At 37.8% G+C, this 72,089-nt stretch overlaps 1 protein-coding gene and 2 non-coding genes across 3 annotated transcripts; 1 reads left to right on the top strand and 2 right to left on the bottom strand.

The window, feature by feature from the left end:
* Positions 1–7,798: 7,798 nt before the first annotated feature.
* Positions 7,799–7,905, bottom strand: LOC112088803. Its single transcript, XR_002900739.1, has one exon. It is a non-coding gene; the product is annotated as a small nucleolar RNA R71 (small nucleolar RNA).
* A 19,461-nt stretch (positions 7,906–27,366) lies between these two features.
* On the top strand, positions 27,367–27,472 carry LOC112088635. Its single transcript, XR_002900581.1, has one exon. It is a non-coding gene; the product is annotated as a small nucleolar RNA R71 (small nucleolar RNA).
* A 43,627-nt stretch (positions 27,473–71,099) lies between these two features.
* LOC112088461 (GLABROUS1 enhancer-binding protein-like 3) lies at positions 71,100–71,730 on the bottom strand. Its single transcript, XM_024158743.1, has 3 exons — positions 71,467–71,730; positions 71,361–71,390; positions 71,100–71,291 (listed from the first exon to the last, which is right to left on the bottom strand). The coding sequence occupies exons 1-3, from the start codon at positions 71,728–71,730 to the stop codon at positions 71,100–71,102; spliced, it is 486 nt and encodes a 161-aa protein (XP_024014511.1).
* Between the last annotated feature and the right edge of the window lie 359 nt (positions 71,731–72,089).

A 72,089-nucleotide genomic window follows, 5' to 3' on the forward strand; every position in this document is an offset into this window, starting at 1 on the left:
AGGTTAGGGTGCTAAAGTGTTAGATTAGGAGTGCTTAGGGCTAGATTCATTGATTCATTTTTCTAAACAACTGTTCTCTATGCTAGATCCTTGATAATCACTTGAGATCTAGATTCTGGGAATTTCATGCACCAAAAGTGTTTGATGAAATTCCTGAAAGAGTTGTGTTAGAGGTTTAAGCAATTTTTCATCATGGGAATGATTTGTTAAATGCTTGAATGATCATTGAGAACTGTTTATTAATGCATATTGATTCATATTTCACAAATGGGAATTTGGTTTGAAAATGGATTAGTATAGGGGTTAATACCTTCATGAGAGGATTAACCTAGATTAGAGTTCTTAATCATTTGAATCATGTCTCATCATTGTCATTAGTATTTCTAGTTTAACACCAAAGCACCCTAACCAACTATCATGTCTAGAATCTCATGCCTCCATCATATCATATTTATATCATTTGTCATTGTCATTAGTCTTTAATCCTGTTTATGTTTATAGTTGTCTCTAGATTAATCAAAACCCACTCTTGTTTGCTTGAATTAAGAACTTGATCATATAGCTTAGTGTCTAACACCACATCTGGATTGATAAACCTCTTTGTGCTACATTGACAAGGGGATTGATAGCCCTGAGACCCTAAAAAAGTCTTGTCTATCAGCTGACTCAATCGGTTACTGAGCTGGACGTTCTCATCTTGCTGGAGAACCTGATGAGGTAGGTGATACATAGGTGGTCTAGGTTTTACCATTGGAGGCACGTAAGGCTCGTTAAGGAACGTTCTGTATTTCGGTTCGAATTTCTTAGAGATCGCATAGGTACTGCTTCAAAGTAGGGATTTCGCGTGGCTTGAGGAGTGATGTAAAAACCTTCCTTAAAGTAGGGATTTCGATTTATAGGATCCATTTGCTTCTGAAATGGAAACAAAATAACCGAAAAATGGAATAATGCAGAAAAGGGGTTCTAGAGTCGATTTACCAACCTTTCTTAGGGTTTTGCGGAAAAGAAAATGCGTGCCCTCCCCAGCAACGGCGCCAAAAACTTGATGTGTGTCGCGATGAGGGTGTCAAGTTTTACCCTAAATGAAATCAATAGCCTCAAGTGCACAGCTGATCGATTGTAGTACTTAGGGATAAAATCCATAGGGAAGGAGGATCTTTCCTGCAAAAGCCTTCGAAAGAAATATAAAGTAAGGAAGTCTAGAACCAGCCGAGTTTTGTGAGGGTTTTGGTAGTGTGTTTAAAACGTAAAAACGAATCTTAAAGAGAACATACGGGAGTTAAAATGACCTAATAACTAAACTTAACCAAAATGAGTAAAAACGGAAAAACGGCTAAACCTAATTGCTTAAATGAAAATCGATTGAAAGAGTAAAGATACTAGACTAAAGCTTAAATGAAAATCGGTGTGAATCTACAGGAAAGAAAGCGCTGGGGGTCAGGGAATTTTTCTCAGGGGTATGAACGATTCAAAACATTGCTAGAGAGTAAATTTGATAAGAACTTAGCTTAAACTTTTCGAACTGGAGTCATGGACGTATGAATACGCCACTGTCGTGATCATGGTCAACTATCTCTCTCAACCCTGACCAGTAGGTTTCCACTCTGGCCCTGGAAAAGAAGAGATGCATTACGTTTAAGACTCGTCAGCATTCACAAATCGCCCATAGGTAGGTTTCCACTCCTATGTTTGTTTTCCTCTCCCAAACTAGATCTGACACCGGATGAACACTTTCGTGTCACCAAGCATCTGGATCAGATTGTAGTTCATGACGCAACTCTCATGCAGTAAAAACGAATTCAGAAGAAAAAGTTCTAAGATTCGGCTCAATAGCTCATGGAATCCTCATCGAACTTATGTATCCCCATCGAAAATCCCTTAGACCCAACAATAAAACTACTCAGACATGATAAACGAAATCAAAAACATTGTACTAAAAAGTAGTACAGAAACCAAAATTGAAAAAAAAAAGAACAAGGGTTCAAGAGATAGATCTCTCTCTCCCTAAAACCTAAAAACAAAGCTTAAAGTAAAATTTCTGTAAAGTATTTCGTCTCTCCTCTTCTCTCTTTAAAAACGAACTAAATGATATGTATTTATAGTCTCCAATACTCTCTGGTGTCTAGGGTTCCGAAATTGAGGCTGGGAAAATGATACGGGCTTCAGAAATGGGCTTTCAAACTCGGAGTTAGCTGGCCGCGGTCGGGATGTACGTGACCGCGGGGAATGGGTGGCTGGCCGCGGTCGGGATGCTTGTGACCGCGGGAAATGGCCTGTTGGCCGTGGGTGGAAACGCTTGTCGGCTGGTTTACGGGACATCTTGCTCTTCGTGTATCTTTTGATTGAACCGTTGGATTGCCAAGCTGTGAAGTGTGCTGGAAAGCTGATACTTCCATCTTTGAGATCTCCAAATTTGAGCTGGATCAGACGGTGAGAAGGCCTTCAATCGGGCGTGAACTCTCTGACAGTTTGACTCTGAGCTAAATATCTGGTCTTCTATCCATTTTGTGAAGATTTTCCCTAAGTTTCCTGAAAAGAGTCTTGGAACTACAAATACTAGAAAAACGTAATAAAAGTACTTAGAAGCAATTAAAAACATAGAAAAAGTATTTCAAAACGATCCATAAAAGTGGTTAAAATACGGTGTTATCAACTTCCATAAGCATTACAAATGCTCTGCCAATGTTAGCAATCACGTCGTGGTTCATGAACTGCAAGGGTATCCCTCGTCTTTGAATCCAAAAAAGGATAAAGTCCATGATAGCGAGGTCCATCATTGGAGCCCATCTCTGCAACACCAATATTATCTCAGAGAATGCCCATGGGCCACGCCTGAGGACATTCTCAAGGGTTTCCTCGGTCGGAAATATGAACTGAACTCGATGGTTGTCAGCGATTCTTCCAAAGATCAGGCCTTCCAACCCCTAAATGCGAGGCATGTTCGCCACAATGGATCGGAGATTCTGTCTGTGAGGGATGGTGGGGTGAACCATGATTACAAAGCGGTTTTTGCTGGCCGCTTGGTTCACAACGTCAACTGGTAACACAAAAGGTGCATCATCTGCTCCATGATTGAGATCTTGAATCGCTCTCCGTAAGTTATCTCCCGTTTTGAGAAGAGTAGGATAAAATCTTAGAGGAAAGAAAGTATTCGCAAACAGAGATGTGTGGATTGAGACCATCTGTTCCAGATATAAATATAAGTCGTCACCGGGTTTGGTGGAGAATTATCATCACTCTGGAACGTGGGTTCAAGAGTGGGAGAAACCGCTCGCCAACAAGGGAAATCATCGTGGTCTCCTAACTTGCCAAAGAGGTGATCAAAAACTGTCACCGGAGTGGTGAATAGGGGAAGAAACCGTTGCAGAAACCGTAGGATTAACTGCCAAAAAATCGCCTTTGTAGTCACCATTCCTTTAGTTACATGATTAGTTTTTTAAGCCTATCAACGATTAAGTTCTATCGATAAAATTGATCATGTTGGTTATAATTGTTGTTAATTCTTTTCAATGTTACTTATATACTTATTTTTTTATAAATGTATATGTTTAATTATACACTGTTATATCTATTATAGTATTTGTGAAGTGAATTATGTTGTGGTTCAATGCACAGCTTTTGATGTCGTTTTGATTAATGAAATCCTTATGTTCTGATTGGTCAGCTGATGTTATATTTTGATTGGTTGATATTAATCAATTATTATTATTTTTTCTATCGTTTTGGTAGAAGGTGTTAAATTACATTTATGCCATTAAAGAAAATACTCTATTCTGATTGGTTAGTTGATTATTCTGCAATTAAAAAGAAAATCTGATTAAAAGGAAATATTCCATAATTAATACATAACAAAACATGGAGTAGAGCCCATGATAAAAAATAAATGGCATTATACCATTTTTTGTCGACAATAAAATATATATCTAACTGCTGATTGGTTAACATAAAAATAACACAAAGTACAATGGTAAGTGACCCCAATTCTTATCTCATAGGTAGCAAGTTCGAATCTTAGACTAATTTAATCGTGTTTTTTTCTAAATTTATCTCTTTCAAATCAATTTTTTTTTAACCAATCGTGGACCAGATCTAGAGAAAAGTGAGTCCAAGCCCATGTTTGTGATAATTATAAACAATTAGTTGATCACATCAATAATAAAGAAATAATTAAGGAAACACATAAACCCTAAATTGTTTTCTATATAAATAAATATTTTCAGCCTCCGCTCATATTCATATGCTATTCTTTTTATACGTTTTGTTTTAGGGTTTTGGCGATTGGTTACTCTACGTGGTTTTTTTTAGTTTTGTTTTTGTACAATTTTCGATATGTTCCTTTGCTTACTGACTAATCTAACTATGTGTTCTTCTAGATATGGTATTTTGAATCCATCGAAAAGTATGATCACAATTTTGGGCTTCACAGTATATTGTTAGGTAAGTTTTCGTTTGGTTTGGTGTTATTTGAATATTTAATCGGTGTTTTTTTACTGTTGTTGTGTTCTTATTGTGTTGTCTATTTGATAAGCAAAGGACAAGTGTGGGGGAGTTGATATGTTCATAATTTGCATCATTTAGGTTGCATAAATCATTCCAAATCATGTTTTATTTCATGCATTTTAGGTCCTTAGGGTTTGTTTTAGAACTTAGGAGATGCATTAGGTCCCAATCAGTCTATTGCATGTTTTGAGTGTCTATCAGGTGAATGTGGAGCTGAAAAGATGAATCAAGGAGGTGGAATGGTGAGCAAAGCTTGAAAAAGTGGAAAAATTGGGTCCTGGGAGATTATCGGCCATTCTCGCTGGCCAGGAAGGTTTTACCGGCCATTTCCATGTACCGCGGGAAGCTTTACCGGCCATTTTCATGCACCGCGAATGAAGTGTATCGGCCAAAATCTCCGGGTATGAACGTGTCTCAGAAATCGCCTGTCCGGGGAGCCTTCCGGTCCGATTCAGACGGCAGGTGCTTCATAGAAGTTGGAGAGTATTGCATCACGGTCTCTTAGCAAGTGGAATCGTGGAATTCGGACGCGTGAGCAGAGAGATAAGCTTGTCGGAAGGAACCCCAGTCTCGCAGGTATTCCGGACCGAACAGATCAGTCCTAAAGGATGCGAAGGACGGTGCACTTCCAGGCCGATTTAGTTTCCGGGTCCTTCATGAGAACCAGAGACATTTGAGTCTTCTTTCCAGAACGTCCAAGAGCATTCAATTCGGATCTATGAGCAGAAAGATACACTCTCCGGAATGGACACATGTCTAGACGCCTCTCTCTGGTCGCGTACATGCACTGCAAAGATGTGCCCTCCAGGAAGCCTTACACTTCCCAAGCACCGAAGTTTCCTTCACCAAAGTTGGAGATAAATGAGTCCTCTGTCTTCAGCAACCGAAATCATTCAATTCGGACAAGTCTCATAGGAGTTACACTCTCCGGAATGCGAAGTGGTCTAAGCTGCTCTGGATGCTGCGAGATGGTCTTGCGACTTGGTTAACCCGTAGGCCTGAAGATGAACGCCTGAATGCTGATGCTGCGAGTTGATATGTGCGGGTAAACTATCACTGGAAGAGGTCTGAAGCTCAAGAGCAAGAGAAATGCTAAGTCCACAATCGTGCGACTTAGGCATGCGAGTTAGCCGCGCCTGGAACTATGCCGCACGATCACTCGCAAATCACTCCGACTTGAGCCTGCGACCTGGGTGCAATAGAGACCAACCCGCACAGTTTGTACATTCCCCAGAAACCGCCTTAGCCCTGCGAGTCGGAGAGGAAGGAGACCAAGCCGCAGCAACACTCGCAAAACACTCCTACTTAGGCGTGCGGCTAAGACAGGGCGATTCAGGCTTCACAAGACAAGTCTTCATCTACTGCGACTTAGGTGTGCGACCTGGGACATACTGGACCGACCCGCAGTAATTCCCACTTTATCCATTAAAGCCGGGTCAGGACCCGGTTTGTTCCGGGCTGACCCGGTTCGTTTTTAAAGAAGTATAAATACTTTTTAGGTTTTTTGGGGGGAGAACTAAGTTTTATTCCCTTTGTCTCTTGCCTCTTTGGTGAAAAGACTCCATTAAGAAGAGAAATATCTTTATTTGAGTGTTTAATCAAGAGAGTTTAAAGGGATCTGGGTGTTTAAAGCTGTTTTCTTTTGAATCTATCATCTCCATCTCCATTTCTCATCATTAATCATGCTAATCTACTCAACTTGCAAAGGTTTAAGAGAGATTAGTATGATTAGTGAGTAGTCACCTTAATGAGGTTCTAGATGTGTAGGTTAGGGTGCTAAAGTGTTAGATTAGGAGTGCTTAGGGCTAGATTCATTGATTCATCTCTCTAAACAGCTGTTCTCTATGCTAGATCCTTGATAATCACTTATGATCTAGATTCTGGAAATTTCATGCACCAAAAGTGTTTGATGAAATTCCTGAAAGAGTTGTGTTAGAGGTTTAAGTAATTTTTCATCATGGGAATGATTTGTTAAATGCTTGAATGATCATTAAGAGCTGTTTGTTAATGCATATTGATTCATGTTTCACAAATGGGAATTTGGTTTGAAAATGGATTAGTATAGGGGTTAATACCTTCATGAGAGGATTAACCTAGATTAGAGTTCTTAATCACTTGAATCATGTCTCATCATTGTCATTAGCATTTCTAGTTTAACACCAAGGCACCCTAACCAACTATCATGTCTAGAATCTCATGCCTCCATCATATCATATTCACATCATTTGTCATTGTCATTTGTCTTTAAACCTGTTTATGTTTATAGTTGTCTCTAGATTAATCAAAACCTATTCTTGTTTGCTTGAATTAAGAACTTGAACATATAGCTTAGTGTCTAACACCACATTTGGATTGATAAACCTCTTTGTGCTACATTGACAAGGGGATTGATAGCCCTGAGACCATAAAAAGTCTTGTCTATCAATTGGCGCCGTTGCCAAGTTGTGGTTTGATTAGCATTAAGCTCTGATCTGTTCTTGAGATCAAGTGCTTACTTTCTTGTTTTTACTGATTCCTTTCAAGTTCTGTTTGTGATTTCAGGTGTATGAACACCAGGTCTAGATCAAGAAGCTGTGGTCCTCCTTTTCCTCTAAACGACAACATCAACCTTTTGGTACCAAGGAGGAGAAGAGACAGACGTGGTAGACACATTGATCAGACTGAGATGGCAGAACAAGGAGATCACGTGGTAGATATGGAACAACCAGTTCAGGAGCAACAGGCTCAAGGTCAGGGAGCTGGTATTGGAGTTGGTCAGGGGTTTCACCAGGGCAATGTTCAGCAGGAACAGGTGCACCACCAACAAGCCTATGTCCACCAGGGACAAGCTCAGGCTCATCAACAGAGGCATCAGGCCAATGTTCAACAAAGACACCAGGTGCACCACCAACCCCACCCTTTCCAACCACAACAAAGAAGATATGAGCAACCCCAAATCTATGTTGGCGAAAATGACAGGGCCAATGCTCATCAGTATGGAGCTGGTATTCAGGCACCACCTGTGCAAAACAACAACTTTGAAGTGAAAGCATCATTGCTGAATATGGTCCAGAACTCAAAGTTCCATGGGTTAGCAATGGAAGATCCCTTGGAACACTTGGACCAGTTTGATAAGGTGTGTGATCTGACCAAGATAAATGGAGTTTCAGAAGACAGCTTTAAGCTAAGACTATTCCCATTCAGTCTTGGTGATAAAGCTCATCAATGGGAGAAGAATCTTCCAAGAGCCTCCATTCAAACCTGGGAGCAATGCAAGCAAGCCTTCTTATCTAAGTTCTTCTCTACCTCAAGAACTGCAAAACTAAGGAACCAAATCTCTAGCTTCACTCAGCAAAGCAATGAAAGTTTTGGTGAAGCATATGAGAGATTCAGGAGCTACACAAACCAATGCCCACACCATGGGTTTAGTGAGGCTTCTCTTCTCAGCACACTGTATAGGGGAGCTCTTCCCAAGATTAGAAACCAGCTGGATACTGCTTCCAATGGGAACTTTCTGGGTAAAGAGATTCATGCTGCTTTAGAGCTAGTGGAGAACTTAGCATTGAGCAATGATACTTATGGTGAAGACTATGACAGATCAAATAGGTCTGAAGGTTCAAGCTCAGAACAGAGGCTCACCAGAGAAGTTAAGGAGTTGAGGAGTGAATTGGACAAGCTGAAATTCACCACTCAGAAGCCAATGCATTTTGTTGGAGAGTATGAGGAACCTTCTCAAATTTTTGAGAACGTAAGTGAAGAAGGTCTTACCCAAGAGGAGCTCAACTACATTGGGAATCAGAGGTTCCAAAGATATCAGTATGGTAATGCCAATCCAAACCTCTCTTACAGGAACACCAATGTAGCTAACCCACAAGACCAGGTCTATCCCAATTCTCAAGCTCCAAAGAACTTTGTTCCCAAGCACAACTTTCAAGGGTCATTCCAACCCAAGAATCAATTTGGTCAGAATCAGAGTTTTGGTCAGCAACAGCAACCATTTCAGGGCACTGGTTACACTTCACAGCAGCCAAAGGCACCACCAGGGTTTGGTCCACCACAGTTCCAACAGCAGGCGCCGGTTCAACAACAGTTTCAGCCACCAATGGTTCAACAGCAGCCACAGATGGGTACAGATATGGTTGGTATTCTGCAACAACTACTTCAGGGTCAACAGACTATGCAGCAGGAAATCAAGGAACTGAAGCAAAACCAGGCATCAAGCTCAAGGAACCAAGGTCACCTACCTGGAAAACCAGAACCCAACCCCAAGGAATATGCCAAGGCCATTACACTGAGGAGTGGCAAGGAGTTACCTGGTATTGAGAACAACAATGTGATCATTGAGGACAATGATCAACCTGAGAGGGAGGCAGCCTTAAAGGATGATCAAGTTGCTGAGAAACCAAGGTCAGAAAAGGGTAAAGAGGTAGCAAAGGAACCAGAACCAGAGAAGAAGTATGTGCCACCACCTCCATACCAACCCAAGCTCCCATTTCCAGGGAGATTTAAGAAGCAACTAGTGGACAAGGCAAGAGCTGTATTTGAGAAGGCACTCAAAGAGACACCACTCACAATGCCTCTCATTGATGCATTCTTAATGATGCCAAAGATGGGGAAGTTTTTGAAGGATGCTATTCTGAACAAGACAAAAGAGCTTCAAGGCATGGTAGTACTAAGTCATGAATGCAGTGCTATCATTCAGAGGAAGTCCATTCCAAGGAAGTTAACTGATCCAGGGAGCTTCACACTCCCTTGTGCCATTGGACCTCTTCTATTCTCTGGATGTCTTTGTGATTTAGGAGCATCAGTCAGCTTGATGCCATTCTCCATAGCACAGAAGCTGGGCTTTAGAGTTTTCAAACCTTCAAAGATTTCTCTTATCCTTGCAGATAGATCAGTTAGATTGCCTGTTGGTATGTTGGAAGATCTACCTGTCAAGATAGGTGGTTTTGAGGTTCCAACAGATTTTGTTGTGCTGGAGATGGATGAAGAGCCAGTAGATCCTCTTATCTTGGGCAGACCATTCTTAGCCACTGCAGGAGCTATTATTGATGTGAGAGGTGGGATAATAGAGCTTCAACTTGGGTCTGAAAAGCTCAAGTTTGATGTGAATGAAATGATGAAGAAGCCCACCATTGAAGGTCAATGTTTCTATGTAGAGACAATGGATCAGTTGGCTGATGAGTTGCTTGAGGAGCTGAACACTGAGGATCCTCTTCAAGCTACTCTAACTCAAGAACAAGGAGACAATGGGCTCTTGGCTGAAGCAAGTGAAGGGTATAAGCTGTATCTGGACAATGCAAGAGAGCTGGGTCCTGAGACAAGGTTTGTGGAGCTGGAACAGAATGGCACTGAGGTTTTGGCAATCCAAGAATCAGTCACCAGCCAAAGCAGCTTGGACCAGGACTGGAATGAGGCTGATGCACCCTCTGTTGAGCTCAAACCTCTACCAACAGGGCTCAGGTATGCTTTCTTAGGACTAAACTCCACATATCCTGTCATCATCAATGATAGCCTATTAGAGGACCAAGAGAGTGCATTGCTGAATGAAATAAGAAAGTTCAGGAGAGCCATAGGGTATTCTTTGGCTGATATTAGAGGGATCTCTCCTGACATCTGCACCCATAGGATCCACCTAGAGGACCAATCTATGTCCTCTATTGAGCACCAACGTAGACTTAACCCCAACCTTAGGGAAGTGGTTAAGAAGGAGATACTAAAGCTTCTTGAGGCAGGGATAATTTACCCAATCTCTGACTCAAGATGGGTGTCTCCTGTTCATGTTGTGCCCAAGAAAGGTGGGATCACAGTGGTGAAAAACGATAAGGATGAACTCATAGCTCAAAGAACAATAACTGGCCATCGCATGTGCATTGACTATAGGAAATTGAATTCTGCTTCTAGAAAAGATCATTTTCCTTTACCATTCATTGATCAAATGCTTGAAAGGTTAGCTAATCATCCTTATTTTTGTTTTCTCGATGGGTACTCTGGATTTTTCCAAATTCCCATAGATCCAAGAGATCAAGAGAAAACAACATTCACATGACCTTATGGCACTTACGCTTATAGGAGAATGCCTTTCGGTTTATGTAATGCACCGGCCACTTTTCAAAGATGTATGATGCACATTTTCTCTGACATTATTGAAGAGAAAGTTGAGGTGTTCATGGATGACTTTAGTGTCTATGGCTCCTCCTTCTCGGATTGTCTCTCTAATTTGACACAGGTGTTGGAGAGATGTGAGCAACACAACTTGGTGCTGAACTGGGAGAAGTGTCATTTCATGGTGCAAGAAGGGATAGTTCTTGGGCACAAGATCTCTGAAAAGGGCATTGAGGTTGATAAGGCAAAGGTGGAAGTGATGGTAAATCTGCAAACCCCCACTTCTGTTAAAGGGATAAGGAGCTTCCTGGGTCATGCAGGGTTTTATAGAAGATTCATAAAGGACTTCTCAAGGATTGCCAGGCCCTTAACAAGACTGTTGTGTAAGGAAGTGGATTTCACCTTTGATGCTGAATGTGAAGAAGCCTTTAAGTTGATCAAGGAGGCATTGGTTAGTGCACCAATAGTTCAGGCACCAGACTGGTCCCTACCTTTTGAGGTCATGACAGATGCATCTGATTTTGCTGTTGGAGCAGTGCTTGGGCAAAAGAAAGACAAGAAGTTGCATGTGATCTACTATGCCAGTAGAACACTTGACTCTGCCCAAGAGAAGTATGCTACAACTGAAAAGGAAATGCTGGCAATAGTCTTTGCTTTTGATAAGTTCAGAAGCTACCTGGTGGGATCAAAAGTCATTGTATATACTGATCATGCAGCCCTCAGGTATTTGATGACCAAGAAAGATCCCAATCCAAGGCTGTTAAGATGGGTTTTATTGCTTCAAGAGTTTGATATGGAAGTGCTTGATAAAAAGGGCATTGAAAATGGGGCTGCAGACCATCTCTCAAGGCTGAGGATTGAAGAAAAGGTCCCCATAGATGATGCTTTGCCTGAAGAGTATCTGATGGTGCTCCATTCCTACTTGGAGTTTGAGGAAGTAGAGAGCATTCAAGAGAGGTGGATGCCTTGGTTTGCAGACATAGTGAACTATCTTGCATGTGGGGTGGAGCCTCCTGAATTAGATGCCTACAAGAGGAAGAAGTTCTTCAGAGATGTCCAGAGATACCATTGGGATGAGCCCTACCTCTATGTTCTGAACAAGGATCAGCTGCATGTGATCTACTATGCCAGTAGAACACTTGACTCTGCCCAAGAGAAGTATGCTACAACTGAAAAGGAAATGCTGGCAATAGTTTTTGCCTTTGATAAGTTCAGAAGCTACCTGGTGGGATCAAAGGTCATTGTGTATACTGATCATGCAGCCCTCAGGTACTTGATGACCAAGAAAGATGCCAAACCAAGGCTGTTGAGATGGGTTCTATTGCTCCAAGAGTTTGATATGGAGGTGCTTGATAAAAAGGGGATTGAGAATGGTGCTGCAGACCATCTCTCAAGGCTGAGGATTGAAGAAAAAGTCCCCATAGATGATGCTTTGCCTGAAGAGTCTCTGATGGTGCTCCATTCATACTTGGAGTTTGAGGAAGTAGAGAGCATTCAAGAAAGGAGGATGCCTTGGTTTGCAGATATAGTGAACTATCTTGCATGTGGGGTGGAGCCCCCTGAATTGGATGCTTACAAGAGGAAAAAATTCTTCAGAGATGTCCAGAGATACTATTGGGATGAGCCCTACCTCTATGTTCTGAACAAGGATCAGTTATACAGAAGGTGTCTTGCTGAAGAGGAGATGCAACCTGTGTTGCAGGAATGTCATGGTTCTGCTTTTGGAGGTCACATGGGGGCATTCAAAACTGTGGCAAAGGTTCTTCAAAGTGGGTTCTGGTGGCCTACAATGTTCAAAGATGCCCAGTTGGTGGTTGCAGCATGTGATGCCTGTCAGAGGCATGGGAACATATCTAAAAGAAGTGAGATGCCTCAAAACCCCATTCTAGAAGTGGAGATCTTTGATTGTTGGGGGATTGACTTTATGGGACCTTTCATTTCATCCTTTGGAAATCAATACATACTTGTTGCTGTGGACTATGTGTCCAAATGGGTTGAGGCCATTGCTTCCCCTACCAATGATTCCAAGGTTGTAGTAAAGCTGTTTAAGAGCATCATCTTCCCAAGGTTTGGAGTTCCAAGGGTTGTCATTTCTGATGGAGGATCCCACTTTTTGAACAAGACTCTGGAAGGGTTATTGAGAAAGCATGGAGTTAAACACAAGATAGCTACTCCATATCATCCTCAAACTAGTGGCCAGGTTGAAGTATCCAATAGACAGATCAAGGCCATTCTGGAGAGGACTGTTAGCTCAAGCAGAAGAGATTGGAGCAAAAGGCTAGATGATGCATTATGGGCTTACAGGACTGCCTTTAAAACTCCAATTGGAACATCACCATTCAGTCTGCTATATGGGAAGAGCTGCCACCTTCCTGTTGAGTTGGAGTACAAAGCTATGTGGGCTGTGAAGTTTCTAAACTTTGATATCAAAACAGCTCAAGAGAAAAGGATCATGCAACTTCATGAACTTGAGGAGATCAGGCTTGAAGCTTTTGAAAGCTCAAAGATCTATAAGGAGAAGACCAAGGTCCTGCATGATCAAAAGATTCTGAAGAGAGAGTTCAAGTATGGTGATTTGGTCTTGCTTTTCAACTCCAGGCTTAAGTTGTTTCCAGGAAAGCTTAAGTCTAGGTGGTCTGGACCTTTCAAAGTTCTTGAAGTGAGGCCTTATGGTGCCATTGTCTTAAAAGGAAAGAATGGTCAGGAATTTGTGGTGAATGGACAGAGAGTCAAGCATTACTTAGTTTCACAAGGGAAAGAGGAGGCTACAACAGTTCCTCTTCTTGATCCACCAGCCTGTTAAACAGGTTCTCAAAGTCAAACTTAGAGACTTTAAACAAAGTGCTCTTGGGAGACACCCCAAGCTTATCTTTGTACATAGTTCTTTTGGTTTCTTCTCTTTTCCTTTATGTTTTAGAACTTTTTGATGGGTTTTGTGAGTTGGTCTCAGGTACTAGGTGACCCTTGGAGGACATAACTTGTGATGAATGGAATGGAGCATGTGAGAGAGCTGAGAGGACTGTTTAAAGCCAGAAAAACTCGAAGAACGCCTCAGTGCTACCTAGGTGTGCGGGTTAGTGCATGAAGAACCCAGGCCGCAGCAAGACTCGCGATTTACTCCGGCCTGGGCGTGCTACCTGGTGTGAAAGAACCCTGGCCGCACAATACCTTGAGAAGCCCGAAATGTTTAAGTCCCATTTACTGCGGGATGGGTGTGCGGGTCAGAAGAGAGGGAGCTAGGTCGCACGTCTATTCGGAATTCACTCCGGCTTGAGTGTGCGACCTAGAAACATGGAGGCCAGGCCGCACAAAAAGAAGGGAGGCCAAAGAGTTTAAGTCCCAAAACCTGCGAGATAAGCGTGCTACCTGGAGTGAAAGAACCCTGGCCGCACAATACCTTGAGAAGCCCGAAATGTTTAAGTCCCATTTACTGCGGGATGGGTGTGCGGGTCAGAAGAGGGGAGCCAGGCCGCAGCAAGGTTCGGAATTTACTCCGGCTTGGGCGTGCGACCTAGAAGCGTAGACGCTGAGCCGCACCAGAAAGAAGAAGGCCGAAGGTTCTAAGTCCAAACCTGTGCGACCTGGTGCTGCGGCCTAGAACCCTGGGAGACTAAGTCGCACGATCATTCGCAATCTACTCCGAGATGGTCGTGCGACCTGGAAAGAGGGAGGCCAGGCCGCACTAAACAGGAGGAGTCCAAAAACGCCTAAGTCCAAACCTGTGCGACCTGGTGCTGCGGCTTGAAACCCAAGGAGGCTAAGTCGCACGATCACTCGCAATTCACTCCGAGATGGTCGTGCGACCTGGAAAGAGGAGGGTTAGGTCGCAGCATGAAGAGAACGGCTAAGGAGCCTAAGTGACAAAACCCTGCGGCGTGGGCGTGCGACCTAGAAGCAAAGATCTTGAAAGCCATGGGGTACAGATTCAAGGAGAACAAGGCAAAGTTTGATCTGATTAATGAAGCACATTTGTGTAGGATTGGCTTTCTCCAAGGAAGAGTGGGTACCAAGGTAGTCTACAACTTCAAGACACTCATCAGTGAACCAGCCCAAGTTCTCCTACCCAATCCCTCCATCACCACAGTCCAAGTTAAAAGGAACATTCACTTCTTCTTGCTGAAGGAAGAGCTGTACAATGTCCAAACTGATCCACCAATCCTCACATACAAGCAAGCTTGCAGAGAAGAAGCCTCAAAGGGAAAGAAAGCAACCGCTGAAGATGCTACCACAAGTGCAGCTGGTGCTCAAGATGATGATCTGCCCCCACCTCAAAAACGTCTTGGTGGAAACAGATATCACTTTGATGATTACAACTGGGAGGAACCAGGCACTTCAGGGTTCAGAGCTCAACAGAAGATTGGTATTCTCCAACAATGGTGCAAGTACCAAGACAAAACCATCCACAAGATGGCCAAATGCATCAAGGAGATGAAGAAGAGGATCAAGAAGCTTGAAAACCCTTGCAAAGGTGGAGCTCCAGCACCGGTTTCACCAAGGAACAGAGAGGAGGTTGGGGAGAGTTCCATGAACTGCACAGCCTTGGTCACATATGGAACCACTTGGGTAGATCTTGACGACGGAAGTGATGAAGCCAGCCACCATTCTTGGGAAACACCGTCAGGCCACACATCGAACCCCTCCTACTCATTGGGGTCCGATTTCAACAGCCACTAGGTACCACTAAAAACCTTGTAAATAGCATGTAGATTTTCTTTCTCTTTTGCATTTTGCCTGTTTGCTTTGGTTTCACTTCTTTCTCATACTTTTATAACACAAGGGACTGTGTTATCTAAGTGTGGGGGAGGAGTTTTATCCTTAACTAATCATGTTTTCTATTTTCTTATTTTACACTTTGAGTCTTGAGTCACATTCTAGTTGCATATTCATCTAAGTACATATAAAAACCAAAAAAAATGGAAAAATCTGAAAATTTTACACAAAAAAAAAAAAAAAAAAATGATCATGTAGTTGCATTCTCATTTTTAGGATTGAGTCTAGATTGCATTTGCATGTAGGTTGCATCTTGCAAGGAGTAATGATAGGTTTTCTAGAGAGTACATCACTTTGAGAACTTGAATTGAATATGCTTGTGAATCTTTTTCTGTGCTTGCAAAGTCTGAAATGATTTGAATCTGAGAAGCAAGTTTGAATTGAACTCAACTCTAATTAAGTGGGAACTTTGAACCTGACTTGAAAATATCTTGTGATGCATTGTTTGAAAAAAGCTTGTGGATACCAATATACATACTTGAGCTAGAACCACTGTTTTCACCACTCTTTTCCTTAGCTCAAGTAGCTGAATCCACATCAAGGATCAGTTCCCATACCTTGAACCCATCCTTCTTTTAAGCCAATGTTTGTGTGTGAATTGAAAGGCCACCTTGGATCAAACTTAGCAGAAAGTGTTAGGTTTAGAGCGACAAGGGCAAGTCTCATTGAGTGCTGTGTTCCAACATCAAGGAACTGAGAGTTTTGGCGAGGATTAAGTGTGGGGGAAAAGACTCTTTGGTGAGTGGAAAAAGGTGAGATGAGTGGGAAAGAGAGAGTGAAAATAACTAGGGGAATGAAAGAAAAAGAAGTCAGTCTTGGTGTTTTGAGAAAGTAAGCTCTGGTTTGTTGAAAAGAAAGAGTCTAGTCTCTAAGTGAAAAAGGAAGAAAAGAAGCCAAAGGCTCAAATGTTTTGTTAAGAAAGAAAGAAGAGGCTAGAAGTTGTAAAAGAAAAAGAGCTGTGTAAAGTTTGAGTTCCAAGACTTGAGAGGAAAAGTGAAAAGTGAATCCCCTAGTGAGAGGAAAATGAGAGTGAAAAGTGAGGATTTTTGAGCAAGTGAGGAAGCTTTGAGTAGAGGGTGGGGTGTGATGAGTCTTTGCCCTTGTATGCATAGGTTGCTTTTTACCTTTAGCATTCTGCCAATGTTTGATCATTCATAGAGAGATCCCTTTGCTGCATTTAACCCACTTGAACACTGATGAGATCATTTTAATCTCATAGCCTCTCCCTAGCCAAGCCAGCTTGTTTAAACCTTGCATCATGAGATCCACCTGATAAAAGCTTAATGAATGTGAAAGAGTTGAGAGAGAGATGAACTTGTGGAGATTCCTTGCTGAGTTGATATATATCTGAGTATGACTTTGCATTGCATAATTGAGCATGAACTTGAGTTCTCATTGTGATCACTTCTCTCAAAAAGAAAATGTGAACTCCCATTGCATACAACCTCTTTCTCTCATTTGCTCTTTTTGCTTGAGGACAAGCAAAGGACAAGTGTGGGGGAGTTGATATGTTCATAATTTGCATCATTTAGGTTGCATAAATCATTCCAAATCATGTTTTATTTCATGCATTTTAGGTCCTTAGGGTTTGTTTTAGAACTTAGGAGATGCATTAGGTCCCAATCAGTCTATTGCATGTTTTGAGTGTCTATCAGGTGAATGTGGAGCTGAAAAGATGAATCAAGGAGGTGGAATGGTGAGCAAAGCTTGAAAAAGTGGAAAAATTGGGTCCTGGGAGATTATCGGCCATTCTCGCTGGCCAGGAAGGTTTTACCGGCCATTTCCATGTACCGCGGGAAGCTTTACCGGCCATTTTCATGCACCGCGAATGAAGTGTATCGGCCAAAATCTCCGGGTATGAACGTGTCTCAGAAATCGCCTGTCCGGGGAGCCTTCCGGTCCGATTCAGACGGCAGGTGCTTCATAGAAGTTGGAGAGCATTGCATCACGGTCTCTTAGCAAGTGGAATCGTGGAATTCGGACGCGTGAGCAGAGAGATAAGCTTGTCGGAAGGAACCCCAGTCTCGCAGGTATTCCGGACCGAACAGATCAGTCCTAAAGGATGCGAAGGACGGTGCACTTCCAGGCCGATTTAGTTTCCGGTTCCTTCATGAGAACCAGAGAAATTTGAGTCTTCTTTCCAGAACGTCCAAGAGCATTCAATTCGGATCTATGAGCAGAAAGATACACTCTCCGGAATGGACACATGTCTAGACGCCTCTCTCTGGTCGCGTACATGCACTGCAAAGATGTGCCCTCCAGGAAGCCTTACACTTCCCAAGCACCGAAGTTTCCTTCACCAAAGTTGGAGATAAATGAGTCCTCTGTCTTCAGCAACCGAAATCATTCAATTCGGACAAGTCTCATAGGAGTTACACTCTCCGGAATGCGAAGTGGTCTAAGCTGCTCTGGATGCTGCGAGATGGTCTTGCGACTTGGTTAACCCGCAGGCCTGAAGATGAACGCCTGAATGCTGATGCTGCGAGTTGATATGTGCGGGTAAACTATCACTGGAAGAGGTCTGAAGCTCAAGAGCAAGAGAAATGCTAAGTCCACAATCGTGCGACTTAGGCATGCGAGTTAGCCGCGCCTGGAACTATGCCGCACGATCACTCGCAAATCACTCCGACTTGAGCCTGCGACCTGGGTGCAATAGAGACCAACCCGCACAGTTTGTACATTCCCCAGAAACCGCCTTAGCCCTGCGAGTCGGAGAGGAAGGAGACCAAGCCGCAGCAACACTCGCAAAACACTCCTACTTAGGCGTGCGGCTAAGACAGGGCGATTCAGGCTTCACAAGACAAGTCTTCATCTACTGCGACTTAGGTGTGCGACCTGGGACATACTGGACCGACCCGCAGTAACTCCCACTTTATCCATTAAAGCCGGGTCAGGACCCGGTTTGTTCCGGGCTGACCCGGTTCGTTTTTAAGGAAGTATAAATACTTTTTAGGGTTTTTTGGGGGGGGGACTAAGTTTTATTCCCTTTGTCTCTTGCCTCTTTGGTGAAAAGACTCCATTAAGAAGAGAAATATCTTTATTTGAGTGTTTAATCAAGAGAGTTTAAAGAGATCTGGGTGTTTAAAGCTGTTTTCTTTTGAATCTATCATCTCCATCTCCATTTCTCATCATTAATCATGCTAATCTACTCAACTTGCAAAGGTTTAAGAGAGATTAGTATGATTAGTGAGTAGTCACCTTAATGAGGTTCTAGATGTGTAGGTTAGGGTGCTAAAGTGTTAGATTAGGAGTGCTTAGGGCTAGATTCATTGATTCATCTCTCTAAACAGCTGTTCTCTATGCTAGATCCTTGATAATCACTTGAGATCTAGATTCTGGGAATTTCATGCACCAAAAGTGTTTGATGAAATTCCTGAAAGAGTTGTGTTAGAGGTTTAAGTAATTTTTCATCATGGGAATGATTTGTTAAATGCTTGAATGATCATTAAGAGCTGTTTGTTAATGCATATTGATTCATGTTTCACAAATGGGAATTTGGTTTGAAAATGGATTAGTATAGGGGTTAATACCTTCATGAGAGGATTAACCTAGATTAGAGTTCTTAATCATTTGAATCATGTCTCATCATTGTCATTAGCATTTCTAGTTTAACACCAAGGCACCCTAACCAACTATCATGTCTAGAATCTCATGCCTCCATCATATCATATTCACATCATTTGTCATTGTCATTTGTCTTTAAACCTGTTTATGTTTATAGTTGTCTCTAGATTAATCAAAACCTATTCTTGTTTGCTTGAATTAAGAACTTGAACATATAGCTTAGTGTCTAACACCACATTTGGATTGATAAACCTCTTTGTGCTACATTGACAAGGGGATTGATAGCCCTGAGACCATAAAAAGTCTTGTCTATCATTGTTCAGTTCTATTATTTATGTTCTATAAATCATTATAGATAAATAATTCATCACCGTCATCTAATTGTTTGTTACAATTTTCAGAAGCATGTTATATCCTCAAAGAAAAAGAGGAAGACGGTGAAGAGAACTCGAAGAAGAGAAGGTAATTCATTTGTCATACATCAGATGAAGGTAATATTCATAGGAAAGAATTTGAGGAAGACGGAGTTGCATAATATGCATCATCTCAATTCAAAACAAATGGGTATCTGATAATAGGAATTTTTCAATTCTTGATCAGTTCCTCCACTACTCATGTCATTGTAGCACTTGAGGTATCAATCCAAATGGAGAGATTCTAGACACTAGAACTATGAGGATCTATCTTAATTCAAGTCTAATAAGCAGATGAGTTGGTAACAATGTGATCTAAAAACATAAAGCAAGCAAGAACAAGCAGTAATTAAGAACGAGCAACAAGATAAACAAAACAAAGACTCAAATTCAAAAATAAGATAAAGCTAAACCTCTAGATGTGATCATTGATCAGGGTGCTTTCAATGCTTAATTCATGATGCTAAGCAAACAATGCAACACTTGCAATTCTTTAGTCTAGACTTCCAATTCAGATTAATTCATTCCCATGACAGAAATCACTTTGCAAATTTCTTAATCAAGACTAATTCCCATAAGTGAATAAGCAATTAACAAGCATAAGGTTCCAAGTCTAATATGACCAAACAGCCTCTTTGTGCATCAACATAAGAGCTAAGAAAGACTGAATCTTATACAGAAAGATAAAGCAAGCATCACATGATCTCAAATTCCAATCAACTTAGAACTCAAATCAAGAGCATTTCTTTCCCAAGACAATGATCACTATACTAATCAGCATTCAAACCTAACTCTCATTAGTGGTAATGATGATCAATATGCATTAATAAACAGTTCTAATATGTCATTTATGCTTCAAACAAACATTCCCATGTCATTTAAAACATAAACCCTTAAGTTAGCTCATTCAGGCATTTCATCAGACACCTTGTGGGTGGAGATATGCCTAAGTTCTAGACCAGAGTGATTATCAAAGATGTAGCATTAAGAGCAGCTAACTAAGGAAAGGAAATGAGAATCTAGAACCTAAACATCACAAATCAAACATCTAATCACCCTAATCTACACACCTAGAAGCTTAAAAGAAGACTACTCACTAATCATGATGAACACACCATTTCCTTTGCAAGAGGTGATGTTAAACATGATTAGAAGCAAAGATAAGAAGAAAAGATGATAAGAAACAGATTTAGATTGATTAAATCCTTGAGATATCTCTTAAAAAAATCTGGGTTTTCACAAAAGAGACAAAAAGAAAAGAGAATAAAGCTTTTTTCTGCTGGATAATGCCTAAAACATATATATAGGTAGGGTTTCTTGCTGGGCCAACCTAGGACAAACTAGGTTTTGCCCCAAAAAGGCCCACAAAAACGTCATGAAGCGAGAATTTATCGAGGTGATTTTGACTGGTGCAGGACGTCGATATATCTTCGGCAATCTGAGAGTTGTTACACCGAGGCGCTGCACCGGCTGAACTCACCTCGGTGCGGCATTAAAGATAGCTTCAAGGGAGAGCAGGATTCAGTCGGTGCAGGACGTCGATAATTCTTCAGCATTTTGGCTTCCAAAAGCCAGCCAAAATCGTCAAGGTTCCAAGGTAATACCGACCAGATTTTGGTCAGTACTCCTTCTCGATATGAATGTAGACCGCTTGCACCAAATGCTTCATAACTCCTTGATCACTTGTCCGAACTTCGATCTTCCACTTCCAAGAACTAGATGACGTCCTTAGCTCCAAGTTTATTGAAGGGCTCTACCCCGTATGACAATGGAAAAGCCCCCGTCCCGTCGGTTCTTTGAGGCGCATCGCATAAGACCTGATCGGGCTGTGAGACATGTGTTCCTTCTGATGGCGATATCTCCCAGTTCACGGCTCCAAATCGTCTGATTTCAAGTGTTCCGGAAACTAGACTCTTCTTGATTCTTGATGAAGACACCGGAGGTTGAATCGCATTTCAAGTCCTTCTTCCCACACGATCAAAGTGAAGGTCTCGTCTGCACCAAACCATCTGTCCGAGTTGTTGTACACAGGTGAGGGTTCCTCCATGATCCCAGCTCCAAGTTGCTCCCAAAAGTCTCAAAATGACCTGAGAACACTCCAAAAATGCAGGACACTCTAGGACCTAATGCAAATCTTAAACAAAGCTAGAACCAAAGACAAACTCTAATAAAACTAGCTAAATGTATGTATGAGACTCAATATTTGGACAAAAATGCAATCCTAATCATGACAAAATATGAGTATATCAACTCCTCCACACTTGTCATTTGCTTGTCCTCAAGCAAACAAGAACAAATGAGAGAGAGAGGTTGAATGCAAAGTTCATTGTTCAGTGTTCAAGTTACCAATTCTTTAAAAAGAGATCATCATTAAAAGAATTCAAAGTTCATTGTTCAAGTTACCAATTCTAGACTGCAATGCAAACTGGTTTACCCATAAAAATTAGCCATACTTGTCACCAAATGAACCAAACTCAAGCACCAATCTTCACAAGCATTCCTAACCTCAACCTTTTGACATTCATTTAAAGTTTCAAGTGGATCATGTTCATGCAAATCAAATGAATTCATTTGGCTTGGGACTGGATTTTGAGATTAAAATGATCTCAATCAAGTAACTGGTACTCCATGCAAGGGGATCACTCAAAAATTAGTAGACTTTAGTAAATTGCTAAGGGTAAAAAGCAATGGATGCATACAAAGATAGAACTGCATCTACCCCACACCAAAAATGCTTTTCACACTCAACTTTAAACCTCTCAAGACTCTTTCTCTAGTCTACTCACCCCAAATGGCATTTTGCCTTTGACACTCAATCAGCTCTCATCACTCTCTTCATTTCATCTCTTAGGGGAATGCTTTCTTTAACAACCACTTAGTGAGTTTCTTTTCTTTAACACACAAACTCTTCCTTAATCCAGTCTCTTTTTGAATCTTTTCTTCTTTTTTTCTTTTCATGAGACTCTTTTCAACACATGAGCTTTACATTTCAGCACACACTCACTTTCTTTCATTTAAATATTCATTCCCCTAACCAATCCGGTTCTTTCCACTTTCATCACTCAGATTTATTTTCTTTTCAGCTCACACACTCAAAATCAATGCTCTCACTTTCACCTAAACCTAGACTAGCCCTTGATGTTGGACTAGTGTCTACATGCAGCACTATCTTTGTCGCTCTAAACCCAACACTTTTTACCAAGTCAACTAGAAACAAGGCCTCAAAAATCATGCACACAAGAAGGGTGTTTAGGTTTCAAAGAAAGGTTTGGCTAAAGGCAGGGAACTGTCTCAAGATGAGAGATCAGCTATTTGAGCTAGAAAGAGTGATAAAAAGGGATAAGAAAGCTCAAATATGTATGTGGTACCCATGAATTCACAATGATATGCACAAACATGATAACTAGATGTCAAATTCAAGGGTTCTCACTTAAGCAAGGTTGAGGCTATTCACAACTTGATTCAGCTAGAACAGAAGTATTGGGACACCAGTTCAAAGCATGGTTCACACTTGATTTCATACCAGTTTTGCAATGCATTAAAGGACCAAACTCTTAAAATGATGCTCTCTTCAAGAAAAAATCTATCATTACTCTTATTTGCATATGATGCAACCTATATGAAAATGCAAACTAGACTCAATCTAAAATGTGAATGCAACTACATGAGCATTTTTTGTGAAATTTTTTTCAGATTTTTCAATTTTTTGGTTTTTATATGCACTTAGATGAATGCAAAATGAGACTCAAAGTGAAAAGGAAAATAAGAGCAGAATAAACATGATTAGTAAACACAAAACCCCTCCCCCACACTTAGATAACATAGTCCCTTGTGTTATAAAAGCATGAAGGAGAAGTGCAAAGCAAAATCACAAAATGCAAAGAGAAAATAAGCTAAGATAGATGCATATTTACAAGGATGGAGTGTTACCTGATCAAGGCCTGAGAGATGGGGCTGGAGAATTGACTACACCGACCTCTTGCACCGAGTGAAATCACCTTGGTGTGAGGCATCCTTGGCCATCTTTTGTTCCACACCAACCTCCATTTGCTCGGTGTATCAGGTCGATATTTCTTCGGCTTTTTGAACCTTGATACACCGAGTTCTTGCACCAAGTGAAATCACCTCGGTGTGAGACAAGTATTGGCCACTTTTTGCACTGTACCGACCTCCATTTGCTCGGTGTAACTGGGTCGATATTTCTTCGGCTTTCAATCCTTGTTACACCGAGTGAATGCACCGAGTGAAATCACCTCGGTGTGAATGCATTCCTCACACAATTTCTCAGCTTTTCTTTGGTCCATTCTCCTTATGGCAGCTCCTAAACACCTCAGAAACCTGTCCACACTTAAGCAAAACATCAAAACGTCCTAAAAACAGCAAAAGAAAGCATTAAAAAGAGTATTTACAAAGGATAAGCTTGGGGTGTCTCCCAAGAGCACTTTGTTTAAAGTCACTAAGTTTGACTTTTCAGAACCTTTTCTTAATGAGGGAGAGGAGGAGTTTTGATGCTCCTTTTCTTGTCCATGAATTCAAGCATGAGGTTCTTGTTCATCAGCTCTTGGACACCAGATGACCCTTTGTCTATAAGCTCTTGTGTGAGAATTGCCCTGAGTTTTGCAAATGGTCTTGATCTTCATTGCCTTTAACCTTGTATTCCACAGCTCCACCGTCAAACTTCCATGGAGTGAGAGTTAAGACTTGAGGAGAAGACCCAAGAGTGAATGATTTGGTGCTTGTTGGGTTCTTGTCTTGAAACCCTGAACCATTGCTTTTGTTTCTTCTGATCTCCTTCTCACTTGGTGTAGGAGATAGAGATTCCAAGCAAGCTTCATCATCACTAAAGAAATCCCCTTCAAACTCAAGATCAGGTCTTATGAAGGACTCTTTCTTCTTCTCAACAGATGCAAGGGGTTGAGCTTCTTCTATAGTTCCCATACTCCCCTCATACATCATCCCATAGAATTTCAACTCATCAGAATCATCAGATATAATTCCACAAAACCCAGCAAGAGGAGGCTTAAGGGGATAAGATACTTCATCATCTACCTTAGTAAGCACCACTCTTTGGGTATCAAAGTCCATCCTTGCTCCTGTGGTGTTCATAAATGGAGTTCCAAGCAAAATAGGTAGCTCTTTGGTATTCTTCATCTTCATGAATACAAAATCAGTTGGAACTGTGCATTCACCAATCTTCATTGGGTAATCTTCAAGGATTCCATATGGCTTCTTTGAGGATGAATCTCCAAAGGTGATTGACATGGGGTGATGCTTAAGACTCTTGATCCCTAGTCTCTCCACCATGTCTAAAGACATTACACTGATGCTTGATCCAGAATCACACAAAGCATTGTCCACTTTCAAATTTCCAAGAGAGCATGAGATGGAGAGCTTTCCTGGGTTGCCTAGCTTGGGAATAGATTTGGGTTTCACCCTTGTTGAACCAGTGCTAGAGACTCCATCAGATATCCTTCCTTGAACCATTCTCTTATCTTTTCCTTCAGCAATCTCAGAATCATTCTTTTCCATATCAAAACAAGCTGCCTCCCCACCTTCTTTCTGAATGTCCTCATTGAGATCACAGAACAGGAACTCAAACTCATCTATGATGGCGTCCTCATCATCTTTTGTCAGGCATTTTTCACTTGAGACATTGCCATGGAGAAGGTCCTCAATTTCTTGGACAGCAGCATGATTATCATCATTTGAGAGGATTGCATTGCAGTATTCTGTTTATGTGCAATTGATGTCCCTGGTAAAGATCTTTGAGCTTGAGAACTGCAGTGGCCTACTTTAGAAGCCAAGGTTGAAAGTTGAGTTAGAAGATCAGAATAAGTGCAATCCACCTTGTTGTTAATCTCTGCCATTTTCTTGTTGAAGTCTGTGGCACCACTTGCTTGACCTTTGAGGATTTACTGGAGCAGGTTCTGCACTTCTTGATCCTTATTCTCTGAGTTCTGTTGGAGACTTTGTTGTTGGGGAGGGACAAAACCTTGTTGTTGAGTGTTTTCAGGATAGAAGTTCTGGTTGGGGGATTCTTGTAGTAGGTAAAGCCCTTTTGGTAACCTTGTTGGCCACCTACAAAGTTCAGCTCAGCTGTGATGTCTTCCCTTTGAAATGTCTCTTGAAACACATGATTCACATCTCTAACAAAGTTGGCTGACTGATGAGAAGCTAAGAGAAGTGTGTCTAGCTTCTCATTGAGAGACTTGATGTCTTTCCTTCTCCTTTCCTCTTCAGCACTCACAGCTCCTCTTGAATTCCTTTCAAAGTCTGATCCATAAAGTTCATCACTCTGAGATACATTCTCCACTAGGGTCATTGATGTCGGTGTATTGAGGGTGTCAAGTTTTACCCTAAATGAAATCAATAGCCGCAAGTGCACAGCTGATCGATTGTAGTACTTAGGGATCGAATCCACAGGGAAGGAGGATCTTTTCCTGCAAAAGCCTTTGAAAGAAATATAAAGTGAGGAAGTCTAGAACCAAACGGTTTTGTGGGGGGTTTGGTGGTGTGTTTAAAATATAAAAACGAAATCTAAAAAGAAACTACGGGAATTAAATGGCCTAGTAACTAAACTTAACGAAAATGAATAAAAACGAGCAAAACGGATATTCTAGTTGCTTAAAAATAAATTAACTAAAAAGGAATGAGAATATTGAACTAAAGCTTGAAATAAAAACGGTGAGAATCTATAGGAAAGAAGGCGTTAGGCTTCAGGGAAGTTTTCTCAGGGGTACGAACGATTCAAAACATTGCTAGAGAGTAAATTTGATAAGATCTTAGCTTAAACTTTTTGAACTGGAGTCACGGACGTATGAAAACGCCACTGTCATGATCATAGACAACTATCTCTCTCAACCCTGACCAGTAGGTTTCCACTCTGGCCCTGGAAGAGAAGAGATGCATTATGTTTAAGACTCGTCAGCATTCACAAATCGCCCATAGGTAGGTTTCCACTCCTATGTTTGTTTTGCTCTCCCAAACTAGATCTGACACGGGATGAACACTTTAGTGTCACCAAGCATCTGGATCAGATTGTAGTTCATGACGCTACTCTCATGCAGTAAAAACAAATTCAGAAGAAAAATTTCTAAGATTCAGCTCAAAAGCTCATGGAATCCTCATCGAACATATAAATCCCCATCGAAAATCCCTTAATCCCAACAATAAAACTACTCAGACATGATGAACGAAATCAAAAACATAGTATTAATAAGTAGAATAGAAACCGAAATTGAAAAAGAAAGAACAAGGGTTCAAGAGACAAATCTCTCTCTCCCTAAAAGCTAAAGTAAAAACAATAAGAAAAATATGAAGTAATGATAGATGATGATGATATAGGGTTCCTAAAACATGTATTTATAGTGCTCAAGACATCTCTGGACGTCACTTAGGGTTTCTCCAAATGAGGGAATCATTGTGGGCTTCAGAAATGGGCCTTCGGGCTCGGAGTTGGCTGGCCACGGTCGGGATGGCTGTGACAGCGGGAAATGGATGGCTAGCCGCGGTCGCGGTGCTTCTGACCGCGGGAAATAGCTTGTTGGCCGCCGGTGGAAATGCTTGCCGGCTGGTTTACGGGATATCTTGCTCTTCGCGTATCTTTTGATTGAACCGTTGGATTGCCAAGCTGTAAAGTGTTCTGGAAAGCTAATACTTCCATCTTTAAGATCTCCAAATTTGAGCTGGATCAGACGGTGAGAAGGCCTTCAATCAGGGGTGAACTTCTGACGGTTTGACTCTGAGCTGATATCTGGTTTTTCTATCCATTTTGTTAAGCTTTTCCCTAAGTTACCTGAAAAGAGTCTTGGAACTACAAATACTAGAAAAACGTGATAAAAGTACTTAAAAGCAATTAAAAACATAGAAACAGTATTTCAAAACGATACATAAAAGTGGTCAAAATACGGTGTTATCAGTCATGGCATCATTGACTTCCTTGGTCATGAAATTACCATTTGAAATTGTGTCCAAGAGGAGTCTGACCTTTGGTAAAGCACCTCTGTAGAAGGTACTTAGCAGCTGAGCATCTGAGAATCCATGGTGAGGTCATTGCATGGTATACCCTCTAAATCTTTCCCAAGCCTCACAAAAGGATTCATGGTTCTTCTGAATGAAACTTGAGATTTCTGAATGAAACTTGAGATTTCATTTCTTAACCTTGCTGTTCTTGATGAAGAGAAGAACTTGGTTAGAAATGCTCTTTTGCATTGCTCCCATGTTGTGACTGATCCTTGAGGTAGAGACTTTTCCCATTGATGAGCTTTGTCTCCTAGAGAAAAAGGAAATAGCCTCAACTTGAAACTGTCCTCACTCACTCCATTGATCTTAGTTAGATCACAAACTCTATCAAAGTTGTCAATGTGATCTAATTGGTCTTCTAATGCCAAGCCATGGAACTTTTTTGATTGCACCATGTTGATCAAGCCAGATTTGATCTCAAAATCGTTTTCAGGTGTTGGAGCCTGAATCCCATGTCTCTGACCCTGAGCCTTGGCCTCATCACCAGCTCCTACAACTTGTATTGGACGTGGAGGTGGAAGCTCTTGCTGATTCTGGTGGTTTCCATTGCCACCATGAGCCTGTTGCCCTTGATCCATACCCAACCTCTCAATGTGCACAGCTCTTTCTCTTTGTCTTCTTGCTTGACTTCTTGTGTTCATACACCTGAAAACAAACACAGCACTTGAAAGTTAATCAGTAAAACAAAAAAAAATGACTTGATCTCAAGAAGATCCAAAGTCCTAATGCTAGAATGAATCCCCAATTGGCAACGGCGCAAATTGATAATAGGAATTTTTCAATCCTTGATCAATTCCTCAACTACTCATGTCATTGTAGCACTTGAGGTATCAATCCAAATGGAGAGATTCTAGACACTAGAACTATGAGGATCTATCTTAATTCAAGTCTAATAAGCAGATGAGTTGGTAACAATGTGATCTAAAAACATAAAGCAAGCAAGAACAAGCAGTAATTAAGAACGAGCAACAAGATAAACAAAACAAAGACTCAAATTCGAAAATAAGATAAAGCTAAACCTCTAGATGTGATCATTGATCAGGGTGCTTTCAATGCTTAATTCATGATGCTAAGCAAACAATGCAACACTTGCAATTCTTTAGTCTAGACTTCCAATTCAGATTAATTCATTCCCATGACAGAAATCACTTTGCAAATTTCTTAATCAAGACTAATTCCCATAAGTGAATAAGCAATTAACAAGCATAAGGTTCCAAGTCTAATATGACCAAACAGCCTCTTTGTGCATCAACATAAGAGCTAAGAAAGACTGAATCTTATACAGAAAGATAAAGCAAGCATCACATGATCTCAAATTCCAATCAACTTAGAACTCAAAGCAAGAGCATTTCTTTCCCAAGACAATGATCACTATACTAATCAGCATTCAAACCTAACTCTCATCAGTGGTAATGATGATCAATATGCATTAATAAACAGTTCTAATATGTCATTTATGCTTCAAACAAACATTCCCATGTCATTTAAAACATAAACCCTTAAGTTAGCTCATTCAGGCATTTCATCAAACACCTTGTGGGTGGAGAAATGCCTAAGTTCTAGACCAGAGTGATTATCAAAGATGTAGCATTAAGAGCAGCTAACTAAGGAAAGGAAATGAGAATCTAGAACCTAAACATCACAAATCAAACATCTAATCACCCTAATCTACACACCTAGAAGCTTAAAAGAAGACTACTCACTAATCATGATGAACACACCATTTCCTTTGCAAGAGGTGATGTTAAACATGATTAGAAGCAAAGATAAGAAGAAAAGATGATAAGAAACAGATTTAGATTGATTAAATCCTTGAGATATCTCTTAAAAAAATCTGGGTTTTCACAAAAGAGACAAAAAGAAAAGAGAATAAAGCTTTTTTCTGCTGGATAATGCCTAAAACATATATATAGGTAGGGTTTCTTGCTGGGCCAACCTAGGACAAACTAGGTTTTGGCCCCAAAAAGGCCCACAAAAACGTCATGAAGCTAGAATTTATCGAGGTGATTTTGGCCGGTGCAGGACGTCGATGTTTCTTCGGCAATCTGAGAGTGGTTACACCGAGGCGCTGCACCAGCTGAACTCACCTTGGTGCGGCGTTAAGGATAGCTTCAAGGGATCAATACGGAGCAGGATTCAGTCGGTGCAGGACGTCGATAATTCTTCGGCATTTTGGTCGGTACTCCTTCTCGATATGTAATACCGACCATATTTTGGTCGGTACTCCTTCTCGATATGAATATAGACCGCTTGCACCAAATCCTTCATAACTCCTTGCTCACTGGTCCGAACCTCGATCTTCCACTTCCACGAACTAAATGAAGTCCTTAGCTCCAAGTTAGGTGAAGGGCTCAACCCCTTATTACATTGGAAAAGCCCCCTTCTCGTCAGTTCTTTGAGGCGCATCGCGTAAGACCTGATCGGGCCGCGAGACATGTGTTCCTTCCAATGGCGATATCTTCCAGTTCACGGCTTTCAAACGTCTGATTCGAAGTGTTCCGGAAACTAGACTCATTCCTCTTGATTCTTGATGAATACACCGGAGGTTGAATCGCATTACAAGTCCTTCGTCCCACGCGATCAAAGTGAAGGTCTCGTCTGCACCAAACCATCTGTCCGAGTTGCTGTACACAGGTGAGGGTTCCTCCATGATCCCAGCTCCAAGTTGCTCCCAAAAGTCTCCAAATGACCTGAGAACACTCCAAAAATGCAGGACACTCTAGGACCTAATGCAAATCTTAAACAAAGCTAGAACCAAAGACAAACTCTAATAAAACTAGGTAAATGTATGCGTGAGACTCAATATTTGGACAAAAATGCAATCCTAATCATGACAAAATATGAGTATATCAGTATCTCTTTTTTCATTATCATATTTTTATATCTTTTGTGTTTTGTTATGCGTAGGAAAGATTTGGAGGAAGACGGAGTTGCATAATCTGCACCATCTCAATTCAAAACATATGGGTATCTCTTTTTTCCATTATCATATTTTTATATATTTTGTTTTTTTCATGCCTTTTTCGATGATAATTTTATTATATAATCGTTTTAACTATAAGCTGATCTATTTCAGGTACTAGAAGAGTTTAATTTCGATTTTGATCGAGATCAAGATAGTTAGATATATGCTTTAGGTTTTTGTGTTCAGTTTGATATCTCCTATTCTAATATGGATGGTCGGTGGCAAAACAACGTGACAGGTATTGAACATGGCAACAACTATAATCAAGACAGCAGAGGTTGATTCTTTATTTTAATTGTGCTGATTTAAATTTATGTCTGCTGTCTTTATTTTAATTGTGCTGATTTAAATTTATTTCTTCTAACAAAAATACGTTGGATCATAAGTTTTGAAGTGGTTTGTTTTGATGATTGGCTATTCTTTTTGGCCAGAAGTAAAAACGAAAACAAGCCAGAAAAACCAAGAGATGGTTTTCGAGATGAAGTTCTACAACGAAGGGCATCAATGTAGTATGTGTACATTCAATTCTATCTTTAGCTAAATAAATCATAAGCATCATGTAATTATTTCCTTTTTATTCCAAGAAGAAGAAGAATACATAGTAAGAGTGTGTCAGATCTTTAGGTTCACTGTAGTTGTCTACATTTTTAAAAAATCTTTAAAGTATAAGGCAAAGAATAGCAAAAGAAGACAAGAAAGGAGAAGGATACAACTATTAAGATGAAGGTAATTCTTAAGTCATCTAATTGTTTTTCAATTTGTTTATTATCCTCTGAGTAGTGTTTGTTATTTTGTTTTAAATAAATCGTCATTGTTATCTGATTTTTTGTTTAGCTTTCCAATTTTGTGGTCTAAACTACACAACCAAACAATGAGAATGAGAATAAGAACAAGAAGATGATAAGGAGGAGTATTGTTGTGATCTTGATGATTATATACGAAAAATAGATTATAATCTATGTACCAGATTTGCTTTGTTCTTGATTTGCGCACACTTTGATTTGCTATATTTTTGTTATCTATATATGGTGTAGGTTTTATGTTATCTTTTGAGCTCTGAGAAATTCTAATAATTAGATTAAAAAGGAGAGTCCTTTTTAAGAGTTTTGGAAGTCTTTTGATCAATTGATAGTTCACTCTTTGAACATCTGTGTTCATATCTATGACTTGCTCTATTTGTCTCAGACTCCATTTTCTATAATGTTCCTTAGAAACACTTTACAGTTACACAAACCAATATAGATAGAGACATCTATTCACTAACCAAATTTAATTATAAGAGAGACAAATATCAGTTCATAAGAATTTTAAAGGAGATGATCTCGATCTCTTTCTTTGTATGGCCAGAAGATTTATTTGTTTCTCTTATCATTTAAACCATAAATTAAATGCTTATTAAACCATATATTAAATGTTAAAACATGGGCCGTATTTCTAACTACCGAATAACATGGCCCAACATCCAAATTTTTAAATACAGAAACATTATACATACCTTCCAATATGTCGTTTATGCTGAATGAGATGGTAGCTTTGTTGGTTAGGTGCTTTGACCATTAAGTGAATGCTCACGGGTTCGAATCCTGTTGTTAGATTTTTTTAAAAAATTTTAGATTTTTGTTACAATTCGATGTTTGGAAATAATTTTTATTTGTTAAATATTTTGCAAAAGAAAATATGTCATAATTTCCTTTGTTATTATCTAGAATGGAATATGTCATAATTTCCTTTTTTTTTTTCATTTTGTTCTAACATGTAATATCTTTAAACTTGAGTTATTAGATCATCAAAGGCCATACCAGTTTCAGAACAAACAACAGCCATAAATATAGGTTTTTCTATAGATTATTGGTTTTGGCTTTTTCTGATTTTAAGAGACGTATAATGTGTGTTTTACATATAGATGAATAACGTCATAATTCCAAATATTAATAAAACTCAAGTCGATTTTTAATCCAGTAATCTTTTTTTTGTCGGAATAACACAACTAATGCATACACTATCTGGCTTTGGTTTGGTTTAATTTACTGGGATTTCTTTCATAAGATTATTGTTAGACTGCTTAGATGCAGAGAACAAAGAGAAAACTTTGGTTACAAGGAACTACCGATAATGACTAAAAGATACACTCGAAGTGAACTCAAGGTGTGTGCAGATGTTGCAGAGAAGTGACCAACAATTGAAGACATATTCTCTAATCTTATCTACAAATTAAATTTTTAAAAATTCAATAGATTAATATAGATTCAAAATGTTTATTATTTTTTTTAAATGTGATATATGTAGTTGAAAAACCACTTATATTTATATCAACCAATAAACATGTGATCATCTGTGTGTTGAGGTTTGTGAAGGTCATCCAAATACATGATGTTTGGATTATTACAACACCTTTCAAATGCAGTAAAGTTTTGTTGAACCCTCCATTCCCTGAAGTTCACCGCCTCAAGTAGCTTATTCTGGATGTTCAAGCTTAGAAAGTATACTAAAAAGGAAAACTTATTAATATTTCTTTCATTAAGGACCGAATATCGTTTACTTTTTCTATTTTTACTTTACGTTTTATGTTATATTTCATAAAATTATGTCAACTGAACACCGGTTAAAAATAAATTTTATATAAGTGATTTATAACGAATTTTTATAGAAGTCTTTTAGAATTTTTAATTTCAAAATAATTCAATAAAAATATAAAGAGTAATGAATTTAAAAAATGAATAATTGAACAAGCTAATTATCTATAAATTCAGTATGTTGTTTTGTATAAAATTTTAAAGTATTTATGCTCGTGCGCCGCATCTCAATATTTAGCCAGAGTGCTTCGAAATCAATAGCATCTTTGCTAAATGCCACACATTTGATATCGACACATCTATGAACATAAACAAATGATCACTCAAAAATTTAACTAATATTCTCTAATACAAAAAATTAAGTTTGTGTATTTAAAAAAAAAATGAAAAACCTGACATGTTTACTTACTCAAAACTTCTAAGAGTAAATTTGATGCATTTCTGTGAATCAACATGGCATCTTCCATATTTTGTCCCGGCATGCTCGCTTAATTTACGAACTTTGATAATTCTTCAGATCAAGTCAACTATAAAATTAAAATTTATCACTATGGTTAGATCTAAATACTAAATAAGTCTAAAACAACACAATTCGAATCGTATACGAAACATACCAATCCTTGAGCGTGTAGATGGAGTGTTGAATATTTCACTGAACGATATGAATGAATATAGATGATCTTTGAGAACTGATGATGTTTCTTGGATGCGAGTATGTTCGTTGAAACACAATTGATATTTGTTGAAGACTGCAACTGATGAACGTAGATCATGTATGACGCCAAAATTACGAATAAAATAGCAATTCCTTTCAGAAATTCGGTCACTGTTCTGATCCACTAAATTACAGGGCATTGTTGCTACAATTCTATCACCCTTTGACCAAAATATATAAAAAAAAGTTAGATAACCGTTTTGTTAAAATATATGGTATTGCAATTGTGTACTTACATGTTCATCTGCCAAGAGAAGCATTTTTTTTGCACTGAAACCAATGTATTTGATGATAATTTTGATAACCTTAATGCATATGCAAGAACTCTTTGAAGTTAACAGATACGTTCGCATGGAGACATTTTTTTAGTTGATGAGAAACGAGGAGATGTTTGTATTATGAAGTTTTGAGTTTAAAAATTATTTTCTCTGTTTAATAAAAGTTTAATCATTTCGTCATTTTATACATAATAACGAACAAGTGTATCATTAAGGCACCAGTTAATTCCACCTTCAACAATATCAATCGTTGTATGATGACTATTAATAATTAGGTTCACTATTTAACAGTCATATCAAATTAAATGTTCTTTATAAGGATGCATTTAATTAACATGTATCAAATAATTTTTTTTTTTTTTAAATGACACATATCACTAAGCTTATAAATAGATTTGATTTATATTAGTCAAATATATATGATGCGTATCCGTCAAGTCTTACAAATTATATTATAAATTTCTTTCCAAATGGAAACTTATTATAGTTTCTTTCATTAAGGATATAGTATCGTTTGTTTTTACTATTTTTACTTTATGTTTTGTGTTATTTTAAATGTGATGTGTCGTTTGAAGCACATCAAAAACAAATGTATTTTAGCAAGTTATAGCGAAATTTGTAAAGTGTATAGTCTTTAACAAGTTTAAATTCACTTCCAAGTATTACGATAAGTGATGCGTGGTGTGTCGTGAGGGTGTCAAGTTTAACCCTAAATGAAATCAATAGCCGCTAGTGCACAGCTGATCGATTGTAGTACTTAGGGATCGAATCCACAGAAAAGGAGGATCTTTCCTGCAAAAGCCTTCGAAAGAAATATAAAGTAAGGAAGTCTAGAACCACGCGAGTTTTGTGAGGGTTTTGGTGGTGTGTTTAAAACGTAAAAACGAATCCTAGAGAAAATACGGGAATTATAATGACCTAATAACTAAACTTAACGAAAACGGGTAAAAACGAGAAAAACGGCTAACCTAATTGCTTAAATGAAAATCGATTGAAAGAGTAAAGATACTAGACTAAAGCTTGAATGAAAATCGGTGTAAATCTATAAGAAAGAAAGCGTTAGGGTTCAGGGAAGTTTTCTCAGGGGTATGAACGATTCAAAACATTGCTAGAGAGTAAATTTGATAAGATCTTAGCTTAAACTTTCCGAACTGGAGTCACGGACGTATGAATACGCCACTGTCATGATCATAGACAACTATCTCTCTCAACCCTGACCAGTAGGTTTCCACTCTGGCCCTGGAAAAGAAGAGATGCATTATGTTTAAGACTCGTCAGCATTCACAAATCGCCCATAGGTAGGTTTCCACTCCTATGTTTTTTTTGCTCTCCCAAACTAGATCTGACACCGGATGAACACCTTCGTGTCACCAAGCATCTGGATCAGTTTGTAGTTCATGACGCTACTCTCATGCAGTAGAACGAATTCAGAAGAAAAAGTTCTAAGATTCGGCTCAATAGCAAATGGAATCCTCACCGAACATATATAACCCCATCGAAAATCCCTTAGACCCAACAATAAAACTACTCAGACATGATAAACGAAATCAAAAACATAGTATTAAAAAGTAGAATAGAAACCGAAATTGAAAAGAAAGAACAAGGGTTCAAGAGACAGATCTCTCTCTCCCTAAAACCTAAAAACAAAGCTTAAAGTAAAATTTCTGTAAAATATTTCATCTCTCTTCTTCTCTCTTTAAAAACGACCTAAATGACATGTATTTATAGTCTCCAATACTCTCGGGTGTCTAGGGTTCCGGAATTAAGGCTGGGAAAATGATACGGGCTTCAGAAATAGGCCTTCAAAGTCGGAGTTAGCTGGCCGCGTTCGGGATGTGTGTGACCGCGGGGAATGGGTGGCTGGCCGCGGTCGCGGTGGTTGTGACCGCGGGGAATGGTCTGTTGGCCGCGGGTGGAAACGCTTGCCGGCTGGTTTACAGGACATCTTGCTCTTCGTGTATCTTTTGATTGAACCGTTGGATTGCCAAGCTGTAAAGTGTGATGGAAAGCTGATACTTCCATCTTTAAGATCTCCAAATTTGAGCTAGATCCGATGGTGTGAAGGCCTTCAATCGGGGGTGAACTTCTGACGGTTTGACTATGAGCTGAAATCTGGTTTTCTATCCATTTTGTTAAGCTTTTCCCAAAGTCACCTGAAAGAGTCTTGGAACTACAAATACTAGAAAAACGTAATAAAAGTACTTAAAAGCAATTAAAAACATGGAAAAAATATTTCAAAACGATCCAAAAAAATGGTCAAAATACGGTGTTATCAACTCCCTCAGACTTAAACCTTTGTTTGTCCTCAAGCAAAGCAAAAGCCTAAACTGGTTAAGTGAAAACAAAAATAGGGAATGCACAAATCTCATAGACACGAACTCCTAAACTAGGACCAAAGATAGTGCATCAATCCACAACTTTGTCTAGAAAATTCTCACCAATACACAATAGATACTAGTCCACTTTTTCCGTCATGCAAAACTTAAACAATCTAAATCTTGATTCTAGTCAACGAGCTCTCTACATTCATTAAGTTCAATAGTAAGTTCCCATTAAAGACATCATCCAGGGTAGACGGCGTTTGGCATTAAAGGGCTGTTTAAGTGGTGGAGTTAAAGTGTTTCGGGTTACCTGAAGATCTGGAGGATGCAAGATAATATGCAAAACCGCAAGAGAGATAAGGACCTGTTGATGACCGCAATTTTCAGTCACTTCTTCTTGCCAAATGTTGTTGCATAATCCTTCCTCCTTTGTTGTAAACAGCTATTCCCCCAGACTTAGATTCTTTCCTGGAATCAGAAAATGATCTCCAAAACTCCATAAAATCGAACTCGAGTTGCCTTGGGACTTAAAATTCGACCTCTCTAAACTCTCTAAGTCTTTTATTTCCTTTCTTTTCTTATTTTCAGATTTTTTTTTTTAGAAAAGAAATGCCTTTTAAAGAGAGAGAGACTAGAGGACGAGATTGTACCAAAATTTGAGATTCTTCTAAGGCAATGTGAGCTTCCTTTTGTGCTGAATCCTTCCGTGAACTTTTCCGGCAAATCGCAGGTCTCTGTCCTTGGTGACTGAAAACTGCGTCATTCCTCTTTCTCTCCAACGTTTTTGCACTTATCTGCATATAAGACAATAGAAAACAAGAGTGCATGTGGTTTGAAAGAGGATTGGTTAAGGTGGGGAACTAGCTAAAGATGAACTCGCCATTCAGGATCAACAGAGAGTGGTAAAAGGATAAAGGAGTCCTGAATGTATGATTTGTTTCCCTGGTCTAATGCTTTAATGAGAAAATTAAGTCCAGATTAAGTTCAAATAAAACAGAGCTAGTGTATTCCTTCATCTAAATCGAAATCATTCAAGTTCCTCTAGGGTACTTCGTTTCAAATGTGCTTAGCTACTGCCTAGTCTAGTCCTAAATCATGAATGAACATGTCACTAGGAACAGTCTAAAAGCACACAGTCAACTATCATTGATTCATGTTCACCATTCCCTTGAAAACGTATTTTGTTTTAAAAACCGATTTTGAAAAACTTTAAGGATAATGCAAAAAGTGTAGATAATGCAAGACTCATGAAAGAAATGTGGTTAGAAAGGGATGAAATCCTCCCCGAGACTTAAATCACACTGTCCACAGTGTGAAACAAGTCGAGATTGGATGAGAAAAATGCATAGATAATCGAATTGGTAAGGCCAAAGAGAACTTACCTGGATCCGGGATGCTGGTGGTGATGGACCAGATTCATTCGAAGAGGTTTGGGAAGGTGATAGGTGGTGATGAAGGTGGTGGGAGGTGGTGAATGAGGTGGAGTGGGGAATCGTGAGGTGGAATGAGGTGAAGTGGGTGATTTAGGGTCGGGTTTTGTCTCAACGACCATTTTTTGCGGTCAGGAGCCACGCGACCACGGAAAACCAGTGCTCAGCCACGGTCAGAAAGACGCGGCCGCAGTCGAACATGTGTTTCCCGTGGTCAGAGCATCTGCGACCGCGGGGGCTTATATCGTGGCATGTTCCTGCTTCTCCTTGGTTCCTGCTGGGCCGAGCAGTCAGGGCCCATCTTTCTTTTTGGTTTTTTCAGGTTTTTTGATTTTTTTGGCTTTTTGTTTTATAAGAAACACCTGAAACTAAGTAAAAAAAAAGATCAATAGAAAAACAAAGAAAATCAGAAGGAAAATAATATCTACATGGGTTGCCTCCCATTAAGCGCTTCTGTTTTAAGTCGTTTAGCTCGACTTTTGGTGTTGGACGTGGCTTAGTCCAATGAATAAGACTTGTCTCAGGACAAGTCTTTTTCGACATCTCCTTGCTTTGCTTAGCAGGTTCTTTGTCACTCTAAAGCTCTTCTTCGAATTCTTTTGTTGCAGAACGTTTTTCTGCTTTGCTGTTGTATGGGACAGCTTCTGTGAAGACATCTTTGTCGATATTAGCAAACGAAATTCTCCGGTTTGGCCAGTCCATTATAGCTCTGAAAGTTGCTAGAAAAGACCATCCGAGAATCACTGGATATGTTGCGTCTCTCGTTTCGACAATGTAGAAGTCGACAGGCACTATGCAATCTCCTATTCTCAAAGGAATTTCATGAGTTATTTCTTGAGGCGTTGCATTGGAATCATCAGCTAGACTAATCTTTGCTCTAGTCCTGCGCAGGTGTTTAATACCAAGTCTAAAAGCAATTACCTTGGACATCATGTTAAGACAAGCTCCAGGATCACAAAGCACGTTTTTAAGCATTTCACCTCTAATAGAACAAGAGAGGAGAAACTGACCTACACCTTCGATTTTGTGAAGTGTTCGAACAGGTTTACCTCTTCTGGCATGGTTGAACAAGTCTTCTATCTCAGTGATTGATTCTTTGCTCTCACAGAAGTAGTGGCCTATCATGAAGTCCTTACAAGCTCTGGCAAAGGTGATTCCTTCAGGTAGATTTTGAACTACATCATTGAATTCGTCAAGCTTTTCTTTGCTGATTTTGTTGGTGTAGTGGCTGCAGTATTCAGGCTTTTTGAGGAGAATCGCATAGACAGCTGCTTCTGGTGTTGTCATGTATCGAGCTCGCATAAAGTATCTATGGATGGACTCCTTGCAGTACCTGAAAAAGACTTGCAAACGACCAAGCTTCCAGATTTCATCAAAGCTTAGGTGAGCAGGGAATGACCTGACCACGTTGTTGAACTCCATGAGCTTCTCTCTACTGATGTTGTTGGTGATCCATTGAATTTCTCCTGAACTGTCCTTTGAGAAATATCCTGCATTGGATCTTCTACAAACAACACATACTCTTCATCTTCAGAGTATTGTTCTTCATACTCATCTTCACAAGACAAAGCCATGTTGCAGGGCCATGACTTGTCCTCGTCTTCAGATCTTTGGGTGCTGATGGAGCAAACCAGTTGTTGATGGAGTGGTTTAGTCATCGCAGGAGGTGTATCAGATGCACAGCTGCTTGTATGAGCTGAACGGGACTGTTTTGGAAGGTTTTTCCGGTTGGCTTTGACTGCAGGGGACGCGACCGCGGGAAAACGCCCATGGGCCGCGGGTACACCGAGCACGACCGTGGGAGAAGGCATCTTGGCCGCGGTCGGAAGTGACGCGACCGCGGGAAAGTGTCTCCGAGTTGATTTGCTGCTGTTGCTTGCTCCTTTGCTTCCTGGATGATCTCCTGGGTCTTCTGGCTTGATGTACTTCCTCTCTGGACTTGAGTCTTTAGTTTTGGTTGCTGGAATCTGCTCTCCAAGTCCTTGTATGATCTCCTCAACCTTTTCTTCAACTTCATCAAGAGCATAGACTACTTTGTCCATCGTTGAGTCAAGTTCTTTGGTTTTGTCAATGACTTTGTAAACCTTCTCTGAAACTTCGACTGTGAAGTCATAAGACTCGTTCTTAGCTTTGTTTAGGGCTTTGTCCACATCATCAAGTTTGAAATCCAGGTCCATGACTTTGTTTTTGGTGTTGCGGAGCTCGTAGGTGTGCTTTACTTGCTCTTCCTCCATGGTGTCAAACCTGTTAGCAACTGCATCCTTTGTTGCTCGTTCTTCTATTGATTTGACTTGTGAAGCTAGGTTATCAATCTTCTCATTGAAAAGTTTTGATATCCCGTCAATCCTTTCGTTTAGAGCGGCTGTAGCGGTTGCTTGAGCTTCTATGAACTGCTTGATTACGCCTTCGAGCTGACTCAATCGGTTACTGAGCTGGACGTTCTCATCTTGCTGGAGAACCTGGTGAGGTAGGCGGAACATAGGATATCTAGGGTTTGCCAATGGAGGTACGTATGGCTCGTTCTGGAACGTTCTGTAGTGTTCGGTTCGAATTTCTTCGTAGAGATCGCGTAAGTACTGCTTCTCTCTGCGTCTGGTGGCTTGAGGAGTGTTGTAAAAACCTTCCCCATAGTATGGATTACGATTTATAGGATACATATCTTCTGAAATGGAAACAAAATAATCTAAAAATGGAAATATGCAGAAAAAGGGGTTCTAGAGTCGATTTACCAACTTTTTTTAGGGTTTTGCGGAAAAGAAAACGCGTGCCTTCCCCGGCAACGGCGCCAAAAACTTGATGTGGTCGTGTGTCGTGAGGGTGTCAAGTTTTACCCTAAATGAAATCAATAGCCGCAAGTGCACAGTTGATAGATTGTAGTACTTAAGGATCGAATCCACAGGGAAGGAGGATCTTTCTAGCAAAATCCTTCGAAAGAAATATAAAGTAAGAAAGTCTAAAACCAGACAAGTTTTGTGAGGGTTTTGGTGGTGTGTTTAAAACGTAAAAACGAATCCTAAAGAGAAAATACGAGAATATTAAATGACCTAATAACTAAACATAACGAAAACGGGTAAAAACGAGAAAAAAACCTAATTGCTTAAATGAAAATCAATTGAAAGAGTAAAGATACTAGACTAAAGCTTGAATGAAAATCGGTGTAAATCTATAAGAAATAAAGCGCTGGGGTTCAGGGAAGTTTTCTCAAGGGTATGAACGATTCAAAACATTGCTAGAGAGTAAATTTGATAAGATCTTAGTTTAAACTTTTCGAACTAGAGTCACGGACGTATGAATATGCCACTGTCGTGATCATAGACAACTATCTCTCTCAACCCTGACCAGTAGGTTTCCACTCTGGCCCTCGAAAAGAATAGATGCATTATGTTTAAGACTCGTCAGCATTCACAAATCGCCCATAGGTAGGTTTCCACTCCTATGTTTGTTTTGCTCTCCCAAACTAGATCTGACACCGGATGAATACTTTCGTGTCACCAAGCATCTCGATCAGATTGTAGTTCATGATGCTACTCTAATGCAGTAAAAACAAATTCAGAAGAAAAAGTTTTAAGATTCGGCTCAATAGCCAATGGAATCCTCACCGAACATATATAACCCCATCAAAAATCCCTTAGACCCAACAATAAAACTACTCAGACATGATAAACGAAATCAAAACATAGTATTAAAAAGTAGAATAGAAACCAAAATTGAAAAGAAAGAACAAGGGTTCAAGAGACAGATCTCTCTCTCCCTAAAACCTAAAAACAAAGCTTAAAGTAAAATTTCTGTAAAATATTTCGTCTCTCTTCTTCTCTCTTTAAAAACGACCTAAATGACATGTATTTATAGTCTCCATACTCTCTGGTGTCTAGGGTTCTGGAATTGAGGCTGGGAAAATAGTACGGACTTCAGAAATGGGCCTTCAAAGTCGGAGTTAGCTGGCTGCGGTCGGGATGTGCGTGACCGCGGGGAAGGGGTGGCTGGCCGTGGTCGCGGTGGTTGTGACCGCGGGGAATGGTCTGTTGGCCGCGGATGGAAATGCTTGCCGGCTGGTTTACGGGACATCTTGCTCTTCGCGTATCCTTAAATCGGGGGTGAACTTCTGACAGTTTGACTCTGAGCTGAAATCTGGTTTTCTATCCATTTTGTTAAGCTTTTCCCAAAGTTACCTGAAAAGGGTCTTGGAACTACAAATACTAGAAAAACGTATTAAAAGTACTTAAAAGCAATTAAAAACATGGAAAAAATATTTCAAAACGATCCATAAAGTGGTCAAAATACGGTGTTATCAATAAGGGTCTAAAATTTTAATAAAATAATTTTAACCAGTTAATATAATAGAAAACCCGAATCGGTTTGATATAAACGATTAATTATGTTGCATCCAAATTATATACACCATATGGGCCCAATATTTTTGTGTTGAAACAACTTTTGGCACTTCATTTACTTACATATAAACCGCAATAACCAATAAAATCTCTACAATCTTCATTATAAGTTGCAGCTATTCAAATATTGAACATTTATAAATTATGAAAAGATGTAAAAGATGTAAAAGGCATCGATTCACCGAACCCTCTCCCTTAAATATCTATAACCGTATAGCTGTTGACTAGACGTTATATATATCCTCAATTATATGCATGCAAATATTTTTCTTCTATAAAAACTAACAACAAAGCAATCTTTATCTGCAACCCTTTCTTTTCCTTTTTAAAAACACTTTCTCAATGGCTGTGTATCACTTTGTTGATGAGTTGCATGGATGGAGACGAGATTGGAAAATCCGTGTCAAAGTTTTGAAAAGATGGAACAAACCTGATCGACAAGGCTTACCAGGCATGAACTTCATTTTAGTCGACGAAAAATGTAAGTATTATCAAATATAAACGTATAAATCTGTTACTTATATTTATTTTTTGCTCGATCTCTTCTTGAATTTCACTGTATATAGGGTTGCAGAATCAATGCTTCATGTCGTGACCTATCCCTCCCATATTTTAGTCGCGTTGGGCCTGAAGGACAGTGGCTTGAATTGTCTACTCTTCTTTTTATTGTGCATAATTTTCTCTTGTAATTAATTTCTTTGACCTTGAAGGTCTTGTAAATGAGCCTATAAAAGCTCATCACTTGTCATTGTAAAAATATACAGATTTTTGAAAAAATAGAAAGAAATAGTTTTCTCTCTAAAGCTTAGGCTTTGTTTTTGTTTATCTAAGTAAGGTGGGATTCCTTTACTTAGTAAACATTAAATCTATGTCTCTTGTGTGAGATTCCTTGAGACTAGGTTTGTGAACTCATCACAAGGGCTTTCACACCCTTGAGTGGCGTTCTTCGATCCACCATCATCGTTCTATCAATCCGCTGCTTGAAGTTCTGTTTATCCAAAGTCATATAAGGCATTGACAGCTCTGTGCTTGTATCATTTTAGTATCAGAGCTAAAAGCTCCTATCTATCAGGTTGTATCCATCCAATCTGATTTATCTATCTATCAGAGGTTTGAAGATTTGTTCATCTGAATCATATAAGCCCTTGACAGCTTGGTGCTTGTATTATTTTGGTTCTTCGATCCACCATCATTGTTCTATCAATACGCTGCTTGAAGATCTGTTTATCCGAAGTCATATAAGCCATTGACAGCTCTGTGCTTGTATCATTTTGGTATCAGAGCTAAAAGCTCCTATCCATCAGGTTGTATCTATCCAATCTGATTTATCTATCCATCAGAGGTTTGAAGATTTGTTCATCTGAATCATATAAGCCCTTGACAACTTGGTGCTTGTATTATTTTTGGTGTTCGTCCAACCTCTATTATTTTCATTTTCTTTTGTTTTATTAAAAAAAAAAAACCTAAATCCACAAAATTGTTTTGATTTGTTTTCTGAATATTTTTTTCATTTGAAAATTTTTTTAAAAAAGAAATTTGCAGTTTATTTATTTATTTCATTTAAAAAAAATCCAAAAAAAAATTGTTTTTCACTTTGTTTCGTTTTATAAATTAAAAAAAATATATTTTTTCTTTTTAAATCGTTTTCATCCTTCATAAAAAAACGAAAAAAACAAAATAAATAATTTTTTTTAATTATTTCACTCTGTTTTCTTAATTTGTTTTAAAAAAAAAAACATGTCAAAACCAAGGCCACAACATCACCAAGTTGAAACTGTTTTGAGGACAAAACCTTTTGAAGAAGGAGAGAATGATGCAACCATGATAATACCAATCACATCTTTGATCTAACAACAAATGATCCAATTCAAATCAAGCCCAGAATCTCAAGAAGTTTCTAGAAGAAAATCAGATCATGGATATATCAAGAAGTTGTCTAGATACAAAGAATTAATCTCCATTAATTCTGATGGCTCAATTGGTGGAAGAAGACCATAAATTTAATTTAGCTGATTTTTTTCCTCTTTTTTACTGTGCATAATTTTCTCTTGTAATTAATTTCTTTGACCTTGAAGGTCTTGTAAATGAGCCTATAAAAGCTCATCACTTGTCATTGTAAAAATATATACAGATTTTTGGAAAAATAGAAAGAAAGAGTTTTTACTCTAAAGCTTAGGCTTTGTTTTTGTTTATCTAAGTTAGGTGAGATTCCTTTACTTAGTAAACATTAAATCTATGTCTCTTGTGTGAGATTCCTTGAGACTAGGTTTGTGAACTCATCACAAGGGCTTTCACACCCTTGAGTGGCGTTCTTCGATCCACCATCATTGTTCTATCAATCCGCTGCTTGAAGATCTGTTTATCCAAAGTCATATAAGCCATTGACAGCTCTGTGCTTGTATCACTAGTTTAGGAGTTCATGTCTATGAGATTTGTGCATTCCCTATTTTTGTTTTCACTTAACCAGTTTAGGCTTTTGCTTTGTTTGAGGACAAACAAAGGTTTAAGTCTGGGGGAGTTGATAACACCGTATTTTGACCACTTTTATGGATCGTTTTGAAATACTTTTTCTATGTTTTTAATTGTTTTTAAGTACTTTTATTACGTTTTTCTAGTATTTGTAGTTCCAAGACTCTTTTCAGGTAACTTAGGGAAAAGCTTAACAAAATGGATACAAAACCAGATTTCAGCTCAGAGTCAAACCGTCAGAAGTTCACCCCTGATTGAAGGCCTTCTCACCGTCTGATCCAGCTCAAATTTGGAGACCTTAAATATGGAAGTATCAGCTTTTCAGCACACTTTACAGCTTGGCAATCCAACGGTTCAATCAAAAGATACGCGAAGAGCAAGATGTCCCGTAAACCAGCCGGCAAGCAACTCCACCCGCAGCCAACAGGCCATTTCCCGAGGTCAGAAGCATCCCGACCACGGCAAACCACTCATTCCCCGTGGTCACAGCATTCCCGACCGCGGCCAGCCAACTCCCAGCCCAAAAGCCCATTTCTGAAGCCCACAATGATTCCCTCATTTGGAGAAACCCTAAGTGATGTCCAGAGAGGTCTTGAGCACTATAAATACATGTCTTAGGAACCCTAAACGAAGAATCAATCTCATATCACCTATCATTACTTCATACTTTTATTGTTTTTGCTTTAGCTTTTAGGGAGAGAGAGATTTGTTCTCTTGAACCCTTGTTCTTTCTTTTTCAATTTCGGTTTCTATTCTACTTATTAATACTATGTTTTTGATTTCGTTCATTATGTCTGAGTAGTTTTATTGTTGAGATTAAGGGATTTTCGATGGGGATTTATATGTTCGATGAGGATTCCATGAGCTTTTGAGCCGAATCTTAGAACTTTTTCTTCTGAATTCGTTTTTACTGCATGAGAGTAGCGTCATGAACTACAATCTGATCCAGATGCTTGGTGACACGAAAGTGTTCATCAGGTATCAGATCTAGTTTGGGAGAGCAAAACAAACATAGGAGTGGAAACCTACCTATGGGCGATTTGTGAATGAGGACGAGTCTTAAACATAATGCATCTCTTCTCTTCCAGGGCCAGAGTGGAAACCTACTGGTCAGGGTTGAGAGAGATAGTTGTCTATGATCACGACAGTGGCGTATTCATACGTCTGTGACTCCAGTTCGAAAAGTTTAAGCTAAGATCTTATCAAATTTCCTCTCTAGCAATGTTTTGAATCGTTCGTACCCTTGAGAAAACTTCCCTGAAGCCCAACGCCTTCTTTCCCATTGATTTACACCGTTTTTCTTTCAAGCTTTAGTTCAATATTGTCTTTCCTTTTTAGTAGATTTTCATTTAAGCAATTAGAATATCCGTTTTTTTCATTTTTAGTCATTTTCATTAAGTTTAGTTATTAGGTCATTTAATTCCCGTATTTTCTTTTAAGATTTCGTTTTTACATTTTAAACACACTACCAAACCCCCACAAAACCGTTTGGTTCTAGACTTCCTTACTTTATACTTATTTCAAAGGCTTTTTGCAGGAAAAGATCCTCCTTCCCTGTGGATTTGATCCCTTAGTACTACAATCGATCAGTTGTGCACTTGCGGCTATTGATTTCAATTAGGGTAAAACTTGACACCCACAACACACACCACATCACCATCGGAGTGGAAGAACGAGGGAAGGACCACAAGACACTATTATCAGATCATTCTCACTACCGACACAAAAGTATCATCTCTACGACCATTGACAGTGGATCTTTTCATGAAATTTATCCCTTTTAGTGAGATCTACAGAATTCCTTATGCTCAGTTATACCTGTTGGTAAGATTATCTTTTAGTGTTCCTTTTAAAGTATTTGTTTTTATAATTGTACATATATATATAAAAAACATTTATGTGAACTTCATTTATGATATTTATCTATATATAATAACTAAGAAATTTATCATGACTGGTTTTTAGATCTAATTGGTGTGATGGAAGATGTTAGCGACATCGTAACCGAGGACAATCCTGATGGAAATATTGTTCAGAAAATAACTTTCACCATTAGAGATCTCGAGTAAGCAATATTTTCTTTCATGATCACTATGATTTGGTAATAAAGTTTGTAACTTTTATTATTTATATCGAAGGGATTTGAAACTGAAGTGTATCCCACACAGAGAATTTGCTGCTGACATCAAAGAAAGAAGCCAAGGATTCACTGGTCCTCTTGCAGTTTGTGTTTTAATTGATTGGAGCGTAAAGAAAAAGGAAGGTATGGGTTATCAAACATATGCTATTATTATCTTCATCAATTTCATAAATGTTTTTTTGCATGTATAGTTCTTACTGATCGTTTTATGTGTATAGATGAAATAACTATCTATTCTCACAAAGCGATTGGTTTTTTCCCGTCTCCTCTTTTCTCCTGATACTGATGATGTCCTGATTTTCAAGAGAAAGTAAGTAATCTGACAATGATATTGAGAATATTTGAGAATATTTTATATATACAATATAACCTTTAAATATGTATGTGTCTCTTAAACTTTCAGGATTTGAAACAAGTTTAACATGACGGATACACAAGTTGGAACAAGCACAAAAAGGGACCCCTAAACAAGATCGTTTGATTATGATGGAGTTTTAGTTTTAATCTCTTGAGATTACATGCAACAAGATTTAATGGAGTTATGTCTTCATAATTATCGTTTTATAGCTACATTTCTTTTTTCTCATGCTAAGACTTTCTATATTATGTTATGTTTGATTTTTCTATTTTATTTGATATTTCTTTTATTCTATTTTCTTTGCATTTGGTTATCAAATAATAAAATATTTCTTATATTATGTTATATATATCCATTTATAAGTGTAGACGATTGTTAAATAACGTTAATACATTAGCTATACCTATATGAATCAATTTAGAAAAATAAATAATTCAATATATTTTCGTGATCTATAGATATATAATATTTTAGTTTCAACTATTGAGAATAGAGAATGTCATGTATATTGATATGATCTTCCCAACGAAAACACACTCTTGATCGGATTTGGCTGATAGATCCTTGACTCCAAACGGGTTCACGGAGAAGATGCTAAGGGGTGGGTTGAAACCCGAAGATCCTTAGGTCCAAACTCGCGGTGAAAGGCTTGAAACAAGGGGGTGACTAAGCTGGCTGATTGGATCCGCGGAAAAATGATGTTAAGGCGTGAGAACCAAGTTCCCAAAAATCCCTAAGCCCCTTTAACTACTTGAACGTCCCAACGAGACAACTGGGTGAAGGCTGCGTCAAGTGTAATGAACGACACTTGATAAACCGAAAATGATCAATGGCTAACCACCAAGTAATCAGAAAAAAGTTCACGAAGAACAAAAGAGAGAATTCTCTAGGAAATTTTATTAAGGAAAAAGTGAATGAATGAGATCTGGGATCTCTACATCGTTTATATAGGGGAAGGAGCAGGCGAAAAGCCATACTCGGTAAAGACAATTTTATTAAATGAAGCTAAGACCGAAATAAATAAAGCTTGGACTGACTCCTCGGCTGCCTTGACTATGTTGACTGACTCTTGGACTGCCAGCCGAGATGACTCTTGGAATTCTTCATGAGTTTGGGCCGGGAAAGGAACGTAAGCCCATAGCCTCGTTAAAACCTCTACCCGGAAAACCCATTGGGACAAAACCGAGCACAGGAAAAAGAGTACCATGAACTTACACGCCGGCCAAACCTCAATCCAATTCCTGGTACGATACTGAGGTCAAGATGGCAAGTGTAAGTTGATCTTCATTGACCCGGCCATGAACCTTCATGTTCCTGATTCCCTCAAGCAAACTTCGAACAGCTCCAGCAAGCTTCCGGGTCTTGGACCGCTTTAAAGGACCCTCCGGAATGACCAAGGCTGATTCCGGAACCTCCACTTACGCGCCGCGGACAGTTGCCTAGTTAGTTATAACTATCAACTCAAATAAAAATGTGTGTTAATTACTTTGTATGGTTTTGTTCGTATTTGCATCTTTATATTTTTAAAAGTCATATATATTTATTGTTTACAATAGTAGTTATTTTTTCAAAGTTGGATATTTACGTCTAAATATGATCACTTTTTATTATATGTACTAGATTTCGCATCCACGCTATGCGTAGATATTTTGTTAACAAAAAATATATGCAATCAATTATATTCATTAAGATATAAATTTTATATATTAGTGAGTTAATAATATATATTAAAAATATTATGTTGTTAATATAATAATATTTACGTAAATTTTGAGGTTTTAACGGTTTTGTGTAAATCTATATACAGTATGTCATATTTCAAAAATGTACTATTTGATCAAACACTTATAAGTTAATATACCCAAATCAACTAAATTTTTTATAAATTAATCAAATGGTAATTATTAAACATAATATTGACATGATGATAAAATATTATACATTCACTTCTTTAAATCATGAAAATAATTTTTTTCACCATTTTCACTTTTCTTCCAATTATATATGTATTTTAAAAAAACAATAATAAAATTTAAAATTTAATCCTTTTTCTTTTCTTGTTTAACCGATACAAATTTTTATTTTGTTATAGTAATTTAAAAAACAAAATAATAAATAAAATATTTGCTTTGAGATTAATAACAACTTTAAATTTGAAACCAAAATAATATTTGAATATAAAATGAAGAAAATCACACAAAATTTGTGAATTCAATATTTTTTTGTCAATTGGTTGTGTAAACGTTTAAATAATTTTTCAATGATTATACGCCATCTATTCTAATAAGAATGATTTTTTTTTCATCATGTTCATTTTTATTCTTGTTATATCTGTTTTTCAACTAATATATCATATTTATTTATTTTAATGAATTTTGTATGATTATATTCAGTTTCATCATATTCATTCTTACGTCTTTTAATTATAATTAAGTAGGCAGTCGGTACAATTTAATACATATAAATCTAGAAAAATGAAATAACAAATTGAAAAACTCAAAACTAAAAGTTTCTACATTAATGTATTGCAATTCCAAGTCGAATATACAAAATATAATTTTTGATCATTTTTGCATAATATATTACATGAGATTATGTGGAAATATGTTTTGCAAAAAAATTAATACAAATTATAATTATTAGTTATTTAAAATTCTACATGAAAAGCTTTAAAAATCAAGTAACATAAACTTGTATAAGTAGCATATATTTTTATAGATAAAAATTAAATTTATAATTTAAACAGTAATAATGAAGATTTTAATATCATGGTTTTTTTTTTGTTATTAGAGATTTTTTATTCTTTAATTGATTTTCTTAATAGAATTAGGATTTTTTTATATTTACAATTTTGATATATAAGAATAAAATTTAATTTTTAAATGCTGATGTGGATGCCTTGAAAATAATATAGCTTTAACTGTTATTCATAATAGAATAGTTTTAATTAACAATTTTTTCTATATTGTTTTGTATTAACAATGTAATTTTATAATTAAGAATTGTTTTTTAATTCTAGTTATTGATGTACACTAATAAAATTGACTTTTTAAATCTTATGTAGATGTTTTTAGAGGCATATAGCTTCAATTTTTATTTTTCTATAAATATATTTTTTTGTTAACCATATAATTTTAAATTTTGAAATTTTCCTAATTTTAAATATTAATGTGAACCAATAAAATTGAACTTTTATATCATATATGGACATTCTTAGAGGCATATAACTTTTTTTTTTAATAATAGATTTAGAAATCAAAGCTGGAAGATCCCACACAAGGCAAGTGATTATGGTCTCTCCTTGTTTTGAGGCTTACTGAATGTATTTGCATGCTGCTTGGTCAGCTAATTGTTACCTTTTTGGTTAACGTTAGGTTGTTAAAACTCCATCAGATGCCATGTTATTTCAAAAATCTTTCTCGGATACCTCAATCTTCGGCTTAATGACAGAACCTCTTTCTCTATTTTCAGTGCTTCGTTTTTCAAAAGTGTCATGATTTTGGTCTCGCCTCCTTGTTTTGAGGCTTACCGAATGTATATGGATGTTGTTTCGTCACCTAATTGTTACCTATTAATGTTAGGTTGTTAAAACCGTATCAGATGCCATGTTATTTCAAAAATCTTCCTCAAATACCTCAATCTCCTTCGTCTTAATGACGGAACCTCTTTCTCTATTTTCAGTGCTTTGTTTTTTAAAAGTGTCGAGTATCAATCACTTGACATGTTTCTCGGATTGCTTGAAATTTATCATTCTTCTCAAATTCGGTGGCCAAGCTCTGGAGATTTTTCGGTCTCTTTTTCGATATTAAAGCGTCTTGTAATGGCTTTGTTTATATCTCGTTTCATTATATTCTTTGTAATTGAGCTAATTCTTAAACTTATAGTTTAGTCAAGTTGGTTCTTTTACGTTGTAATGACTCATTTTTTTGTGAAACCTAACTCTATGTTTTTTGTTTTTTTATTTGAAATGGTTGCACACATAGAAAAATAAAATATTATAGGTATGTGACAAAAATTTGGATATTAATGTAAGAGTCTCTAAATATGTGTGTATACATCTAATTTAAATTTAAATTTTCTATTTTAATATTATTTATTTTAGTTTTTATGATTAACAAAAAAATTATATATAATTTCTTTATCTTTAATAATTTTTAAAAATAATAATGGAATTTGAAAAAAAAATTAATTTTCAATGTTGAGGTGGACCAATAAAAAATTTATATAGAATTTTTTTATTCAGCAATAATTAGAATTTGTAAACTTTCTTAATTTCCTTATTCAGCAATAATATTAGAATTTGTAAAGTTTCCTGATTTTGAATATTGATGTGGACCAATAAAATTAGCTTTTAAAATCCTATGTGGACACCATCTAAAGAATCTCTCTTTCTTTATTTTGATTGCTTTGTTTTTCAAAAGTATCATGATATTAGTCTCTCCTCCTTCTTTTAAGGCTTACCGAATGTATTCAGATGTTGTTTGGTCAGCTAATTGTTACATTTGTGGTTAAAATTATGTTGTTAAAATCCCTATCAAATGTCATGTTATTTCAGAAATCTTCCTTGGATACCTGAGTCTCCTTCGTCTTAATGACATAACCCCTTTCTCTATTTTCAGTACTTCGTTTTTCAAAAGTGTCGAATATCAATTACTTGACATGTTTCTTAGATTGTTTAGAATTTATCATTTTTCTCAAATTTAGTGGTTAAGCTTTAGAAATTTTATGGTCTTCTATTTTAATATTATTTATTTTAGGTTTTTTATTATTAATAGAATTTTTTGTATAATTTCTTTATTTTTAATAATTTTTAAAAACAATAATAGAATTTGAAATTTTTTAATTTTCAATGTTGAGGTGGACCAATAGAAAGTTTATACAGAATTTCTTTATTCAGCAATAATATTAGAATTTATAAACTTTCTTAATTTCTTTATTTAGCAATAATATTAAAAATTTGTAAATTTTCCTTATTTTTGAATGCTGATGTGGACCAATAAAATTTGGTCTTTATTGTTGTAATAAAATGTGGACCAATAAAATGTGGACCAATAATATTTGTAAATTTATCTTATTTTTGAATGCTGATGTGGACCAATAAAATTGTTCTTTTAAATCCTATGTGAACACCTTTATAAGCATTTAGCTTCAACTTTTATTAGTATATATACTAGATTTTGCATCCAAGCTACGCGTGGATATTTTGTTGATAAAAATAATATGCAATTAATTATATTTATTAATATATAAGTTTTATATATTAATGTTTTAATAATATATTAAAATATTATAGTGTTGATCTAATAATTTTTATGTACATTGTGATATTTTAACGGTTTTGTTTTGAATCTATATACAGTATATCATATTTCAAAAATATATTATTTAGTCAAACACTTATAAGCTAATATACCAAAACCAACTAAAATTTTTACAACTTAATCAAATGTTACTTTTTAAACATAGTATTAACATGATAATAAAATATTATACATTCACTTATTTAAATTAAAAAGATAATTTTTTCCATCATTTTTACTTATAATTTAATCGTTTTCATTATTTTGTTTAACAAATACAAATTTTTATTTTGATAAATTAATTTAAAAAACAAACTAATAATTAAAATATTTGCTTTGAGATTAATAAACTTTAAATTTGAAACTAAAACAATAGTTGAATATGAAATGAATTAAATCACACAAAATTTGTGAATAAATATATTTTTGTCAATTAGTAGTGTATTTAAATAATTTTAAATGATTATATGTCATCTCTTCTAATAAGAATGAAATTTTCTTTTCATCTTCTTCATTTTTATTCTTGTTATATCTGTTTTTTCAATGAATCTATCATATTTATTTATTTTAATAATTTATGTATGATTATATTCAGTTTCATCATATTCATTCTCACTTCTAATTGTAATTAAGTAGATAAAATCAGTACAATTTAATACATACAAATATATAAAAAATGAAATAAAAATTGAACAACTCAAAACTAAGAACTTCTACATTAATCTATTGAATTCCAAATTGAATATATAAAATGTAAATTTTTTGATCATTTTTGCATAATATATTACATGAGAAAAAATATTACATACTTTTGCATAATATATTACATATTTCGATGATATGTTTTGCATATGTTAAAAAAAAAGATGAATATAAATCATAAATATTAGTTATTTAAAATTCTACATGAAAAGTTTTCAAATCAAGTAACTTAAACTTGTATAATTAGTTATATTTTTTTATAGATAATAAATTAAATTTGTGATTTAAACAGTGATAATGGAGATTTTAATATCATGTTGATTTTTTTCTTGGTTAATAGAGATTTCTTTATTTTTTAATATATTTTTAATCATAATATTAGAATTATGAAACTTTTTTTAATTTATAATTTTGATATATACGAATAAAAATAAAAATTTAAATACTGATGTGGATGATTTGAAAATAATATAGCTTTAACTATCATTAATAATAGAATAATTTTAATTAACAAATTTTCCTATATTATTTTTTATTAACAATGTAATTTTATAATTTAGAGAAAATTTGAATTTTAGTTATTGATGTGAAATAATAAAATTGAAATTTTATATTTTATGTGGATGTCCTTAGAGGCATATAGCTTTAACTTTTATTTTTCTTTAAATATATTTGTTTGTTAACAATATAATTTTAAAATTTAGAAATATTCTTAATTTTAAATATTAATGTGGACCAAGATAATTGAACTTTTAAATCATATATGGACATTCTTAAAGGCATATAGCTATAACTTTTATTAATAATAGATTTAGAAATCAAAACTGAAAAATCTCACACGAGACTCGTTGCAGCAAGTGATTTTAGCCTCTCCTCTTTATTATGAGGTTTATCGAATGTATTCAGATGCTGCTTGGTCAACTAATTGTTACTTTTGTGGTTCATGTTGGGTTGTTAAAATCCATTCAGATGCTATGTTATTTCAAAAAATTTCCTCAGATACCTCAGTCTTCTCCGCTATGTTTTTTCTCTATTTTCAGTGTTTGGTTTTTCAAAAGTGTCGAGTATCAATCACTTGACATGTTTCTCGGATTGCTTGAAATTTGTAATTGTTTTCAAATTTGGTGGCCAAGCTTTGGAGATTTTATAATATCTTTTTCAATATTAAAGCGGCTTATAGAGTTATAGGGTCTTTGTTTATATCCTTTTTATTATATTCTTTATAATTTAGCTAATAATTAAACATATAGTTTAGTCAAGTTTGTTCTTGTAGTGGCTTTATTTATATCTTCCTTCATTATATTGTTTGTAATTTAGTTAATAGTTAAACATATAGTTTAGTCAAGTTAGTTTTTTTACGTTGTAATACCTCATTTTTTAGTGAAACCTTACTCTCTCTTTTGTCTTACTTTATTTTACATAGTTGCACACACAGGAAAAAAAACTTTTTATGTGACAAAAAAATTGGATGTTCATATAAGAGTCTCTAAATATGTGTGTATATATCTAATTTAAATTTAAAATTTCCTATTTTAATATTGTTTATTTTAGTTTTTATTATTAATATCAATTTTATATATAATTTTTTTTTTTTAATAATTTTAAAACAATAATAGAATTTGGAAAATTTTCAATTTTCAATGTTGAGGTGGACCAATAAATTTTTTTATAAGACCAATAAACTTTTTTAATTTCCTTTTTCAGCAATAATATTACAATTTGTAAATTTTCCTTAATTTTGAATGTTGATGTGGACCAATAAAATTGATTTTTTAAATCCTATGTGGATATATTCTTAATTTCCTTTTTTCAGCAATAATATTACAATTTGTAAATTTTTCTTATTTTTAAATGTTGATGTGGACCAATTAAATTAATTTCTTAAATCCTATGTGGACACTCTTAGAAGCATTTAGCTTCAACTTTTATTAGTATAAGATAAGAAGATGTTTACCTATAAATATTTGAAATAATATTTTGTGAGAGTTTGAAACCTATTAATAATAACTAGGTGAATACCCGCACATTACGTGCAGGTTTTTATTTTCAATTTTTTATATTTTTATTAAAATTAATATAATCATCACTTGTTATTTCCTTACTTGTTAATATTTATTAAATATTATTTAATAATTTAGAGTTATATTAAAATTAATAAATATCATCAATATTTTTAATTAGTTATAACATAAAATTTTGTTTAACATTTACACAAATATTAACTAATAGTCAATTAATAAAAAAATTTAAATTAATAGAATCATCATTTCATTTGTTACTTGTTAGTATTTTATTATAAATAATTTTTAAAAAATAATTTAAAATATATATTAAATATTATTAAGTAATTTACAGTTATATAAAAATTAAATACATATCTATCAATATTTTTAATTAGTTATAACATAAATTTTTGTTTAACATTAATATAAATATTAATTAAGAGTCAATTAATAAAATAAATTTTTCATATTCTTTAAATGCTTTAAAATTTAATATTAAATTTTTATTAATTAAAATTTAAGTGACATGTATCAATTGATGTGTCAAGCATATACAGAAAATTGAGCAACTTTTATATATAAGATAGTAATAATAATAAAAGCCCTCTAAAACCTTTTCGTATTCCGGACTTGTTCATCTTCTTTTCTTCGCGCTAAAGTCTACTTTTCCCTCTCATTTTCTCCAGAACTCCTATATTTTCTCTTTGAAACTAGGTATTCTTCTTCCGTACCTCCTTAATCTAACCCTAGTTTCTTCACTCACGACTTTAATTCAACTCTCTGCAGAATTTCTTGTCTGACGCATAGCTTGGAAAAGGGATTTGATTTTCAAGGATCTACTAAAGGATACTAATGGCTGGAACAGAGAGTCACGGCGTTTTCTTAGAGACAAACTTAGACACTCGTTTTGGTATTTACCTTCACATCGGTGAATCCATTCCCGATTTCATAGGTGAGGACAAAAAAATCCAAAATCGATTTTTTTTTTTGGTAAACATTCCAAAATCGATTTGTTTAGCTTTTTGCTTAAATTCTCTGTACGTATGCTCTTTTGATTCTGATGAGTGTCGTTTCTGCCTATAATCACATGCTTATTTTGGTTTAATTATAGAGAGACTTTGCAACAGTCACCGAGAAATTTTTCCAGAAATTGGAGAAATCAGTATCTCTGCGTTGAAGGTATGTTTATGTTTGTTGTCATCCACGTTTTGTTTTTGTTAGCAAAAACTAAGGAGTTGGTTTTTCTTCTCTTTTCTTATTACATAATATCAGGTTAAACGCAGAGGTCAGTTTTATCATTTATCAGATGATTCTCTAAAGGCTTTTGAATTCGTGTATGTTCATGCCCTGATTGTTGAAAAGCCGAAGACAAAGGAGAGAACGCAAGAGGAAAAACAAAAGAGGAAGGAGAGAAAGCTAAAGCAAAAGAAAAAGCGAGACAAACCTGTCAAGAACCAAGATGCAGCTCCAATCGATATGGTGATTGTAGTTGTCTTTAAGAACCTTTATTTAGCCGTTTGCTTCTCTTGCACATGCCTACTGATTATGGTAACACGTTTTTTGTGCAGGGAAATGTAAACAGTGTTGCTGCTCTAGAGGAGGCTCTTCCCATGGAAAACGCAGTTGAGATGGATGATAACAAGAATATTGCTGCTCTGGAGGAGGCTCTTCCCATGGAAAACGCAATTGAGACGGATGCTAACAAGAATATTAAGATTAGTGAGGTCAGCGATGAGGATGAAAGCATTTCCAAGCAAATTACGAAAGAGAAGTCTGATATTGTTAGTGGTTGTAAGAATCAGGATCAAGTGACCGGTAAACCTAAATCCTCAGGGGATAGTTTTTTTTTTTTTTTTTGTTGGTGCAGGGCACTGTGTATCCCGATTGTGGAGAAGTACAAGTTGGTCCAGCTACAGAGCAGGAGAAAAAACGAAAGAGGTGCTCAACCAAGCACAGCCCCGTTCTGGCGACCGAGCAAAGCAGTAACAGATCTAAGAAATCAAGAACTTTGAGCAAGGATCAAGCTGATGCTACTAAATGTAAACTTTCCCCATCAAATGGCGTGGAGGCTTTTATACACAACCCTCTAGATGTTAATATGAACGGCATGGAGACTGGTCATTTCTAAACATTTGTTTTAATCATATTATTGGAATATAGTTCTTTTCATCAGATGTTATTGAAAAATTATGCTATGCTTTACTTGTTGGAACTGAAGCATCTAAATATAGTTAAAATCTCCTTATTAGCTAAGTAATGTCTAACTGTAGAGCATAGCCTTCTTAGCTCCGAACATATGTTTCTGTCCAACAGAGTTCTCAATGTTTGTTATATCCTTTAGGTTTTTGCCTTTCAAACTCCTCTGCTCCATAGAGATTAAGTTTCATTGTTAATACTATGCGTTATACTGTTATCCCGTCAAACTCCCTGCTTGTTCTGAGTGTCATCGCTGTGTTTTATTTCTTTTTTCCAGCATATCCATCTACAGATGGTGTTTCAGATCCTACAGTAGTTGAGCTAAACAGTGCTGCTCTGGAGGAGGCTTCTCTCTTAGAAAACGCAAATGAGGACGATGCATTACTCTCACCAGCTAATAAGAGTGATTCTTCGTTTTTGAAAAAGAGTACTGAGGTCTGCGATCTCGCAGGAAACACGTTAGTATTAGTAGGCACCATAGGAAGTAAGTGATCATTTAGTGATATATATTTTCAAAGTTAGCTACTGAAATTATGTATGTTCATAAAACTTCTTTCTCCGTCTTGTCTTGTAAACAGGTTTTCGGGAAGCCTGCAAGTTATCCTGAGAAGGTCCACTTCTTACAAGAAGGCATTCATGCGAGCTTCTCAGGCACATGACGATGATTTGTTCTCCGACACTGAGAGCTCGAAGAAGATTTAATCCGTGTTAGAAACAAGAAATCAGTATCTCCCATTTCTTTATTTTGTTTTGATGAGTTGAAAAGTATGAACAAGTGATTTGTAGCAACTATTATGAACATGATCTTTAGCAGTTCTGACTTAAATTCTTTGTCGATAACTCCAAGACTTGTATAACAAACAAAATACTTACAGTCGGAGATGGAGTAGATGGGTATTGGAATTTGAAAGATACAGATCGATATTTAACTGGTGTTTGAACACAGACGAAGAGAGTAGAATGAGGCGATTGCTGTTCGGCTAATATTTCGGATTTGTAGAGAGAGTTTGTATAATTCTGAGTATTCTATTTATCGTTGTTATTCTATTTATCGTTGTTCATGTTTGTCTCTGTAATGAATGTGAATGTGTGTGTATTATTGATGTACATAGCAAGGTATTTATACAAGTAGGTTAACCTAGAAAGCGTATCTAGAGAAGATTACATAGAATATATTGTAGTTATCGTAAAGGCATATTTCCATATCTCTATACCCTTCCTCAAGTTGGCGGTGAAAGATCTTGAATCCCCAACTTGGACAGTAAGTACGCAAATGTAGGTGCAGGAAGAGCTTTAGTAAGGATGTCCGCAGGTTGCTCTTTAGTAGAAATATGCTCGGTAGTGATCAGCTTATCTTCAACGGCATCACGTACGGCATGACAATCCGATTCAATATGCTTGGTACGTTCGTGAAAAACAGGATTTGCAGCAATGTGAATGGCGGACTGAGCATCACAAAACAACTGCATAGGCTCATCATGAGGAATCCCAAATGCGAGAAGGAGCTGTTTCATCCATTTGAGTTCACGCAAAGCATAAGACATCGATCGATATTCTGCTTCAGAAGAGGACATGGACACCGTATCTTGCTTCTTTGTCTTCCAAGAGATTGGAGAGGAGCCAAGAAGAACAACATAAGCACTAAGAGATCGACGCGTCAAAGGACATGCCCCATATTCGGAATCGCAGTAGGCCGTAACACGAAGAGTAGACTCTGCACGAAGCAAGACACCAGAACCCGGAGAGCCTTTAAGATATCGAACAGTGCGAAGTGCAGCATTCCAATGCTCTTGAAGAGGTGTTTGCATGAACTGAGATAAAATGTGAACAGCATAGCATAGTTCCGGCCTTGTAAAGGTTAAGTAAATAAGGCGACCAACCAGCGACGATAGGGAGCAGGGTCCACAAGAGGAGATCCAGTAGCACGAGCAAGATTGTGGTTAAGCTCAATAGGAGTTGTCGCCGGCTTGCATCCCAATAAACCAGCTTCAGTGATGATATCAAGAGCATACTTACGTTGCGATATGAAGATCCCTTCAGAATTGCGAGCAACCTCGATGCCGAGAAAATACTTGAGTTTGCCCAGATCTTTCATATGAAAGCATTGGTGGAGGTAGTTCTTGAAACGCTGAATAATAGATAGATCATTCCCAGCAACAATAAAGTCGTCCACATAGATGAGGATATGGAGACTAATCTTGTCACGTATGAACGAAAAATGAGAGTAGTCAGCCTTAGATTGAGTAAAACCATAAGACTTCAGAGCAGTGCGAAGCTTGGCAAACCAGCAACGAGGGGCCTGTTTAAGACCGTAGATAGATTTACGAAGACGACAAACTTTAGTCGGATCAGACCCCTCAAAACCAGGAGGTAATTTCATGTAAACCTCCTCATGTAAGTCACCATGTAGAAACGCGTTGTGAACGTCCATCTGATGGACCTCCCAACGTTTAGCAGCAGCAATATCCAGCAAAATTCGAACAGTAGTAGGCTTAGCGACAGGCGCGAACGTATCAGTGTAGTCAAGCCCCTCACGTTGACGGTTACCAAGGGCCACCAAGCGCGATTTGTAACGAGCAATCTTGCCATTGGAATGATACTTGATCTTATATACCCATTTGCTCCCAATAGCTTTCTTGCCAGGTGGAAGAGTCGTAATATCCCATGTCCGATTTAACTCAAGTGCAGAGTATTCGTCCTTCATGGAATCGTTCCAAACATCATCGAGCACGGCCTCTTTGTAAGACGTAGGCTCAGAGGATGCGGTCAGAGCTGCCAAGAAAGCCTGATGACAAGAAGAAAAAGTCACCTGAGAAACATAGTTGGTGATGGGATACAGTGTGTTACCTGAGACCGAAGTAGAGAGACCAAGATCAGGAGTTGAGGAAGCGAGAGAGGGGGGAGTAGCGAGATGTGTAGTATTGACGACGAAGTTCTTAAGAAGAACTGACGATTGTCGTTGGCGAAGACCACGACCAAGCAGCTCTGGAAGACCTGGAGAAGGAGCATCCTGCTCTACAGGCAAAGATTCCGGTGGAGAAGAAGCTTGCCGAGAAGGAGATTCAGGCAAAGCTCGAGGAGACGCCGAACCCGGAACAGAGAGCTCTGGTAAAGGCAGAGGAGCTGCAGACAAATCTGTTATCGGGGCGGGTGTAGTGACAGGGTCTGATATAGGCGGAGTAGGAGATGAAGGCGCAAGCGGAAGAAGCCACTCATCAATAGCAATATCAGGTTGAAAAACAGGTGGAGTAACGTAGTCATCGTTTGAAACGCCTGGAAACTGATCCTCGAAGAAAATGACATCGCGACTGGAAAAGAACTCATTCCGGTCAAGATCATACAGGTTCCAAGCCTTCTTGCCATAAGGATAACCCACAAAGATGCATCGGCGACTACGATCTCCAAATTTGTCTTTGTCACGTGCCCGCCGATGAGCATAGCAGAGAGATCCGAAACTGCGTAACAGATCATAAGCAGAAGGACGGCCGTAGAGCAACTCGTAGGGAGTTCGGCCTTGAAGTACCAAAGTAGGCGTGCGATTGATGAGGTGAGCTGCAGTAAGAATGCTTTCTCCCCAAAATGTAACCGGAAGTTTGGCTTGAAACAAGAGTGCACGAGCAATGTTAAGGAGATGACGATGTTTGCGTTCGACACGGCCATTTTGTTGAGGCGTGTCGACGCAGGATGTCTGATGTTCAATGCCATGCCCGCGGAAAAATGAGGAGAGAGCTATGAATTCAGTGCCATTGTCAGAGCGAACAGTTTTGACAGATTTCCCAAATTGTTTCTCACTCATCGCACAAAAATTCTGTATGAGTTTGCGAACTTCTGATTTTTCAAGCATAAGGTATAGCCAAACGGCCCTGGAGTAGTCATCAACGACGGTTAGAAAATAAGCAGCACCACAAGAGGAAGGAGTTCGGTAAGGACCCCAAACATCGCAATGAATCAAAGCAAAAGGTTCCAAAGCTTTCACTACAAGAAAGATCGGGTTTTACGTCGGCATATATCGACGTAAAATCGACGTAAAACAGCATTTACGTCGAATTAACGACGAAAAAAAATTCGTCGTAAAACGATCGTCGTAAAACCAAAATCGTCGTAAAATCGTCGTAAAATTACCAACTCCGGAAAATCGTCGTAAAATCGTCGGAAACTATTCGTCGTAAATGCGACGTAAAATTTCCAACGGAAGTACAACGAAAGAACTCCAACATAAAAACGACTTAAAATCGATGTAATTTTACATCGATTTAACAACGATGAGGAGACGAACAATTTCAATTAAGGAAAACTAATTTTTTAATTGTCGATGTTAAATCGTCGTAAATTTTCGACGTAAATTCGACGTAAACTTATTCGACGTAAATTCGTCGTTAAATATTCGACGTTAGATCGACGTAAATTTACGACGAATTTACGTCGATTTATAAATTAAATATTTAATTCGATTTTAATTTAATTAATGAATTTTGAAAATAATAAAAAATTAAAAATAGAAAAAAAACAATTTAAATTCAAAAATAATTTATAAATAAAAAAAAAATTTAATACAAATTGTTTTTTACAAAAAAACCTAATCTACAATGTGATTTCGTAATCGTCGAGGTTCAGATCGACGTCACGAGGAGGCTCTCCGTCTTGGCCGCCCGTCGCTGCTGGACCGTCGTTTCCCGTCTGCACTACCGGAGCCGAAGACTGACCTTGCGTCTGCTGGTCCGATGGTCCAGTACCGGAAGTACCACCGGTCTCAAAGACCCCTCGTGCTCGCTGTTGCTTCGCTCGGATTGCGGTGGCCAACTGCGAAACCGCTTCCGCAATGATGTCGAAGAGACCGTGCATCTCGGTGAGCTCCTGCTTCTGGGCCACTTGCTCATGCCTGAGAGTGGTGATCTCAGCATTGGCCGTAGCAAGCTCCTGGCGAAGCTGACTCGGATCCTCCTGCGTGCGGAATCCGGAAGCCGAGGCGGCAGGACAGTCTCTAATAGAGCCCATCCCTAAGGTTCGGCCCTTCTTCTTCGGAGCAACCTACAAATAGAAAATAAAAACGTTAATTATTTATTAAGTAATAAATATAATAAATTTTTAAAAAAATTAAAATAGATCATACCTCCTCGAAAATCTGGTCTTGCTCAGCGACGGTCAACGGTACTTGGATAGTACCGTCAGGTGTGGCCTGGGTCTCCCGCTCGGCGATCCGCTGCATAGCGGCATTGTAGATCTCCTCGGACCAAGCGTCGACAAAGGTCCCGTCCCTCTTCCGGTGAGTGGTCTCGAAGAGCTTCGTCATTGGAGGTAGTTCTCCTCCGTTCTCCTCGGCCTACGAATTAGTAAACATTAGTGAAAAATATTTAATAAATTATAGCAATAAATAAAATTAAATTAAAATAATAATTACTTACCATCATGAGACGTCTTCCCGCAAAAGATATTTGGCCAGAAGTGTGCGGGGTCACTAACTTCTCACCAGTCACCGGATCGATCCGGTTTCGGACGGCCGAACACTTAGCAGCGGTGGTTTGGGCATGCGGGTCCAGCCAGTACGCCTTCAACCCGTTCCAACAGGTAGTGGACATGGAGCTCGGCTTTGCGTCGTCGCCGTCGGTCTCCCATTTCCGCTTCCAATCGGAAACGGTGTTGACTAGGCGTTTCTGCGCCTTCAGCCGGAAAGCTTCGCGGACCGTCTCGTTGATCCCGATGTCCCAGTTCCACCGTTGCTGCAAAAGAAAACAAAAAATTAGATAAATAATATAAAAGTAAGATTAATTGAATTTTACTACAATTTAAAATGATATAAATAATATTTAAAAAATATTACGTACCGCAAAGCACTTGTACCAGGTGTCGAACGTCTCTTACGACACCTTGCTCCAATTGTAGTGTGGCTCCACGAAATGACTCTTAATTGTGTCGGAAACGCTCCGACCGACACAATTATCCAAACTAAACCTATGAAACAAAAAAAAACTTATTACATTAATATTTAAGTAAATTAAAACATTAATTTAAAAAAATATAAAAAACTAAAAAGTTTACTTACCAATAAGAGCCCGGTTCCGCTTTTCCGGGAACCAGACGTCGTAAAGCCCCCCGTCCCGGTAGGGCTAGTAAATCCTCAACCGTAAACTGGGCATACGGATGAGGAGGAGCGGGTACCGGTTCGGCAGCCGGCGGTGGAGGTGGTGGTGGAGGCGATGGTGGAGGCGGTGGTGGAGACGGCTCCGCGGTATTCGGAACCTGGGAGGCTCCGGAAGATGAAGGGACATCGGTCCCGGTGTTTCCCGAGGCAGACGCCCGGGAAGAGTGTCCGTCCGCCATGAAATTGATGTAATGCGTCCTCCGTCGAGTCATCGTCTGCAAAACCGATAAAATTTTATTTTTCAAGTTAATTACAATTAATTTTTAATTACGATCCTAAATCTAAGAAATTCCGATCCTAAATCTAACAAATTCCGAGCCTAAACTAATTCCCGATCTAAACCGTTTGAATTTCTAAACTATTTAATAATAAAATAATTTAAAGTAATTAAAAAAAAATAATTACCTTTTTTTTGCGTCAAAAAGAGGAGGAATGCAAGAGAGGACGAAGCAGAGAGAGAGGAAGGAGAGATAAGCGACGAAATGAGGAAGGGGTGAGGTCCTATATATAGAATTTATATTCGTCGTAAATTCGACGTAATAGTTACGTCGAATTTACGACGAATCCGTCGTAAATTCGTCGCAAAGGTCCCACCGTATAACAAAGCGAATAAGACAAACACACGTGGCTGTATCTGGGCTTTGCGACGATTTTACGATGATCCGTGTTATTCGTCGTAAAATCGTCGTAATGTTACGACGATTTTATGACGAATCGTATAAATCATAAAAATTTAAGACGGCTGTGTATCCACAAATCGTCATAAATTCGTCGTAATATTACGACGAATTTACGACGAATTATACCAAAACTGATGAAATTCAAAAATTGAAACATCCATAAGGACATACAAGCATGTCTATTCATGATAAATGTGGTGTGTATAACTTTCTAGCATGTTTACATAACTTAATGAAGAATTTAGTAAGATGTAAGATAAATCCATACATCTTGTGTAAATGTATATAACACCTTAAGATTATTTGATAAACACATATATGTCAAATTTTGAATTTTTTTTTTTTTTTGTTTAGAAAGTTGTTTTACCTTATGAGATGGTAAGACATTTCATTCTCTTCATCAAAATCCCCCCTAAACCCCAGAAAAGATAGATTATAAGATTTAGGGGTTACATTTCGTCGTAATCTCGATGGTATATTACGACGGATTTACGACGTTAACACCCATTCGTCGTAATCTCGATGGTAAATTACGACGGATTTACGACGTTAACACCCATTCGTCGTAAATTCGTCGTAATAAAACCACATTTCTACAAGATCCTGAACCTTATACTACAGACTCTTATATAATACATCAGTTTACTTAGGAAAATAAACCCAAAAACCATTCTGTAAGTTGGGAAAGCTAAACCCTATAGGGTTTAGGGTTTGCATTTTACGACGAATTTACGACGAATTCCAAAAAAATCGTCGTAAATTCGTCGTAAAAGTCAACATATGTCCAAGTCAACACTTTAACAAATTTTCATCAACATTTAATTAGTTTTCATTAATTGGCTTTAATTAATGTTACATTGAAACGTTCAAAGCATGCAATTAAATGTCAACATATTTAATTAGTCTTCATCAACATTTTCCTCGGTGTCCTCATCATCATTGTCATCATCATCACTGCTTGTTTGAAATTCGTCAGCACCTTCTTCAGTTTCGTCCCCATGTAGATCTTCAACTTGTCGATTACGTGGATCAATTAAAAAAACATTTTCTTCAACATCCGGTGCTGTAATGTCGACACAATCATCTTGTTGCATTGGCGGGAGATCTACACCATCAATTATACCCCTTGGAGCAACTTTGACAACCGCCAGCATTCCGAACTCGAGGATATGGAACAAAGGTGACTTGTTCTGCTTGAGATGCAAGTATAAAAGGCTCGAACTTATTGTATCGCCGAGATGCGTTTACATCTACCACTCCGAATTTGTTAATTCGCACTCCACGACCTACCGTAGGATCAAACCAATCACATTTGAATAGAACAGTTTTCATTCTGACTAATCCGGGGTATTCCACTTCAATTATCTCTTTGATGATCCCATAAAAGTCTACTTCACCTCGTACACAAACTCCATAGTTTGTAGTTGCCCGTTGAGTGCCATGACTATAAGTATGAAAAACATAGCCACGTGTGAAATACATAGCTGCAGTAGTTATCTTCGAAATAGGACCTAGGAGCAGCTCATGAAACCATACTGCATATGTCATGTCATCATGCTCGACTTGACCTTTTAACCACAATGCATAATGTTGGTCTTTTCGCTTGTTAATTTCATCTTCTGAAACACCGTCAATGCATTCTCGGACTTGACTGACGAAAGTGCTGAAATTTTAAAACATTGTTAAGGACATTTCGTCTGTTCAATCAAATTTTAATAATACATGGTTATAATTATGTACCTCTCGTAAGGTGCCAATTCCTCGCAATTCAGAAGTATATATGTATGTGCGCTGTGGTAGTCTTGTTCGTTTGACCAACAAGTTTCTTTTAGTTTCCCACTTAGACGTCCAATTGGTGAGAATATATCAGGCACACCTTCTACTGCGTAACTTTGTCCTACACCCCCATCGTCGTAACGTCTTGGAGCCCGTTTGCGTGTACGAACCTTTGGAGCAAAGTAATAAGACGTGAAATGAGAAGTCTCTTCTGTCAGACTTCCCGCCACGATAGACCCTTCAACTTTTGCTAAGTTTTTGGCCTTACCCTTCAAATGCTTCATAAATCGTTCAAACGGATACATCCACCTAAACTGAACAGGTCCTCCTAAATCTGCTTCATGAGGGAGATGTATAGGTAAATGTTCCATAACATCGAAGAAAGCAGGTGGGAATATTTTCTCTAAATTGCACAACAATATTGGAATATTTGTAGACAGTTGTGCAACTACATCTTCTGATAATGTCCTTGTACTTAGATCACGGAAGAAAGCTCCAATGCCTCCTAGTGCCTCATGGACATGTCCCGGTAGGAGTTCAGCAAACGCAAAAGGAAGTAACCGTTGCATAAACACATGACAATCATGACTTTTCATCCCTGAAAACTTTTGTCCTTTATCCACAGATTTAGCCAGATTAGATACATATCCATCAGGAAATTTCACGGCTGATGATACCCAATTAAACAATGCTGTTTTTTGTTCAGCACCCAACCGAAATACAGGAACAGGTGCTTTCCCATTACTCACCATATGCAACTCAATTCTGTTACATATATCAGGTAAGTCCATCCGTGATTTAACGCTGTCTTTGGTTCTTCCTTGGACGTTCAAAACAGTATGCATGATGTTATCGAAAAAATTCTTCTCAATGTGCATAACATCAAGATTGTGTCTAAGCAAATGATCTTTCCAGTAAGGCAGATCCCAAAATATACTTTTCTTGTGCCAATTGTGATGAACCCCATATCCGTCAGGCATATTCGCAGGAGTGTGCCAATTTCCTCCAAGGGGGACCGTTTCAAGTCCACCCCAATGATCTATTTGCGCTTCAAGCTCTACTCCAGTTAGGTACACTGGTGGAGGGAGACGAACCAATTTGTTCTTTATAAACAAACGCCTATTTCTTCTATATTGATGGTTTGGTGGTAAAAACCGACGGTGGCAATCAAACCAACAGGTTTTCCTACCATGTTTAAGCTGAAATGCATCAGTCCTATGAAGACAATAAGGACATGATAACCTCCCATGCGTTGTCCAACCTGATAGCATTCCGTATGCCGGGAAATCGCTTATTGTCCACATAAGCACCGCTCGCATCGTAAAATTTTTACCACTCGAACAGTCATATGTTCGTACTCCAACATGCCACAACTGGTTTAACTCATGTATGAGTGGTTGCAAAAACACATCAAGGGCCCGCTTCGGGTGATTTGGACCAGGGACTAATATACTTAGAAACAAAAACTCTCTTTGCATGCACATATCTGGAGGAAGGTTATATGGCGTAAGAATCACAGGCCATAATGAATATTGCCTACCAGACATACCAAATGGACTAAACCCGTCAGTGCAAAGACCAAGATAAACATTTCGCTTAGACCTAGCAAAGTCTGGATGTACGGTGTTAAAATGTTTCCAAGATTTCCCGTCAGACGGGTGAGTCATTTTGCCATCTGTTTGTGAATGTTCCGCATGCCATCTCATCGACGCAGCTGTCCGTTCGGATTGATATAGTCTTTTTAACCTATCAGTGATAGGAAGATACCACATTCGTTGGTAAGGAATCTTCTTACGCCCAACAATTTGCGGTCTATATCTTGGCTTTTGGCAGAAACGACATTCTTCAAGCTTCTCATCATCTCTCCAAAAAAGCATACAATTATCAACACAAACATCAATCATCTCAGAAGGCAATCCAAGACTAAAAACCAGCTTCTGAATTTCATAATACGTTTCAGCAGCCAAATTATCATCTGGCAAATACTCTTTAATAAGATCTGCCCAATCGTTCATGCAAACTTCAGATAGATTGTGATCAGTTTTTATTGTCATCATCCGAGCTGCCAATGATAATTTTGATAAACCTTCCCTACATCCCTCGTACAGAGGCTGTTTTGCTGCGTTTAACATATCATAAAAGCGTTTCGCATCTGCATTGGGCTCCTCAACAGTATCAGCATGTGTTTCATGAAATGCATCAGTAATCATTTCATGCATCCTATCATGATCTTCACCCTGAACTTGACTACTTTGATAATCATTGGACGCTTCAAAATCCACATGTTCTTGATGATTACTACTACTCCGTGCAGCCATCTGACCACTACTTTGACCATATCCCTCTCCATGCTGATACCAAATAAAGTATTGGGGAATGAACCCTCTATTCAATAAATGCTGCCAGACAGTGTCAATAAGAATATGTTTCCTATTTTTGCATTTCACACAAGGACAATACATTTTGCCGCTTTCAATTACAGTTTCCAGAAGGCCGGCTTGATACATGAATATTTCCAATCCGTTTTTGAAGTCTTCAGTCAACGACCCATCACCATTTTTGGGCGTATACATCCACTTTCGTAGATCGTATATAGACATTTCAAAAACAAATATTTGACTTTTTGTTTCTGAAATTTGATAGAAATTTCAACTACTAAAATTTTTACTTAAACATTCAAAGACTCAAAAAATTTGTGTCTTTATATGTTTTTTTGGTTGATGGAATAATGAGAGAAGAAAGGGTATATATAGAATTTTTTGTTTGGTTACCAACATATTACCATTGCATATTTACATCAAATTTACGTCGAAATAAAATTTACATCACATTTACATCGATTTTACGTCAACTACAAGATAAAGGACAATTTGTCGTATTATCGATGTAAATATTACGACAAGATTACGACGAAATAAAATTCGTTCTTTATTTGTCGTAATATCGTCGTAACATTACGACGATTTTACGAGGGTTATTTTTTACGTCGGATTTACGACGAAATTTTCTATCGTCGTAAATACGACGTAATGTCGTCGTAAATTTACGACGACTACCAATCGTCGTAAATAATTCGACGGAAAAGCCCCTCTTTCTTGTAGTGTTTATTAAAACTATCATGAAAAACTTCTCGTGTTTGTTTAGCACGAAAACAAATGTCACAGGGATGTATGTGTCCAAAATCAACGCGTAATGAATCAAAAACAGGTAAAGAAGACAATGCTTTGTAAGAAGGATGCCCGAGTCGTCGATGCCATAAGACAGTAGGGAAATTTTTTCCTTGCCGGTCCGATTAGCTTTCGCAACAGTCACACCCTTGAAGTAGTAAACCCCCTCTCGTTCCTCACCTGCTCCAATCAGGGTCCTCGTAAAACGGTCCTGCAAAACACATAAGGTATCAGTAAAGATCGCAATACATCCGGTTTGCTTAAGCAACTTCGAAACCGAGATCAGAGTGCAATCAAAATTGGGAACATAAAGCACATTGAGAAGAAAGTAATCTTTGCTCAAAGGCAAAGTACCAATTTTTGTGGCACGAGATGCAGATCCATCCGGGAAAGTGACCGCAGATGGAGTAATGTCAATAGGGTCACGTAGGAGGGACAAGTCGCCTGTCATGTGATGAGAGGCGCCTGTGTCAATAATAACATCAGTAATGTTTGTCTTACCAGACAAGCGATCGGTAGAGAGGTTAGATTGCTGATTCTGAAGCAAAGTAATCAAAGCATCAATTTGATCAGAAGAAGCAGTAGGAGTAGGCGTGTTGACGGTGGCAGAAGATGCATTCGCACGACCACGACCGCGACCGCCGGAGCCAGAGAAGCGACCACCACGACCGCGAGAACTCGGAGAAGAGGTGGAGCGCTGTTGTTGTTGTTGTTCAATAAACCACTCCGGATAGCCATGAAGTAAGAAACACTCGGACGCTTCGTGACCTTTACGCTTGCAGTGAGTGCAGAAGCGATTAGGATCCCGACTACGAGACGCAACCACAGCCGCAGTAAGAGGCATCGAAGAAGAAGGAGTCGCAGTTTGGACTGAAAAACCTACAGCATCTTGGCGAATTTCCGAGGACCGGGTTTTGTTGAGATGTTGTTCAGCACGAATAACACGCGAATAGACACTGTTGAGGTCCGGTAGAGGATCTTCATCGATGATTTGGGAGCGAATAGTAATAAAACGAGCTTCATCTAAACCGAACAAGAACTTGTGGACTTTGGCATCGTCACGTTCTTTGTCGAGAGCAGCGGAAGCAGCGCAGGTACACGAAACAGGGGACTTGAAAGTCTGTAGTTCGTCCCAAAGCTTGGAGAGACGACCGTAGTAATCCTGAACGGATTGTCCGTTCTGTTTGCAATTAGTAATCTCATCTTCGAGCATATGTTTGCGAACACCGTTTTTCGTCGAGAAACGACTTTTGAGGGATTCCCAAAGTTTTGATGCATCGGAGACATGAGAGACGGTAGACCGAACGGTAGGATCAATAGCTGTGCGGATCCACCCAACTATCATAGAGTTGGTAGCAATCCACCGAGTGAGATCAGGGTTGGAGACTGATTTTTCGATAGAACCATCGAGGAAGCCAATCTTCTGTTTGGCTTGGAGAGTTATCTCCTCGGAGAAGCACAGGTGTAATTAGAGCACCAGGGTTGTCAGAGGGATGTAGTGTGTAGGGAGAATCGGTGGTAGATGTGGCCACCGTGGTAGTAGAAGGAATAATAGAGGTAGAGGTTTCGTCCGCCATGATGTACGAACGAGGTAGAAGAAGAACAGAGAACTAGAGAAGAATTTGAGAAGAATTAGGTCAGAGATCGTTAAAGCTCTGATACCATGTAATGAATGTGAATGTGTGTGTATTATTGATGTACATAGCAAGGTATTTATACAAGTAGGTTAACCTAGAAAGCGTATCTAGAGAAGATTACATAGAATATATTGTAGTTATCGTAAAGGCATATTTCCATATCTCTATAGTCTCGTTTACATATTCAATAAAAGAGATGCAAAGATTAGTTGAGTTTAGGTGTTGCTTAAAGAGATCTAATCCTCAAATTTCACAATTTCATGTTACAAAGGTCGAGCAATCAAGGGATAGTCTTAGATGATTAAAGTGCCTTATCAGGTCATATTTAACATATAATTTCAGAAACAGAAAAACGTAGATTAACAAAACTCGATGAGAAGTAGAATGGTGATTTTCATAGAATCAGTCTACCCTAAGACAAAAGAAACAAAAAAAAAAAAAAAAACCTTTTTTGTTAGTTTTTTTAACATGAGCTAATCAGTAGGAATCATTCCAAAAGCAGAAACTCATGCGTTTGCAAGCTTTGCAGAGAAAATCAGTTTCTTGAAAATCAACTGCTTCTCCTCGTTGATCAATGCATTCCATTCATCAAGTAGCTCATATATTCGTTGAGCTCCAAGGTTTTCCAAATTCTCAAGCTTCATTTTCTGTTGATTTTTCTCTAAACTTCGAAACGATGCTGCTGCCTCAAGTGCGTCCTGAAGAACACAAAATCCATCCACACCATCAACCTTACTCTTACCTTTCTCTATTCTTGTGTAACTCACCTGCTCTTGCTCCACACAGGGCACATTCTTCTTCAAAACAAAAACCAAAGATCAATCAATAAAGCATTTGTTAATACCATATTAGAACAGGAGGAACACTCACTACCTTTGCTTGGTCTTGCATATTCTCGTTAGAAGCACTTTCTGTTGCATTTTTGGCCCAAATGATCTTTCGGGTTGAGGAAGAAGATACAAATGCCATCGTTGTCTTTGGTTGCTTTCTCCTTCTGAGCATCGCTTCCGTACCGGAGATGACTTCATCGTCCTCATGCTTCCTCGTGAGAGGAGACCAAGGAAAAGGTTTGTTGACATTGCTATTGCGCCTGATTTCAAAGCAATCTGAGGTGGAGTCATCGCTGGAGTCAACCATTTCGAAGAAGGTTTTTAGAACTTAAGAGAAGATAAGACACTACGTTTTCACACCTAGTTTATTTCTTTTGGCGAATAAAGAAGGTGGAACTCGAAGAGTCTTGGGGCATCATTATTATTCATCTGCATAACCATTTATTATGAACTTTTTAAAAGAAAAAAAAAAGCATGCAGAAAAAACAAGTCTCGAGGAGTATCTAGGGACTAGGGCGGGTTCACAATATTATCGCCTCTTCGTATTCTCTTCTTGTCTGTGTCTCTCTATCTAAGGGTAATGGTCTTTGTTTTGACAGTGGTTTATTTGTTTATTGAGAGTGTGTTTTCATTCTTTGAAAGGGGTTTTGTGTCTCTTTGTAGTTT

Source organism: Eutrema salsugineum, unplaced genomic scaffold (assembly GCF_000478725.1).
Source record: "Eutrema salsugineum unplaced genomic scaffold, Eutsalg1_0 scaffold_14, whole genome shotgun sequence".
NCBI classification, from domain to species: Eukaryota; Viridiplantae; Streptophyta; class Magnoliopsida; order Brassicales; family Brassicaceae; genus Eutrema; species Eutrema salsugineum.

What these genes read in the sequence shown, in the direction of transcription:
- LOC112088461 (XM_024158743.1), bottom strand. Translation starts at nt 71,730, where the DNA reads ATGGTTGACTCCAGCGATGACTCCACCTCAGATTGCTTTGAAATCAGG. An exon ending in ATATGCAAGACCAAGCAAAG is followed by an intron (nt 71,391 to 71,466) that starts GTAGTGAGTGTT and finishes TTTGTTTTGAAG; the next exon opens with AAGAATGTGCCCTGTGTGGA. An exon ending in CCTGTGTGGAGCAAGAGCAG is followed by an intron (nt 71,292 to 71,360) that starts GTGAGTTACACA and finishes TGTGTTCTTCAG; the next exon opens with GACGCACTTGAGGCAGCAGC.